General features: G+C 42.6%; 2 protein-coding genes across 5 annotated transcripts in view; both read left to right on the plus strand.

Annotated features, from left to right (window-relative positions):
• The first annotated feature begins 1,890 nt into the window (after window positions 1-1,890).
• Window positions 1,891-47,134, plus strand: Stam2 (signal transducing adaptor molecule 2). 3 transcript variants are annotated; one of them, XM_029473874.2, is made up of 15 exons: window positions 1,929-2,026; window positions 21,862-21,944; window positions 22,720-22,804; window positions 23,897-23,972; window positions 24,079-24,177; window positions 25,457-25,603; window positions 26,287-26,356; window positions 27,042-27,228; window positions 32,563-32,657; window positions 34,059-34,141; window positions 34,278-34,365; window positions 35,867-35,921; window positions 39,054-39,204; window positions 42,131-42,297; window positions 44,824-47,134. In XM_029473874.2, exons 2-15 carry the CDS (start codon window positions 21,881-21,883, stop codon window positions 45,050-45,052), a joined length of 1,596 nt encoding a protein of 531 aa, XP_029329734.1. In that variant the 5' UTR covers window positions 1,929-2,026; window positions 21,862-21,880; the 3' UTR covers window positions 45,053-47,134. The 3 variants fall into 3 exon arrangements, with proteins under 3 accessions (XP_021011711.1, XP_029329734.1, XP_029329735.1); XM_029473875.2 differs by lacking the exon at window positions 21,862-21,944 and adding an exon at window positions 7,263-7,423 and having other exon boundaries at window positions 1,930-2,026; XM_021156052.3 differs by lacking the exon at window positions 21,862-21,944 and having other exon boundaries at window positions 1,891-2,026.
• Window positions 47,135-62,058: 14,924 nt separating this feature from the next.
• The window catches only part of Cacnb4 (calcium voltage-gated channel auxiliary subunit beta 4), a 242,311-nt gene continuing 232,685 nt past the window's right edge, over window positions 62,059-71,684 (plus strand). The window contains exons 1-2 of one of the 2 annotated variants that reach the window (XM_021180332.3): window positions 62,059-62,407; window positions 62,855-62,938. In XM_021180332.3, the coding sequence (XP_021035991.1) occupies window positions 62,348-62,407; window positions 62,855-62,938 (144 nt within the window). In that variant the 5' untranslated portion in view covers window positions 62,059-62,347. Of the gene's footprint in view, window positions 62,408-62,553; window positions 62,650-62,854; window positions 62,939-71,684 lie in introns of those variants that run through there. The other variant, XM_021180341.3, reaches the window with a different exon arrangement.

The raw sequence follows: 71,684 nt of genomic DNA on the forward strand, positions 1-71,684 counted from the left end.
ATACCTGAAGATGGATCTTGGTGCATACATGAGTACGTGGCCTAAGGTAAAGGTATCGAACTTGCTGATTGTAAACCCAAGTAACAGAGAAAAACACAGAAACAGGATTTATCTGAAATTGATTGTATTTCCTGTCACCATGGAGATAAGTTCGAAAGAAACTGCATTAAGAAAAATGAACAAGGGGGCTGGAGAGATGGCTCAGCGGTTAACAGCACCGACTGCTCTTCCAGAGGTCCTGAGTTCAATTCCCAGCAACCACATGGTGGTTCACTACCATCTGTAATGGGATCTGATGCCCTCTTTTGGTGTGTCAGAAGACAGTGACAGTGTACTCACATACATTAAATAAATAAATAAATCTTAAAAAAAAAATAAAAATGAACAAGTCCGGGTATCACTATACAGCCCTGTCTGATCTGTAATCTATATAGGTGGATAACTATATAGATCCACCTGCCTGTACCACCATGCCTGGTCATAAAGATCTTTTAAATTATGTGTGTTTATGATATTTGTGAGTTGGAGGGTCCGTGCTCAGGATACTGCCTAAGGGTGTGTGTGTGGCGGGGAGAAAACACCTTTCTGGAGTTAATTCCTTCTGCCTTGGCTTCTGGGTACTGAACATCACTCTTCAGGCTTGGGCTATAAGGGCTTTTACAGCCAAGTTATTGAATTTACCGTGCACCTTCTTGCAAGATATTGTTTTTTAGATCCTGCGTTCACACACTGAACAAAACTCATGGAATTTATATTGTAATGAATAAGGATACTACAATTATCTGTACCATAGAGAGTGATAAATGATATGAACAGATACGAAGCAGGGTGAAGACGTACAGGGCAATGTATTGCTGGAAGAATGTTTGCACACTTATACTTACTTAAATGCCTGGCTGGATCCCGTGGGAACCCGGGTTTATGACTCTTATACATAACCAAGTCATTATAAATGTTTTTGCACTATAATGCGTGAGTGTACTTCACTCATCTTTGAACATCACTCAGCGATCCGCTTACCTCTGCCTACTATGTGCTGGGATTAATGGCGTGGGCCACAACGCCAGGCATTAGATTTTTAATTTTACGTGTCTTCATGTGAGTATAGGACGGTGAGTGTAGATGCCTACGGAAGCCAGAAGAGGGTGTCAGGTTCCCTGGAACTAGGCATTACAGACTGCTGTAACCCCTGCCTCCGCGAGGGTACGAAACAAGCGCTCTTCATTGCTGAGCCACCTCTCCAGTCCCCTCACTCGTCTTTATATTCCATGGTCCAAACTCTGTTTTCATGCAGGAGAAATGAGAAGCAAAGAGTCTCTCCGCAGCCGCTTTCCAGGGTGACTACTTCGGCTTGCTTAACCGAGGGATCCCACGAGCATCTACAACCCAGGCGGCAATTCTCAGCGCCTCTCATAGGGCGGCAGCTGTTTCCATAGCAACTAAGACGCGATGAGAGTGCGGGGTCCGAGTAGCAAGACCTGACCTTGGTACCCAGGAAGTACTCGGGTTCGAGAAGAGCTGCTGTCACAACCTGGGGCGAAGGAAACGACATTCCCGAGCCACACACCCCGCCTCGCCTCTCAGGATCTGCAAGCTCGGCGGCCTCTGGCATCTCCAGCTACCACAACTTCCGGCCCCGAAGCCCCTCCCCCCGGCCCCGTGGCTCTCTCGGGTCCTCACTGCGGAAAGGTGACTGTGGCGGCTGCCGTGTCTGATCAGGCGTCGGATCGGGGGCTGCCACGTCTTTGGGACAGCAGAGAGGCCACTACAGGGTGCTAGAGCTCAGCCAAGCGTCGCGTGGCCCCGCCGGCGGGGCTGGAGCCGCGGCGGCCGGGCGCCGGGCAGGCAGGCGCGCGCGGGGCAGGCACAGCGACGGAAGTGAAGGCACGGCTTGGCTAAGCCGTCTAGGAAGCCGCGGCGGGTCGCCCAGCTGGGGCAGTCGGAGTCCCGCCAGAGCGTCGGGATTCAGCTCGGGTTGCCGGCGTGATGCCTCTGTTCACTGCCAACCCGTTCGAGCAAGATGTGGGTGAGTGCGGTGCCCGGCGCGCTGTGTGCAAGGCGAAAGTGGGCGGCGGCCTGGGTGCCTGGAAACCCCGGCGGAGAGCGAAGGGGCGGCGCCGCTCTCGACGGCTGGGGGCAGCCTCGGTGCGTCTCCGGCTTGCCCGACTCCTGCCTGCCCGAGATTGGGATACCGAGCAGGGTTGTTCCCATCACCCAGAGCAGGAGTGGGGGAAAAGCCTTGTTCGTACGAGGCTTAAGTTGCTGATACAAACTTCCTGCTTTCTCCCGAGCTCGTCAACACTCGTCCCTTTGGAAAAAAAAAAAAAAAGTGCAGTACTGGACACCCTTTTTGCTGCCGAGGGCAGTCTCGAACTAGTTGACCTAAGACTTACCAGGTTTAATTCGCATCGCTTCCGTAAGCACACATCTAAGCCCTGGTGGTTGCAGTTTTAGTATTTATTGACTGCTTTGAAGGTGCTGCGAGAGCCAGGCTCGGAGGATGAGAAGGAAAACTCCCAGAACCTTTAAATAGCCCAGAACAACCGATATTTGTTGGAGTCAAAACTTTACTCTGGTAGCGCATGTCTTTCAAAATGAGAAAAAAAGATGGATGGGTACAACTTAAGCATAATATTAACAGTAAAAGCACAGGCTAGCAGTATTTTTGTAGCAGTAGTTAACACGCTCCTAGCGAGCTTTTCGGATTTAGAAATTTCCAGTCAAACAAAAATGCTACACATTTTACTACCAGTTTGTTCAGTTAACATTTTTGTTCATTTAAGACAAGACTAGAAAGTGCTTCATCCTGTTATAAATCTCAAAATCAGGTTCAAATCAAGTGAGTGACTAATTATATAGGAAGCATGTGAGGCTTAGTCACTGTTTAAGGAATAATTAATTGTTCTTTCTTAACAATACCTATGTGACACATTACACTTTTTAATTGTTATTGGATTCATTGAGTTTTGAGACAGAGTGGAGTCTTTATATAGTCTAGGCCGGCTTCAGTTTCCTAAAACCTCAGTCTTAATATTGAGAACTATGGGATGCCAAGTCTGGGTGGGCCTCCACCCTCATTGAGACCGACCTGTGCTTCTTACTGTGACTGTAAACGCTTTGATTTTCCTCTAATGAAATATGTGTGAGAAAGCCAAGTAGAAGAGGTTATTTTATTTTTTTCTTTATTAGTTTGTTATTTGTGTGTGTGGGTGTTTTGCCTACATGTTATATTTGTCACTTGTGTGTTGTGCCCGAGGAGGCCAGAAGACAGTGTCAGATCACCTGTCACTGGAGTCACAGCCAGCTGTGAGCCACCGCGTGGGTGCTGGGAAGAGCAGGGAGGAGCAGGGAATGTTCTAACTGAGCCATCTCTCCAGCCCATGACAGATTATTTAAAATACGAAACCTATGAACTTTTTAATTTTTTAATTTTAATTTTATTATTATTATTATTTATTTTATTTTTTTTTTTTTTTGGTTTTTTGAGACAGGGTTTCTCTGCCCTGGCTGTCCTGGAACCCACTCTGTAGACCAGGCTGGCCTCGAACTCAGGAGTAGATCAGGCTGGTCTTGAATTCAGAGATCTGCCTGCCTTTGCCTCCCAAGTGTTGGGGTTAAAGGTGTGTGCTACCATGCCCAGCTTAAAACCTGTAAACTCTTTCTTCAAGGAAAAAATTTCCTTGGAGCCTGCTGTTTTCAAATTGAAAACTCTTTTTGGTAGCAATATTATGAGTTGCTCTGCCCAGTTTATTTTTCTACACTGTCTCCTCAGTACGTTCTGAAATCTTTGCATCAGAGCTTAGTGTAGTTCTCTTAGGTGCTGATCTTCAGGCACAAACAAGCAAACAAACAAACAAAAAAACCTATGTCGGTTATTCCATGGGCTGTGAAATTGGTTGAGGCCACTTGGACGAATGCAACTAGAAAAAAAAAAAAATGGAACAAAATTCTAAGGAGCTCAGATTGCTCTGAAACAAGTATCAGGAAATTATATGTTGTGTTTTTTAGACCGTAAGGACTCTTAGAGTGAAAAAGTTAATAATGCAAACAAGCCATTAACTGATTGAGCATTTTACAGCAATATTCCATGCCCACTTTTTTTGGTAGCATTATCTTTATTACTGTGGTATATGTGTGTTAGCTGTGTCCACTCTTCATCCAACAGAAATGCATGGGTGATCACTGTGGATCAGGCATTGTAGTATGTGCTACAGAGACAAAAATTAATACGTACACTGAGTGCTTGCTCACAAGACACTCAAGTCCAAGAAAGGACACATGCTCCAGTAGATGGTTGACCTAAAATGTGATTAATGCAGCTTGGTAGATATGGGGGATATGGAAGATGGTATCTGTCCTACCCCTTTGCCTAAAGGTATCGATCATCTATGATGGCAAGACAAGCAACAGTGTCAGGTAGGCAGTTGCCAAGGTAAAGGTCGCCATTGTTCTTTCCTGGCAGCACTGCTTCAGTAGGAAGCAGCCAGGTCTTACATTATGTGCAATAGAGCACACACAGGAGGCTTCCAAGGAGAGAAAGTAAACATGGAGGACTTGGTGGGAAGACAGAGTGGCTGGTATTAAAAGGAGACGATTTAGGCGTGGCACGTAGACTCCCTTCTCTTTTGCAGCAATCCCCAGAGAGGCAGCTGTGAAAATGAAGTTCAGTCCCTTTGTGGCTTCTGACTGACCTCAGCGGGCATGTGAAGGGCACTTCACTGCGCCTTCTCACGCTCGGAGGAAGCTCGTGTTTCCCCGAGACAGAAGGATAATGCTCGCTCTACGCACCATCCTATGCACAAGGGATGATGAAGGGAAGATGATGAGGACAGTACAAAGGTTGGCAGGTTGCAGAGTGGTCCAGGTGTGCAGGAAGAAGCATGAGTCTCCTCCATTGAATGGGAGAAAAGGCTGTGGCACAAGTGTCCGTGTGAGCATCCACCCAGCAAGGTGATTATCACCAAGGTCAAGCTGGAAAAAGTCTGCAGAAACATAATATTAGAAATGAAAATCCTGCAACAGAAAACCAAGTCTGGCCAAGTAGGAAAGGGGAAGGGTGAATACAGAGGAGAAAATACTGAAAAGGTGCAGGGGTAGAGGCACTTCATACATCTTACTTTAAAGACAGCTTGAATAAGCAAGGGTGGGTGTGTGCTGTTTGCTTAGGTTCAGTACCAGGCTTGTTACCTTTGGTCCACAGTCATTGCTTGGCTGTTTTATGCCCTAACCCCACTGCTTGTTGCTGTACTTTTTTCTCTTTGTTCAAGCCAGGCATTTTTTTTTTTTTTTTTGTCTAGTAGTCTGTGCTCTGGGCTATTTATCATTCATTGCTGAATGTTTGTGCTATTTTAAAAGTTGACGTTCTATTGCGTGTTTGGATGTACATGCGCCACAAGGAACATGTGGCAGAGGGCATCCTTGCTGAGGCAGAGTTTCCTTTCTACCTTGCTGTGCTCTCCTAGCCAGCCGGTGAGCTGCTGAGTTCCTGGGACAGCTTTCTAAAGGTGTGCTGGGTTGTGTACCGCTGCGTCTGGTCTTCAGGCTTCCCAGGCAACTGGCGTTATCTGCTGAACCATCTCCCTGGCCATTGTTTTATTTTATGCTTGAGACAGAGTCATAGTATGTGTCTTGGTCTGCCCTGGAACTCTCATGTAGCCTTGCCTGACCTTGAACTTGAGATCTTGCCTTAGCTTTCTGAATGCTGGGTACTCGGTGTATGCCATCATGCCTAACTATAAATGTCTGCCTTCTCATTTGCCATCTCCACCCATTCTTAAAGATATGTGTGTTTGAACCCCAGAAAGCTAGATTCTGAGTTTACTCCAGGAAAGTGTCTACTGAGGAGCCGGGTTGATGTGTGCATGGCCTTCGTTTTGCTTTTGTTGATACAGGACCTTGACAAAAACTAACTTAGGGCTTTCAATCAATATTCCAACAGAAATTTGTAAGGGTCCTCGATGTAAAAACAGAAGCACTCCAGTAATACAAATGAATTTTGTATATTCAAGTTTACAACATTTACCTGACTTAGTCCTTGAACATATAGTTATTGTAATTTTTAATTTTTAAAAAGTTTTGGTTGCCGGCGTGATGGCAGAGGCAGGCGGATTTCTGAGTTCGAGGCCAGCCTGGTATACAGAGTGAGTTCCAGGACAGCCAGGGCTACACAGAGAAACCCTGTCTCGAAAAAACCAAAAGAAAAAAAAAAGTTTTGGTTATGGATGAACATGGCTTTATTTATTTATTTATTGGTAATTAATTTTTTCCCATACCTTGTTTTGCTTGCATGGTTCCAGAAATGCTAATACTTTCAGATAGTTTGAAAGTTTAGTTAATAACTTTGGTGTTTTCTTTAAAATGTGAACTGCTTTGAGCATAGTGTATAAAACACAACGTGAACTCCCATCCCTGGCAGCAGCCAGCCCTGCCAGTTCCTAATGCCGTGACACATTTGATCTTTTTAGAGAAGAGAACATTCACGATGCCATTGGATATATTCTTAGCGGCTGTGTTTTTCACTGTTCTTCCCTCACAGAGTTAAACTCTTCAAAAAGAAAGTTCTTTTGGTAAATGTGTATCTTATATAATATAGAAGTACACTATACACATTTTGTGTCTTTTCAAACTTGATAAGAGTATTTTTATCTGCATCTTTCGTCATAGGCATCTTTATATGTTATTCATATTGAGGTGCATCGGCTGTGCGATTCTCTTCTGTATGATTGCACCACACTTTTATGTAGTCTCCTACACATATGGGCATGCTTATAGTTTGAAAGTAAGGCCGGAGGGTGAAATGAAGGTTTTCTACAAGAGAACAGGTTATCGTAGTAGTGTTTGATTTATCACACATTACTTTTTTGTTTAAATAAAGACCTTAAGAAGGACATGGAGTGCATGTCCATGATACCTGTCCATAGGAGGCAGAGGCTGGAAGATGACTTTAATGTGAGGGCAGCGTGGTCTGTAGGGGAAGTATGACACCAACTAAAGATACATAGTGAGCTCTGTCTTTGAAAGAAACAAGGAAGACCTTTAGAGGCATCCTTTTTATCATTAAGAAGAGACTTGGCACGTGTGTGATGTAGAATGTCACACCCTGGTTAATGGACACGTGATAGCTCTTAGCCATTTGTTGTCTATACATCAAAATAATACGTGAGGGTTTATTTCCTCTTTTTTTAAATTTTCTATTAATCTTCCCTCTATGGTTGCCTTCTTTCTTTGCCTTTCTCTTTTCCTTTCTGCTGTGGATCTAACAGCCTCTCATGTGTCAGAAAAGCACTCTCCCACTCTGCTACATCCCTGTCTTCTTTCCTCGGTTGCCTGCTGTCCCTCACTCTGACATCTGCTTAAAGAGATGGAGTCTGTCTCTCTTCCAAAACTCCTGAGTTCAAGGGATCCTCCTGCCTCACCCTCCCAGGTAAGCTGGAGGCAAGAGCTGCTAATGAATTTTTTTATTTTTATTTTTTTAATTTCCAGGTACAAAGAGTTTTTGCATGGCCAGGCTGCCCTCATAACCCTGGCTAGTCTTGAACTTGGAACACGCCTATATCAGATTCTCCAGAGCTAGGAGTACAGTCTCCACCATGCCTATTAAGTTACAATCTTTTAAAAAGTATAGTTTATACATTTCTAATCATGTGTATTTGTGTGGGTCTGTGTGTGGATATGTGCATTTGAGTACAGCCTTGGAGCTGTCGTGACAGCAATTGCAAGGCACTTGTCCTGAATGCTGGGAACTGAATTCTAGTCCTCTGTTAGAGTAGTGTACATTCTTTTTCTTGTTTGTTTGTGTATATCGTTTTTGAGATAGGGTCTCACTATGTAGCTCTGGCTGTCCCAGAACTCAGTATGTAGAGTTCAGAGGTGGTCTTGAACTCACTGAGATCTGCGTGCCTCTTCCTCCTGAGTTCTGGGATATATACACTTAGTATTATATATGCCCTTAACCTCTGATCATCTCTCCAGCCCCGAGGAACAAAGATTTTAAATGTAAGTTAGCCAACAATTTCTTTTCTAAATTACAGTATTAATTAGCCAGTATCGTCAACCCTCTTGTTAAAACAAGTACTGTTCTAGAAACCAGAGACATTTGCTATTTTGCCTATACATTCTTCCCCTCAACCTTTACTTAATTCATTTTTGTTAGTTTAATTTTTTTTTATATTTATCTTACTTTTAAAAAAAGATTTATCTTACATGTATGTATGTGTACCATTGTGTGCCTGGTGCCTGTGAAGGTCAGAAGAGAGCGTTGGATCCCGTGAAACTGGAGTTATGGATGGTTGTGAATCACTGTGTGGTGCTGGGAACTGAACTTGGGTCCTCTGCCAGACTAGCACAGGCTCTTAAACCCTGAGCCATCACTCCAGCCCCTTATTTTGTTGTTTGGAGATAGGATCTTGTTGTATGACCCAGGCTATCCTGGAACTTGAGACTTGCAATCTTTCTGGTTTTTGCTCCTTCCCAAGGGTTGGCATCACAAGTGTGTACTGCTATACTCTAGTCAGCATTTCTGTGAAGACAGAATTTCACATTGCCTATGGCACCTTCAGCTCTCCCAGGCATTGTAAATATTGCTTCCATCTTGTAAAGTGCCCTTAATGGATTTGTAACTGCCAGCGCTTGAAGGACAAGCACCCGTGTCCCTGTACCATCCCATGGAAACAGTTCTTTGGTGTAGAGACCTTCCAGCTAGCACTGTTAGTTTCAGGGGGCCTTCATTTGATTTGCAGTTGAGGCAATATGAAAATGGGGTGTCCTGTAATGTAGTTCTAGTTGGGACTGACTGTTGATGCAACTCAGGGTGGTTACTCATCAGGGTGACACTCATGAAGGCGTGGACCTGGACTTATGACCCAGCAGATCCTGCTTCCTTAGTTAGCACAGGCACATCCTACGTTTAATGCGCTGTACTACAACAAAATAAAAGGCTTGAAGGAAGCAGTGCTGGTCCAGGTTTTTAACGCTCTGTTCTGTTGTGTCCTTAATTCAGTGTCATTATTGACACGGCATCTCACTGGGCTTTAGCCTAGGTTAGCTTTGAATTCCAGGGTCAAGTGATCTTCCTTTCTTAACTTCCTGAGTGCTGGGAACACAAGTCAGTGCCAGAATGCCTAGCATTATGGGCAAGGAGGCAGCAGCGGGGTGTGTTTTGAGGCAGGGGCTTACCATGTTGTTGACCTCAAACTATCTTCTTGTCAAAGCCTCCCAAGAAGCAGAGGCTGTAGGCATGTATCACCGTGTCTTGCATGTTTAATGTGATTTTCATAAAGGGTCTTGCAATGTAGCCTAGGCTGGCTTCAGACTCTGGATACTCCTAGCTAACCCTCCTGGTTTCTGGGATTATAGATGGGTGCCGCTTTAGCTTTCAGTAGAATGTTTAAATGAGTTAGTGACACATACTTAAGAAGGCAACCCATAAGTTCAGGGTTAGCCCCAGGCCAAAATACAGCAAGATAATATGGCCCCTCCAGAATTATTCAAGATATATTGAATAAGGAGACTACAGAACCAGCGAGGTGGCTCAGCCTGTAAAGGTGTTTGCCATCAAGCCTGATAACCTAAGTTACATTCCTGGAAACTACCTGGTGGAAGGCGAGAGCCAACTCCCTCAAATTGTCCTGTGACAAGTACAGACCTACTGTGGTACATGCATGCCCCTCCCACAGTGAGTGTAAGTATGTGTGAAAATTTAGGTGGAGAGGCTTCTTCTGAAAACCTTCGTCTGTCCTGAGATGTGTTAGTGCAACCCTTATGAAACCCGGAGTATTAGAAATACGAGTGATATCTGAGAACTTAAAGTGAAGTGGGGGGTGGGGCAGGAGCAAGTGCATGGATCTGCAGTGAGTGCATGGGTGTGTCCAAGTGTACTTGCCCGAGCTCAGCTAGGCACATCAGGTGTCCTGTTCTCTTCCTTATTCCCTTGGGTGGTCTCCACTGGAACTGGCTGGTGCCAACAGATCCCAGGGCTCTTCCTGTCCCTTTACCTCAACATTACAGGTGCACATGTGGCCACACCCTAATCTTGTAGGCACTGGGCATCTGTACACAGGTCTTCATCTTTCTTCAGCCCTGACTATTTTTTCTAAAATTACTATTTGATTAACTCATAAATATTGCCTAATAACTAATAAATGTTCATTTTTATTATAGGAAACGAAGGTCATTGTGACAGGACACAGGGCATAGTCCTTTGCCCCTGCAATTTATTGATATTCTAAAGTGTGCGTTTACTTAATTTAAGCTCATTAATATTGGTTTCATGTCAGAAATTTGTTACAGCCCAATGGTGTGGTTTTGGTTATCTTAGCTGCTCAAGTGCCATCTCATTGTTTTATTTTCCTTGAAGTTGATTATAATTTTTGCTTATTTTGTGTGTACGTGTTTGCTCACACACACCTCTGCCCATGTGTTCGGAAGCGAGGGGTTAATGTTAAGTAACCTCAACTCTCCTGGGCCACCTTAGTTTTTGAAATGGAGTCTTGGGCTGTATGTGGAAGGCCTTGACTGGGCAATGCTGGCTAGCAAGGCCTGGCTGTGCTCCCTGCTGCCCCACCAGCGATGCACTTGGCTTCTGTGTGGTTGCTGAGGACTTAGTGACTTACTCTTGCATGGCAAGCAGCTTACCAACAAACCATCTCCCCTTCCGTTTATTTGGTTTCTTGAGATAGTGTCTCGGGGTTCTTCTGCTGTGTACTTGAGACGAGCCCTAAACTCTTGATGTTCCTGCCCCCTAGGGGCTGGATGTAGAAATGAGCATGTTTGTTTCCTCACCCAAGAGTATTACAGAGAGCATTCTGGCAGAATTGGCCAGCTGACAGTGAATTTTCAGGAATGTGAGATCTGCCTCTGGGTTCCCCTTTGTCTTTGCCCTTTTGGAAAGTTATTTAAAGGAATAAAAAGCAAGCAAATGATTTTGATTTCCGCCAATTTTTCTTCTATCTGCCAAACTCCTTAGTCTCTTGAAAAAAATGTTGGTGGTCACTGGATGGAGGAGGATGGATGCCTTTAATGCCTGGACTCAGGAGGCAGAGGTGGTGGATCTCTTGAATTGAAGGCTCGCCTCTTCTATAAAGTGAGTTCCAGGTCAGTTAGGGTTGTATAGTGAGTGTTACACCTTGTCTGTTGTGCACCACGCAGAAGAGGAGAGAATACACCAGTGGGCTCTCCAGATAGCAAAATCTGTTGTTGTTCCCAGCACATAGCAGAGTTGCTGATCCATCAGGTCCACGAGACAAGGACCCTGGAGCCTGATTCCTCTGGCAGCCTTGAGTAGGGGCTGACGTAGGCTTCTAAGCACACAAACCTCAAGCACCTGGCCCGGTTACAGTTATAATTTTTACCTGTCAGAACTCTGGGGTTAGGGACTTTCCCAAGCATCATCATCCGCTGACATTGAATTGATCTGATTTGCCCAGCCAATCAAATTCATGTGTTCTTCCTGTTGCTAGGAACAAGCATTATATTTTGGGTAACTACTGTTGCTTAGAAGGGAGGCTGGTCAGCTTAGGTAAAATGGAGTCTGAGGTCAAAATGGCAGCACTTAAGACAAGTTTCTTTTGTCTGCTCCCAACAATGAGAACTTGTCTTTTTTAAAAAAAGGCGATAATGTGACACGTGAAGGGAAGAGCAGCAGAGCAAGACCTGAGGAGTGTCTCTCTCTCTCTCTCTCTCACACACACACACACACACACACACACACACACACGTGCAGCTATTCGTCCAGACCTGCACACGAGTGTGGGAGCTACAGGCCAATCACGTGTCCTCCTAAGTCATTCTCCACCTGGATTTTTGAGGTAGAGGTTCTTAATGAGCATGGAGCTGACAGATAAGGCTAGGTCAGCAAGCCCCAGGGATCTTTCTGCTTCCACTTCCCCAGCACCCAGCAGTCTATGTGGGTGCTACATATCTGAATTTAGGTCTTATGTGTGTGTGTGCATGCATGTGCATGGGAGTGCATGGGAGCACATTGCTTGAGTGTGTGACTACCCACTGAGCCATCTGCCAGTGTCAAGAATACTGTAGTCAATGTGCTGAATGAGTGGAGTTAATCATGGTGTTTTGCTCAATTCTGTGTTGTAGGATTTGTCCTATCCTGCATTTCTAGGATGTTATGTGTAGAAAAGTTGAAAAATAACTTGGGAAGAACCTACTTGGCAATTTTGAACACTAAGTTGTATGCAGAAGTCAGTTTAGTGTTAGTGCTTTAGAACCAGGCATGGTGGTGCATGTTGAGAATCCTAGCTAGCATTTTGAAGGCAAGAGGCAGGCAGGCCTACATAGCAAGTTCCTGGACAGCCAGGGTTAAAAGCGACCCTATCTCAAGCACGGCCTTACACTTGGAGTACACCACCATACAGAAATGTTTTGCTGTATAACCCATGCTGGTTGCTTTTTTGTGTCTCAGTTTCTCCGTTCACAAAGTGGAGATGTTCTTTGGCTGAGGAGTGAGTGATTTCACATATACAAAATGCTGGGAAGCTGTTCCTGAATCGTTACCATCTGGTCGGAGCTCTGCTATACATACCGCTTCATCTTGTGGATGCACAATGCAGTTTTTTGTTTTAATTTAGCTTTTTTAAAAAAGATATGTTTTAATTGTATGTGTGTGTGAATGCATGCATGTAAATTCCAGGTGGGTATATGCTTTCAGAGGCAGGAGTGCTGTCAGATCTTCCCTCCCCTTAGCAGCTGTGGTTGTGTGCCACAGTGAGTCCACTGGCATGGGTTCTGGGAACCAACATGGGCCCTCTGAAGAGCAGCAAACCCTTAACCACTAGACCATCTCTCCAGCCCCTGAATTACCTATGTAAGAACTGTGTGGTTTAGGGATGGAGATGTAAATCAAGGTGGAGAGTGGTTCTTTTTTTTTTTTTCCTTTTCTGGTGTGAACAAACAAAGCCCTGGGTTTGATCCCCAACACTGCATAAATGAAACATGGTGGCACATGCCTGTCAAATTAGCACATTGGAGGTGGAAGCAGAGAAGCTTGCCCGCAGCTACCTCATTTAAAAAAGAGAGGGAGAGAGAGAGAGAGAGAGAGAGAGTCATGTAGTCTGGAAACTTAATAATACTAAAAAGTCACTAGCACAGGCATACACCATTTATTCATAAATCAGGAAGATACATTTGTCTTACTATTTCAGATAATTATAATGAACTGTTTGCGAGGAAAGGACATGTGTTCTTAGTGGAGGTCGTCAGCTGTGGCCTCTTCATCTGTCTTTCAGTTTCCAATTTGTTTCTGCTTTGGAAATGATTTATTTGCATTTTCTTTTTCCTTAAAAATTTTAAGATAAAGATTATTGATTTTATTAACACATAGGAAGCTTATGTTTTTGGTTCAAGATTGCAGAGGCTAAATATCCCCTTTAATTTTATAATCTCCAGTGTAACAACATTGAAAGGTAGGCCCTTAGGGAAGTATTTATTTAGGGGCTCCACTGCCTGAGAGAATTAATGGTAGTTTTTATTTTAAAAAGCCCTGGGGCTGGAGCGATGGTTCAGCCATTAAGAGAATTTACTACTTTTCCTGAGGATCCAGGTTCAGCTTTCAGCATCAATTTGGCAGCTCACAGCTGCTCTAGTCCAGTTCCAGAGGATCCATTGTATTCTTCGGACCTCTATCGATACCATACATGCATGTGGTTACACATAACATACATATATGAAGGCAACATACACGTAAAATATATCTTTAAAATAACTTTCAAAGCCTTATATGGAGCTACAGCTCATTGGTGAAGGTGCTTGCTGTGCAAACTTGTCAACCTGAGGTTGGTCCCCGGGACTATGTAATGGTGGATAGAGAAAACCAGTTTCTCAGAGTTGACCTCTGATTTCCATGTATGCACTGTAGTTCATGCATCATGTACACACATAACAAAAGGAAAATTCTTTAAAGGTTCAGTGGCTTACGGGCCTACAGTCTGGAGTATGCAGTGCAGCAGCAAATACAAGAGAGACCTGCTCAGCAAAGTGGGATTCCAGAATTGACTGAAAGCTGTTACATGGCTGCCACCCCCTCTTTCTCCCTGTCTTGTCTGTCTGCCTGCCTGTCAGTCTGTCTTGTCTATGTATGTATGTATGTATGTACCTCACATACACACATATAAATACATACATTGACGTTAGACATCACGATGGATTTGCTCTCGTGAGCTTCCACCTTCTGCCAAACAAAGAAGCAACAAGAAGGTGCTCTTCACGTGCTCACACCTTGGACTTGGAGTGCCCAGCCTCTGAGAGTGTGAGATACAAGATTCTGCTTCTTATTAGTTAACCTAATAACCTTAGTTATTGTGCAGGGTAACACAAAATGCACTAACGTTACTCTGATCCGGTCCAAAGATAGCGATAGATATTTCTTTCTTTGTTCAGTCTGACGTATTGAATCAGTGTCTCCGTGTATGGAGGTGTGAATAAGAGTGGCCCCCATAGGCTATGCTTAGTCATCAGGGAGTAGCTCTACTTGAGAAGGATTAGAAGGATTTGGAGGTGTGGCCTTGTTGGAGGAAGTCACTGGTTTCAAAAGTCCAGCCGCAGTAGTCAGGCAGTGGTGACTACCTTTAATCCCAGCACTTGAGAGGCAGACAGGTCTCTGTGAGTTTGAGGTTAGAGGCCAGCCTGGTCTACAGAGTGAGTTCTTGGACAACCAAGGCTTCAACATGAAGTCCTGTCTAAAAAACCAGCCAACCAATAAATAAATAAGCCCATGCCAGAAGCCCCCTACTGTTACCTCAGTTCTGCTCAGATACCTGCCTGCATGCTACCATGCTTCCCACTATGATGATAATGGACTAACCCTCTGAAACTAAGCAAGCCCCCAGTTAAATGCTTTCAGAAGCATTGCCTTGGCCATGGTGTCTCTTTGTAGCAGTAAAACAGTGACCAAGACCAAGTTGGTACCAGTGGCCAGGGTATTACTGTGATAGGCTTGACCATGCTGTTTGTTGTGGACTTTGGAGTAGAAAAGTGGCTAAATGCTTTAAGTGGGGTTTAATGGGCCATACTAATAGAAGCATGGAAGCGTGGTACTAAGAGCAGTGTAGATTCTGACAGCCCAGCCCATTTTCAGAGGGAAGGATATAAGTCAGTGACCTAGATGCCATCCTTGAGATAGTTTGGCAAAAAATGTGGCTACTTTTTGCTCTTGTCTAAAAGATCTGCGGGAGGCTATATTGAAGAGTTTAGTATTAATCGTGTTAGCAGAGGAGATTTTAAAGACAGCTTTGCATTGGCTTGGTCCTTTGGTTGCTAGTAATCACCCTAATGCAGCTCTATAATGAAACAGAGCTAGCTGGACAAACAGAAATGCAAAATGTACAGTTTGAAGAGAAAAGGAGCCCCAGGAAGTGTGATGGAGCTAAGTCCTATGCTCAGGGAGATGATGTTTAAACTAAGTCCTGATGCCAATTGAAATGAATGGAGTGGGGACTTCAGGGTAAGACCCCACCCAGCTAAGCCTCCAACTTGTGAAAAGGAATTAAAGATAAGCAGGTGGAGGAAACCATCCGCAGCAGAAAGCTGACGAGCATGTAATTAAAAGAGGGGTCCAAGATCCAGCCCCAGCAAGCAGGAGCACTTGTCAGTGAGCAGTGTAACTGGCCTGGAACTCACTATGTCGTCCTGCCTGGCCTGGGGTGCAGCAGTCCAATCAGTGCTTGCCTCAGCGTTGAACTTCAAGGTGTGTGCCACCATGCCTGGCTCTGATATATAGTGTTTTAATCATGATAACATTTTGTTGCTTTCTGTAACTGTCTTTTTTTCTGTATATATCCCAGTCATTATTTACCATGTGATTGGAGATTGTAAAGTGTATTGTGTTTTGGCTGTGGGTTTAGGTCCATTTGGAGACTAGTTGAATAGCATGCGTAAAGCTCTGGGTTCAGTCCCCAGCAGTGCACAAACTGGATGTGGTGCTGCACACCTGTAATCCTCCCACCTGGGAAGTGGAGGCAGGAAAATGAGGTTGAGGGTCATTCTTGGCTATGTAGCAGGTTTGAGGCCCACTTAGGCTATGAGGACCCCCCCACCCCCACCCCGTCAATTCATTAAGAGAGCTAACTGTATGTACTGTAGATGGTTTCCAGTTTTAATAGTTCACACTAACTTAATAAAAGATTTAAAACTATGAATTAATTTATAAGCAGTCCTTTTCATTTGGTTCTAATACATTTGTATTTAATAATAATGGTTTAATTTAGCAATACGAGTACTGTAACAATAAGCCTTGTGCTACCCTGGGCATAACATTTAGAAGAAATTGCTTGGATTCCAAACTGCAAAACTATTAGCTAACACTGTGTAAGGGTTTTTCTCCCCCCTGTAATCCCCAGCCCCCACCATTTGCTTTTTCCTTTTGAGACAGATACTCATTATGTAGCCCTGGCTGGCCTGAAGTTACTGAACTCACATACATCTACCTGTCTCTGCCTATAGTGTTTTAAATTGTTCATTTTCTGTCTGTTCCATGGTAAGCTTTAAAGCCTAATACAGTTGAGGTTCTGATTATTTGCTTGTTTAAAAAATATTATAACTCTCATTCATATTTCCTAAGCCTATATTTGCATTACTAAGTCTGGTTTTTAAGTCTGAGGGCTGTGTTGTTTGTTTTGTATGGCTTGCACGTGACGTTAAGGCCTCACATGTCCTGGGCGAATGCTCTGCCACTAAGTAGTATTCCCAGCCCTTGTGAGTTTTTCAGTTGATACATTTTACTTTTTAGTTAAGAAATTCCATTTTTTATCATCCCTGGCTTCTACCAAACATGTGCTCTACTCCTTTATTATAACCACCTTTGCTTTCAGGTCTTAGGAATGTGTATGATAACTACTTCTTTGAATTGTGCTGGCATCTCCTTGTACTGACTTTAGCAGCATCTGTGGAGTAATATCGTGGATGGTGTACTTTTTAATATTATGCTAGATACTGTGTTTGCTCTTTGTTCTGTGGAGCAGTCAGTCATATTAATGGATTGTCTTGAAAGTCCTGTTAGCTTGGTCATAATTTTGATCTTGAAATTTATATTCTAAAGGAGTGTTTTAAGATGTGGCCTTTTGGGGCTTCCAGCTGAATATATGAAATGTTCTCTTCACTTTTTGTTAATCTGTGTAGGCTGCCATAACAATGCCATAGTCTGTGTGGCTTACATAACAGAAATTGTTTTCTCAGTTCTGGGGACTAGAAGTCCAAGATCAAAGTGGCAGTAGGGTCAGTGTCTGGGGAGAGCTCTCCTTGGGTTGCAGGCTTTCTAGCTCTGGAGTGACTATCCATAAAAGGACACCAACTCAGTAGCATCAGGGCTCCATCCTTATGACTTCAGTTAACTGCCTTAGTGGCCCCATCTCCAGAGCCTGCCATCCTAGTTTAGGACTTCAACATACCAATTTTAGGAGTGACACGGCTTTCAGTTTTTTTGTTTGTTTGTTTGTTTGTTTTATGTATCAGACACACCAGAAGAGGGCATCAGATCCCATTACAAATGGTTGTGAGCCATCATGTGGTTGCTGGGATTTGAACTCAGGACCTTTGGCAGAACAGTCAGTGCTCTTATCCATTGAGCCATCTCTCCAGCCCCACTTCCAGTTTTAAAGGCAGGACAACTCCAGTACGGTAAAACCTTTACTAGATCTCTACTGCCTTTCACGGACGGTTCATGGACCATCACCTAACCTATGCCCAGCTGAGGCCTCCCTGAGGACCTGTGCTCACAGGTCTTTTCTTTTGGTGTCTTGTCTCTTGACTTCTCCACTTGGGCTAGTCTTAGTTTAGCATTTCCATGTAGAAAGTTGAGGGCCATCATGAGGCTTCCTCCACATTTCTCTGCCTTCAAAAACCCCAAAACTGCCCAGCCTGTTCCTCACTTCCCACAGTAGTTTGTCTCATACATTCTCTGTAACTTAGAGCTGGTTTTGGAAGAATATCGAATTAATGCCAGATACTTCCATCCTGCATGGAAGCACAAGTCACAAGTTCTTCTTTGCAAACAGGAGGAGGGGCTTTAATGATTTCTTGGCGAAGCTCTGGTTTTATGCAGTTGGAGTTCTATTACCCATACAGCCTGTTGTTGTATTAAAAGTTTTATGGGTAGACTTGGATGCTTTTCAAAGCCGTTCTGTGAACACAATGGACCATGTAGAGAAGACTTTTTGTTCCTTGTAGGTACTGAAGGAGTGATTCTAAGGATATTGTTAGAGACTTTCTAAACTGTTTCATGGTGTATTTGAGGTTCTCTACATAGAGTAATCAAAGCCTGGTGATGAAGTGTTATGACTTACACCCACCAAACTCTGGAAGTTTTGCAGTTAGGCCCCAGGAGGGCTTTGAGCTCTTTCTCCTCTGTACATTTGACACTGGGTATCTGAGATGCAGTTCCAGTACTGGGCAGAGTGACATGCAGGAAAAGAAAGGGTCTTAATTATAATATTTAAACTTTTCCAGGAATTTAAAATATTCCCAAGTACATAATTTAACTGTTACTTAGTTCACTTGAAAAATGAAGTCCATTTTGTCAGGCCATTATAAAGTCTTCACATTTCATACTTTTTTAAGAGAATAATTGTGAGCCCTATATTTATACAGAGTAAACTAGGGTTGATGTAATATTCAAATCAGAATACTTCCATTTTCTGTGGGACTCAAATCAAATAAAGACTATTTTCTTTCTGTATTATTGGTAGGCTTTTGGGATTATCAGAATAGGCTTTGTACCTGTTTGTATTACGTAGATAAAACTGAAAAAATAACCATGAAAAGTTGTGTTCTAGCAGAAGTAGTTAGATAGTAATGGTGCTAACCTTTCAGATGATGGACAGGACAGGGCCTTTTGTTATTGCTTGTTTTTTGAGATAGGGTTTCTCTGTATAGTGCTGGCTCAGAACAGGTTGGCCTTGAGCTCAGATACCCTCCTGCCTCTGCCTCCGGAGTCTTGGGATTAAAGGTGTAAGCTACCATACCTGGCCCTGAGAAAGGACAGATTTTTTTTTTCCTAAAGTGTTTATTTATTTACCTTGTGTGTTTGAATATTTTGTTCACATGCACATATCTGTGCCGTGTATGTCTGTAGGATCCCCTGAAACAGGTTGTAGATAATTGTGGGTGTACCACAGTATGTGCCAGCATGTGGGTGCTAGGAATCAGCCCAGGTCCTATGTCAGAACAGTAAGTGCTCTGAATCACCTAGCCATCTCTCCAGCCTCAGGGCAGATTTGTAAATGTTTGTGCTGCTTAATATGTTTTGTTAAACAAAATATTAAAATATTAATATTTAAACTTAAAATATTTTTCTGTTCCTGGCTTATACTATATACTAAACAAGGGTCAGATATACATATGAATGTACATATACATCTTTAGGCTTACATGTAACAAAGAAGTGATATCCATACAAAAGAGAATATGGGTCCATATTTACACACTTTATAGCATGATATATTATAAAAAGGAAAAGTAGTCGGTTCTGTCGCCGCAGAGATAAGTCACAGGCTGAGGAAGGATAAACACAAAGCCATAATAATAGCTCTGCTTTATTCTTTGGACCCAGAGGATAAAGTTACATATAGGAGAAGTGCTTTGCAGCCCTCCCAGGCTTTGCCTCCTACCTGAGTTGGCAAAGGTTGCTGGAGCCACAGATGTCCCAGCACTCTGCCTGTTGCCTCTTGTCGCCACATGGTATAGCAGATGAAGCTCCATTTTTTTTTTTTTTCTTAAAGATGTATTTATGTAAGTACACTCTAGCTGTTTTCAGACACACCATAAGAGGGCACCAGTTCTCATTGTGGATGGTTGTGAACCACCACGTGGTTGCTGGGATTTGAACTCAGGATCTTCAGAAGAGCAGTCAGTGCTCTTAACCGCTGAGCCATCTCTCCAGCCCTGAATGAAGCTTAAGTATGTAAGCAATAAGACCCAGGCTCACCTAAGCTCTCACCAGGGCCACATTGCGGCACATTGCAGCTGCTGCATGAGCATCATCGGATATAGAAGTACATCCAGCACACCATTCGTTCATTCATGGAACGGTAGTGATGCTTACCCAGGGCCGTGGGTACTGTTTGATGTGCTACACGCAGCAGGAGTGAGGATCCTGCCATAGCAGTGGGCGGTGAGGGAAGAGGGGAGAAGAGACAATAAATAAGAATTATTCTCTGCAACAGCTGCAGAATAGCCGGGATATGAAGTCCTACTCATCTTTTTGAGAAAGGATCTCACTATGTAGTCCAGGCTGACCTAGACTTCATGATCCTCCTGCCTCAGCCTCCAGAGTGTTGGGGTTATATGTGCTACGATCCTGGAACAATCTTAATCCTCCTAATTGCAATGCTTGGTTTATGTGGGACATGAAATTGAGCGATACCCAGCTGGCATGGAGCTCACTCTACAGCCCAAGATGATCTGGGCTTTTAGCCTCTCAGGGGCTGGCATTCCAGGTGTGAGTCGGCATGCCTGGTTTCTGGTCTGTCCTCACTGTCTGTTACAGGGGCTCCATGGGTGGGATCTGTTGCAGTCCCCTTTCTCACTGCTCACTGACTTGTAAATATGCACTCACATAAGTACTGGCATAAGATAGGGACCCAGAATCGGGAAATGCTGTCTGTATTACATCCCTAATGGTGTTTTAGGTTTTGTTTCTGTTTTTGCCTTTTTGTGGGGAGTGGGAGTGGGGGGAGACTGAGGCAAGACACACATAAAATTATACATTGCCATTTTTGAGACCAGCTAAGACACCCTACTAAGTTTGAGATCAACCTAGACTATGTAAAGAGAACTGCCTCAAAAAATTTTCTCAAAAAACAAAACAGAAAGCCCTCATGTTAATAACCGGAAGAATGTACACTGTTATACCTATTTTGAAAAACTTTAAAAGTTAACATTGCCATATGACCCAGGGGTTTTGTTAACCATAAGTCAAGAGGAATGAAAACATCAATTTAAGACTCACACATGAATGTTGATAGCAAAAATTTCATTAGTTCTGTTTAACCAAAAAAAAAAAAAAAAAAAAAAAAACAAAAAACAAAAAAAACCCCAAAAACCCAAATTCAATAAACTGATGAGATGAAGAAAATGGGTTAATCTGTCCAATAGAATGTCAACTCAGCTATGACATGGATAAACTGGAACACATCATACTAAACAGCACGCAAGCCACTGAATCTCTTATCTTAGGATTGTACTTGTGTGAAAAGACAAACTAGGTAACTATGTAGACAGGAGCTTGACATAGGAATAGATGGACTTGTCTGCTGGGGAGTGTAATTTCTTCAGGGTTTTTGTTTGTTTTATTTTTAAAGACTTAAAAAAATGTTTGTGTGTGTGTGTATGAGCACTTAATTGCTGTGTCTGTGCACGACGTGTATGCCTGGTGCCCAAAGAGGCCAGAAAAAGAGCAATGGATTCCTTGGAATTGAAGTTGAAAGCAGCCGGGATCTATTGTGTGGGTGCCGGGAATTGAACCTCACCTTCTGGAAGAGAAAGTGGCACTCTTAACTGCTGAGACGTCTCTCCAGCCCCCAGGACAGACTTCCTTGGAGAAAATGAAATGCTTTAAAATTAGTGGTGATAGTTACATAAACCTATAATTACACTAGCTATACTACTATTCATTGCCAAATGCATGAACTGTATTAGAATGTGAGTTACATTTCTATAAAGATACTTTAAAACCTTTATGCAAATATGGCGAGTCCTTTTTCTTAGCTTTCTTTGACTCAGCCCAAACCAAACAACAGATCAGGAGACTTGTGTGCTTTGTACCTTAATTTGTATGTGTCATTTTCGAATTCTCCACAGTGTAGGTTTTCTGTATTTAATATTTTACTCATCAGTTCCCCTCCTTGCTGTTGAAAATAGCTTTTCATTGAACAGTTTCATGCATCAAGATGGATCATTTGGTAAAGCCGGGCAAGCTGAGCTCAATCCTTGGGACTCACTTGGTAGGCGATCATGACTCCCACCACCACACATGAGCACTGGTATGCATGCTCAAGCTCACATGCTCACATGCTCACGGATGCGCTTGCATACACTCGTGATAAATGTAAAATAAAAAGGAAGATAATACACACTTCTTTGTATGATGATACATTTTAAACTTTGTTACAAATTAGGATTCGTTACAGTTGTGATAATTAATTTTAGAAGATATTTTACTGTTATATCTGAGAACATTTAGTTTTAGTTTATGTTATTATAGGATACAGTTTAAAACTGAATTTAAGTTGGCCCTGGTAGCTCATGTTTGTAATCCCAGCTCTTAGCAGAATAAGGCTTTTTAAAAATTATATACTTTTTTTGCTTAGATTTATTTATTTTATGTGTATGAATATTTTGCTTGCATGTGTGTCCGTATATCATGTGCATGCTAGGACTGGAGTTACAGATAGTTGTGAACCACTATGTGGGTGCTGGGAATTGAACCCAGGTACTGTACAAGAGCAGTGAGTGCTCTTATTCACCGATTCATCTCTCCACACCAGCAGGGTGAGGCCAACCTGTGTTACAGAGTGAGAGACCTTGCCTTAAAAACCAAACCAACAAACAAAAAAGCCAAACCTTGAAAATACATAAAAATAAAATGGAAGATAGTAGAAGTGTACTCTTTTCTGAAATTTATCCTTAGTTCTCTGTCTTTATCTAGAGAAAAGGTAGATTCTTAATTATTTTTAAAAGAGTTGTTGTAATTTTTATGTATGTTAATACATCTTACAGAAAAAGCCACAAATGAGTACAACACCACAGAAGACTGGAGTCTGATCATGGACATCTGTGACAGGGTTGGAAGCACTCCCAGTGGGTAAGGAGCCTGCTTGGCCCATGTCTCCAAGTCAAAGGGATTGACATGCAGATTTTTTTTTTTTTTTTTTTAGGGTCATTTCTGAACTTCTTTTTTTTTTTTGATTTTTAATATTTTTATTACATATTTTCCTCAATTACATTTCCAATGCTATCCCAAAAGTCCCCCATAGCGCCCCCCACTTCCCTACCCACCCATTCCCATCCCCTATATTGGGGCATATAAAGTTGACATGTAGATTTTTATGGGAGCATTTCTTTAAATTTGTTCTGTAACTGCTTACTTAACCAGCTGTTTGGTTTAGGAGATAGAAGTAGAGAGTTCCAGTAGGCTACGTTTTATATTGATCTTGTGCTGAGAAACAAAGGCAGTGTTCACTGAAAATCTGATCTGTGCACGGTAGAAGTGGTGCATGCCTTTAATCCCAGCACACAGGAGTTCCAGGACAGCTAGAGCTGTACAAAGAAACCATGTCTTGAATCCCCAGCTCCCAACCCCACACCCCCACAAAAGAAAATCTGATCTGTGTTTAGACAGATTAACTAAAGGCTTTATAGTGAGGATACATGTTAACCATGAACAAATACATTGGCTATTGGAGGAATTTCTCTGTGACGTAGGCTTTTATGAGAGCCTTTCTAAACACACTAGTTGACATGATGAAGAGTGAGAGTAAACAGTGAAAGCTGTTGGTAGGACCCAGCTGCCTGGCTGCTCCGGGAGGGGGATGTGCGCCGTGTGCTGCACCCTGCTTTCAGAGCTCATCACGGGTATCGGGTATCGGTGAGTCTTTTATGATTGCCTGTTGTGCAGGATGAGGCTTTGCTGACAGAAAGGTCAGTCTTTCTGGAGAAAAAACATTTGTATAGTATAGTTCTCTGTGTTGACTAGCTTTTTGGTAAAGTGATTTTTCTCTTGATATTAGAATATGCAGTTTTATAACATCTGTGAACGATAGTATGAAAAACCTAACAAAGATGTTTGCAGAATTTTGTTTTTAAAGCTTTTAGTTAGGAAATACATTGTATTTTTAACACTGGAATTGAAACTCCTACAAAATTCTTAACTTTCTCCCCCTTTTTTTTTTTTTAGAGCAAAAGATTGCCTAAAAGCCATAATGAAAAGGGTAAACCATAAGGTCCCTCACGTTGCTCTGCAGGCATTGACCGTGAGTAAACGCCATGCCAGCTGACCCTGTTAAAATGCACTCGTTCGGCGACTTAAGCCACAGAGCATTTTGATGTTTATATATCTGTTTTTATCTTAATTGCTAGCTTCTTGGAGCTTGTGTGGCAAACTGTGGAAAGATATTTCATTTAGAAGTATGTTCCCGTGATTTTGCAACGGAAGTACGTTCTGTGATAAAAAATAAGGTAAATTCTAAACTGAAAAGAAGTTTAAGTCATTGCACAATAAATGTACTGTGCATTAATTTAATTATGTATAATAAAGTTGCATTACCAATGAAACCACTTTTAAATAAGTTAAAACTTCTTGTCCTTGATTTTTTTATTATTATTTTTTTAATTAGGTATTTTCTTCATTTACATTTCCAATGCTATCCAAAAAGTCCCCCATACCCTCTCCCCCACTCCCCTACCCACCCACTCCCACTTCTTGGCCCTGGCGTTCCCTTGTACTGAGGCATATAAAGTTTGCAAGACCAATGGGCCTCTCTTTCCAATGATGGCCGACTAGGCCATCTTCTGATACATATGCAGCTAGAGACACGAGCTTGGGAGGTACTGGTTAGTATGTATGTGTATGTGTGTATGCGTGCATGCACAATTTTATATATATATAAAATTGTGTGTATATATATTATTGGTAAGAACTCATCTTGGTTGAGGTCTGGTCACTGCTTTGACCATTTTATGTAGACTGCCTTGTTTATTTTTAACAACCACTCTTGAAGCTTGGCTTTGCCAAGGTCACACAGCGAGAAAGTGGCTTGGCTGATAGGGGTATCTGGCTGTCTATGACTTACTCAGGTCTAGGTGTCTGTGAGTCTTGACTCCAGACATTTCCATTTTTCTATATTGACTCCCACTAGACTTAGTGTTTCGAGGTCTTTATATTAGAGCAGCATGGAGGTCCCTCTGTTTTCTTTGAAACACAAACTCTGAAGCTACATTCTCATGCAGCTGTTGAAATTGATGCGAAAATCCTAATCTCATGATGAGAATATTAAGAAAACAGAACAAATAGCCATTGATATAAACTATTTCTAGTCGTTTGAGCAACAAGTATTCTGGAGGGGTGATTTTTATTTATTTATTTATTTATTTTATTTTTTCATGAAGCAGCTGTACCTGTCAATGTGAATAAGCTAAGCATCTGTCAGTTACTGGGCTACTCTGGAGATGCCTGCCCTGTGTCTCTCTTTAGCTTTTGGTGGTGATTCTCTGTTAATCAATTTAAATTGTTTTCATTTTTTGTGAGTGTATGTATGTGCACACATACACATGACTCAGTGCGTGTGTGGAGGTCAGAGGACAGCTTGCAGGAGTCACCTTTTCTCGTAACTCTATGGTTCTGGGGGTCAAACTCGGGATGCCAGACTTGGCACCATGCCCTTTTATTTACTTTAACTCAGGATTTTGTTTGTTTTGTTTTGTTTTTGTTCCCTTTTCTTTACCACTTCCCTAAAAGGCTCATCCTAAAGTATGTGAAAAACTAAAATCTCTAATGGTGGAATGGTCAGAAGAATTCCAGAAGGACCCCCAATTTAGTCTGATATCTGCGACTATTAAGTCTATGAAAGAAGAAGGGGTCACTTTTCCTTCAGCAGGCTCCCAGGTGAGATGTTTATTCAGACCATGGTTGTCCCTGTACTGTCTGAAGGTACTTACGCAAGAGCTAGCAAGGGATATGAGTTTTATCAACTTGTACTCATGTGTGTGTGTGTGTGTGTGTGTGTGTTTGTGTACATGCGTGTGCAACCTTCTAATAAGTAATAAAGAGCAGCCTATCTGTCATTTCTGCTCGCCATTCTTAGAAATGAGTGTTAAAGGACTGTTGATGGCTCAGAGCTCTGCACACCTGTCCGAGGGTCATCAAACTGCAGAGGGTCTTGCTGTAGTGAGCAGCCAAGGACTTGTGGTGTACCCCGGGGGATGTGCTTTCTTTCTGTCCGAGCTCTGAGCCAGTGAGTGCCTCTTCTGCATAAAAGACCTTCAGCAGTGAAGACTCAAGTTCTGTTCATTCTGTAAAAATTTCAGTTCTTTCTTTATGCCAAGTTCTATGTCAGATACTTAGATTTATGTAAAATATTAGCGTGTGCCTTTCATGTGTTTATGTTTCCTTGAAAACTGTTGTTTAGTGTTAGTATTTCAGAACAGCTACTTAAATGATCACGAAGAACCTCACTTGTTAGATGGAGTTGAGTTACCAGTATTTTTTAATTAGCATCTACATATAATTATACAGCTTGTACTTCCTTTGAAAGAATAGTTGTGCTCATTTTATTCATACACTTACAGACTGTCTCGGCTGCTGCCAAAAACGGGACATCATTGAACAAAAACAAAGAAGATGAGGACATAGCTAAAGGTAAGTGGCCAAGCATCATTTGGTGCTGCTGAAAATAGTCTCACCAGGAGGTTTTACTGAAAGAATAATTAGAAGAAACACGAGTAGGCTTTTAATTCTACCTCGGATCTAAAAGCTGTAGGGTCTTAAAAGTCAGGAAAAGCAAAGACATGACATAAGATGAACCCAATTCATTTAATTTTTTAGTAATATATATTTAATGTTCTACCTTTGGGGAGATTACATTTCACCTTTTCATAATGCCAAAGTTATGACTCAAGCACAGAAATATGTTCATGATGTCCTATATGGAAAGCTACCCATATTATAATGTCACAATCTGTTTGCTATAAAAATAATTGCTGTATATTACAGACTGTGATGATAATAAGGGATGAGCAAAAATGTTATTTTAAAAATGTCATGTGTCCCCGTCCCCTCCTGGATTTAACCATTTAGTTTTTGTTTGGACAGGCTTACTGGCATGTGCCTCAGGTCCCAACAGTGTGAGAGGATGAGATCAGGGGTGAAAGGTGGTCTCAGCTACTCAGGGAGCTCCAGGCTACACGAGACCCTGTCTCGGAATGCAAGGAAACATACACGCTTGACTTATCCTTAAATAGAATATTGTTATCTAATGTTTTTAAAAAGCTTTTAGATGTTAAAATTAATTCTGTTATCTTTACATTTGAATTTTCCCGACTAGCTATTGAGTTATCGTTGCAAGAGCAGAAGCAGCAGTACACGGAGACAAAGGCTTTGTACCCACCCGCAGAGGGTCAGCTCAATAACAAGGCTGCACGGAGAGTCAGAGCTTTATACGACTTTGAAGCTGTTGAGGACAACGAGCTCACCTTTAAACATGGTGAGCTCATTACTGTTTTGGATGACAGGTATGCTTTGCCCTTTTTTGTGTGTCTGTGTGTAATAGTCTGAAGATACAAAGTATGCTCAGATGGGGATAAGGGATACTCATGCTGTTGGCTTTTCTTCGGATAATACAATATTCTCTTACTGTTTTCTTGAAGATTAGACTAGGCAGTGAGACCCTTGGTCAAAGCAATCCAAAGCCATGCTTGGGTCCTCCACAAATACTACTACACAATTCCCTCACAGTTCCTGTATCATTTACAGTTCTAAGAAACAAACTAGATTGATCTGTTTTGAGCCTAATCCTGTTCTTTCTTCCTTTTTTGGTTTGTTTATTTTTAGAGACAAGGCCTTTAAGGCCTTCTGTCTTAGTTTCCCAAATGCTGAGATTTCTGTATGAACTTTATCTCTACTTTTAAAAGAAGTGGATATGGGCTGTTGAGTTGGCTCAATGGATCAGAGCTCTTGTCTTTTAAGTCTGAGGACCTCCCGGTTCAGTCCTTGGGACCCACATGCTGGCAGGAGAGCACTGTCTCATGCAACTTGTCCTCTGCTCTACAAAGACACACACACACACACACACACACAAATGAATGTAATACTTTTTTTTAAGTTGATTAAACTTTGCAACAGTTAAACCAGACAGCTTGTTGCTATGACAAAGATGGCACATGCATCCGCTTTCCTATACTAGTCAAGTGAAGGTAAGTAGTTTTAATGTATCAGGTACATTTATTTATTTGTGTATACACATGCATGTATGAATGTGTACCCACACAACCACTGTGTGACGTGGAAGTCAGAAGACAATGTGCAAGAGTCAGCCTTGTACCATGCGGGTTCAGGAGGTCACACTCAAACTGTTAGGCTTCACCTTAACCAGCCGAGCCATCTTGCTGGCTGGCCCCAGTCTAGCCTATTTTTAAGTGGCTACATACATATGGTTTTTGCTTTGCTGCTGTATTTATAGAGACAATGTTATGTAATAGACTATTTATAATAAAAAATGAATGAGGACATAGTTCTGGTTTTGTGAAACTTAAGTAGGAGAGTTAAAATGACCGTGTAGACGGTGACATGCAAGGCAGAGCTTGGTGATACCATGAGAGCGGCTGTCTCGGGCCCTGGTCTGGGATGCTTGCCCCGGGGCTGCTTCATTTCTGATGAGTCTTGGTGGCGTGGTTTTTGTTCCATGCTAATGACGGAATTCAGGCCTTGTACATTCAGGGTAGTGCTTTGACTCTGAGTTATGTCCCTAACCCCTTGAGTTGGCTTTGGAAAAAGAATTGTAAGAAACCGAAAGGATTCTAAGCACTGAACAGAAGGGTTGATTAAAAAGTGAGAAAGAGGCTTTAAGGAAATGACTGAGTTCGTTGCTGCTTTGCCTGTGATAGCCATAGTTTTCCTATGGGATGTTCTTACCCATCAAGGGCATTGCTTTCCTTTTGCCACTGTCATTCCACTGTCATCGGGGAGCTGTTCTGGTTAGAGCTTATAGCTGAAGAGAAAGGCTCAAGTTTTCCTTGGTTCTGAGACCTAAATGTATTTATTAATGGGGAGGGCAGGCACACATGTGTGATGGTTGGAGGACAACTTGCAGTTCTTCCCTTCCACCATTGGGTCCTAGGGGTCAAACTCAGGTCGTCAGGCTTGGGAAGTGGTTTTAACTGAGTTGTGCTGCCAACCCAAGACCTAAAACTAGATGGGAGAGACTGGGTCTTCTTTTTTAAATCTTAAAATACAAAAGGTTGGTTTTTGTTTATTTTATTTTCTCAGTTTCCCATAAGGAATGCAGGGAAATGACATTTTTATTCTACCAGCCTAATTTCCTTTTCATCTTGACAAGTCAGCTTCGCTCTTCAGGAGTCACCTGAATCAGCTGCCTTTCTCTGCTGCAGCCAAGCATCCATGTGACAGACACCAGTGAGGAGGCTGTGTTATCACGGAGAGTCCTTGCTTAGGTAGAAATTAGCATACAGAATATCTCCGGACTAGGACACATCATTCTCTGACCTTAAGAATTTAGGTGATGGAGAGCTCTTTTTTTATCTTTGTGGAGCTCACTGAATGAAATGCCTCAGAGTCACAGAGATAGCTGTATAATTAACCCTAGGAGTCTTCCTTAGTGGACAGCTTCGTGTTGAGAGTTTGAACCTAGCATGAAAAAGCTTTTGATATACTTCCTAGTCCTACCAAAAAGAAAAAGAAAACCAGACGCATCATTTGAGTCAGTTTGTCACATGAAATTTCTAGGAAGTAGATAAAAAGGGTTCTTCCCAGATGACTATGACTGTTCATTTGGAAAGTCCAAGAGAACCAATGACACTGGCCAACAGCTAGGTTGGAGTTGGGGCTATTAGATATAAACTCAGTGGCAGGCTTAGAAAATGAGAAGTAGGAAAGATGTCATTCACAGTAGTAACAGGAACTCCTCAGCAGTTATGAGGACTCAGAGAACCTGGATCAGCGTGGCAGCACACAGCCATCTGTGACTCCAGTTTCAGGGCGTGCAGTGCCTCTTGTGACCACCTCGGCGCCTGTGTGCATGTGGTGCGTATATGCACACTTAAGCACATATACCTACATGCAAATAAAGTGCATAAAGTCATCTAATAATGAATAACCTGCAAAGGTATGCAAGGCCTTCATGGAGAATCTATGAAATTCTTGGAAAGTTAAGAGATAAAAGTATACGTTATATTTATAAACATACAAATAGAGTGATAAACCTTAATATTGTAAAGACTTAGGTTTTCTCATATCACATAAATTAACTGCATTTCCAATTAAACTCCTTTTGAAGTTTTTTTTCCCAAAGAATTTGAAAAAATTTTGGAGATGTGATAGTGCCCAGAAAGTAAAATAACCAGCCAGCATGAGGGGCGCAGACTCTTCATGGATGTATTGCACATAGGATTTGCTTCCTAGACAGATGACATACTATCTAAAACTTAGGAGTTGCTGACTTCTGTAGCGTGATTGGCTGCAAGTAACAGACTCCACAGAGAACAGAACTGCAGCTGACGAGTTCCTCTAGGCTGTTTGAATAGAGTGAGACACTGAAAGAGGCTCGGAACAGACACAGCTTGCTGTAACAGTTAGGGGGGCAGGCATTAGGCTTGTTTTTTTTGTTTGTTTGTTTGTTTGTTTGTTTTTTAATTTGTTTTTTACTTAATCACTTTAAATCCTGCTCACTGCCCATTTCCTGGTCACTCTCTCCCACAATCCTTACCCCATCCCCTTTTCCTCAGGGACCCCTGGGCACCCCCCCCCCCCATCCCCGCACAATTAAATCAAGTCTGTGAGGCTAGGAGCATCCTTTAGTGAACTTTTAGTAATTTTTGCTGCATTGATTAGCTCTTTATATAATAAAATGAAGTTTATTTCACACAGCACGAACATTCCATGTGATTTAGTGACCTAAATGTGGGAGACGGACAAAAAAGAAAATCTGAATTATTAGACAAGTCTCTGGGGGGAATAGATAGTAATTTAGGGCAGAGAAAGATAGATAAGGATATAAAACATAGAGGAAAAACTACTGAATTGGCCTGAAAGAAAGGGTAGTCTTAGTTCAGATAGACAGTTGCCTTTCTAAGTACATAAAGAACTAAAATCAATGAAAAACAATACCTGTGATCCAGTAGGAAAAACTAACAGGCAAAGATAAGAATAAGCAGCTCAGGGCTGGAGAGATGGATCAGCAGATAAGAGCACTGACTGCTCTTCCACGGTCTTGAATTCATTTCTCAGCCAACCGCATGCTGGCTCACAACCATCTGTAATGGGGTCTGATGCCCTCTTCTGGTGTGTCTGAAGTGAGCTACGATGTACTCATATAAAAATAAATAAATCTTTTAAAAAAAGAAGCAGTTTACAGAGCAAGTTCCAGTGCAGCCAAGGTTACACAGAGAAACTCTGTCTCAAAGAAGAAAAAGAAAAGTCAGTCTGTGGAAGAGGCAGTGTAGCACTACTGGGCCCTGGAGAGTGCGGATGAGCTTGCTGAAGCATGCGTGGCTCGCCTCCTTTCTGGCATCAGATGTTGGTATGGGCAGTTATCAAGTGTGGGGAAAATGACTGCCCCATCCCATCCTCCTTGGGGAAGAAGGAATGTGAGCTACCAGTATTTCTAATAAACATGTGAGTGTATCTGGAAAACTAAGCCAGCAAGTAGTTTTGTCTGTGTGTCCATCCTTCCCCCACCCCCATCCCTCAATTTTTTTCAGAGATAGTTTCATTGTTTTGGCCTTTTTATCCAGACTGGTCTTGAACTCCGTGGCTGTGCAGTTCTTTCCAAGTACTAAGAACTATAGACGTGTAAACACACCTAGCTTGCAGGTTACGGTCTTGAACAGACCTAGAACAGTTGTTGCTTGTGGGCTTTCTAACCCAGAGTGGTTACTACTCAGTTTTGTTTATTTGGTTTTTTTTCCCGAGACAGGGTTTCTCTGTGTAGCCCTGGCTGTGCTAGAGCTCACTCTGTAGACCAGGCTGGCCCCACTCAGAGATCCACCTGCTTCTGCCTCCCAAAGGCATCTCCCACCACCTCTCTGCACTCTTCAGTCCTCGTAGTGTTGGGAGACTGGGAGTGACCTGGAATGAGCTGTTAGGAGTTCACCTTCACAGAAATGACTGGACTAAGTGCATATGCACTTGGGATGGAACTTTAAAGATGAGTGGCATCATGAAACTGTACGTTCTCCTCGGGTGACACATGTCTCCATACAGGTGACAGTTCAGTTGTCCTTATGTGTGAAAGGTGGCAAGGAGGCTGGGAAGGGAGCTGCTTTAGTTTGGATGCTGGTAGTGTGGAAGGATGGATTTGGGCTTGGGGTTTAGTCACTGATAATTGCTTCAAAATGTAGGTATGAGGATATAGATTTTCTTTGATTTAATGTATTTTTAACTATCTTTCCACTGATTTAATTATAAATATATTAATTTAAGAAAAAAGCATTTCTGGCTTTCCAGTGTTAGGATTACAGGTCTATCCCACTGTGTCTGGCCAAGGAAAACAATTCTTTTTTTTTTTTTTTTTAAGTATTTTTGACTTTTTTTTTTTTTTAGATTTATTTATTTATTACATGTAAGTACACTGTAGCTGTCTTCAGACACTCCAGAAGAGGGCGCCAGATCTCGTTACGGATGGTTGTGAGCCACCATGTGGTTGCTGGGATTAGAACTCTGGACCTTCGGAAGAGCAGTCGGGTGCTCTTACCCACTGAGCCATCTCACCAGCCCCGGAAAACAATTCTTATGTATAGCTGGATGGGAACAAATGGGAAAGTCCAGTAGCTGTTCAGTTTTCTGTCGACAGGATAGAGGGTAACAAATGACCTTTCTCATGCTGTTTTCAGTGACGCCAACTGGTGGCAAGGAGAAAATCACAGAGGAACAGGACTCTTCCCCTCCAACTTTGTAACGACCGACTTAAGCGCAGAGGTTGAGACAGGTAAGGTAGCAAAGGCATTCGTTTCCCAAAGAAGCTCCAGTCTATTGAAGTTATCTTCCTTTGAGTTTATTATTGGCTTCTGAGAGTGGATGGGACTGGGCGTGGCAGCACACGCCTTTAATCCCAGCCCTTGGGAGGCAGAGGCAGGCAGATGTCTGAGTTCCTGACTCACCTAGTCTACATAGTGAGTTTCTGGCCAGTAAGGACCAAAAAAAAAAAAAACAAAAACAAAACAACAACAACAACAAAACAAACAATCTACTTTGGCTTTCTTAGTTGATAGGAGCCTTGGGAACTTTTCAGATAACTTTACAAAACATAGAAAACATCCAATTCACTGATTTTCCTCTTAGAATAGTTGGAAGAGACTGGCCTATAGTCTAGTAAAATGATTTCCTAGCCTGTGCAATGCCCTAGGTTAGATTCCAGCCTCTCTTCAGTAACATTTTAAATAGTAAAAGGTACTCTTTATGTTTTGTTTTTTTGAGACAGTTTCTCTGTGTAACAGAGTTCTAGCTGTCCTGGACACTCTTTATAGATCAGGCTGGCCTTGAACTCACAGAGATCCACCTGCTTGTGCCTCCCAGTGCTGAAATTAAAGGTATGTGCCACCATGCCCTGCACGAAAGGTGTCTTGACCCTCACTGTATCTCTGTGCCTTGTTGAGCTCTCTTTACATGTGATTTATTCAAAGTTAGCCAAATACTTACAGCAGGATTCTGCTGGACCTGTCCTTTAGATACATTGTTTTTTGTACTAATTTTGTTTCCATCAAAGTTTAGTTAAAATTAGGTACATTCTAACAGTGCTCCAGGGAACTTGTACTGAGTAGTTTTCAGATATGCGTATTTATAAATTATTTTAAAACATTCTCTTTATGAAATGCTTTTTTGTTGTAATTTATACTATTTTAACTCAGAGTTAGGTTAAGTTGGGTCTATATTTTGTTCAAATAGGAAATACAGGTTGAGTTGTTTTTTTTATTTATAAATATAGGAGGTCAGAGTATAGATGGAACACTGTTATAAGAGAAACTGGCTTAGTCATAAAAATCTATTCGCTTGTATATTTATTCATCTCAGCAGTAACAGTTTTCATGAAAGTAGCTGTAGTGACAGAGCCCATGGATACTGCTCTGTCCCACTTGACTGTGAGTTCCACCAACACCAGAAGATTCTGTTCACTCCCTACATGCATCTAAGCACTGGGAAGGAGGTTTGGCACACTGTGCGTGCTGAGTAAATATTGTGGCGTAAATGAATGACTGTGTGTAATATATTGATTATGAAGTGTGATGACTAAGGAGCTTCTACTTTTCTCCTATGGATAATAATAGACCACTTAGAAATTTAATGACTAAATTGTAATGCTGAAAACTTAAAACTTGTTTTGTTTCTGTAGCAACGGTGGACAAATTGAATGTAATTGATGATGATGTGGAAGAAATTAAGAAATCAGAACCCGAGCCTGTTTATATAGATGAGGTATCGACCTTTTGTTTAATAAACTACCAAGATGTTTTAAAAATAATGCTATCTTTTTGGAGTATGTGGGCACAGTGCTTTCCATCCACCGTGGTTAACCCTTCAGACTTCTCAGCATCTCCTGATTTCATCCTAGGGTAAAATGGATAGAGCCCTGCAGATTCTCCAGAGCATAGATCCAAAAGATTCAAAACCCGACTCCCAAGACCTCTTGGACTTGGAAGGTATTTAGTTAATGTTGAACTCACCTTAATGTTGCTTAAAGTATATATTACCTGTTTATAGTGTTTTAACATATAGATTACCTATTTATGGTGTTTTAACATATAGATTACCTGTTTATGGTGTTTTGAAGTTTTTTTCTGCTTCCTGTTTGCTTTTTGAGATTTGAAATTCTTGTGAGAAACAGACTTGTGTAGTAAAATAATAGAAATGTCAGTTGGAAGATATTGTCACAGCCTATATCCATTTCACAAAAGCAGTCTTTGTATTTCTGTAAGATCACTGGTGAAATTGGCCAACGAAAAGGCAGAATTAGAAATAACAGCATAGACAGGTAGGTGGTAGTGGCTCATGCCTTTAAACCAAACACTAGGGAGGCAGAGACAGGCAGATTTTTGAGTTCCAGGACAGTCAGGGCCACACAAAGAAACCCTGTCTTGAAAACAAACAAAAAACAAAAAATCATATTAAATTAAATCAAAGTGTAAAAGTTTATTGTTTAACTGTCTTCTGAATGTATGTCATTTAGTCTCTAAGTTTAAAGCAAAAACAGATATTCTTTTGTGTTTTAGGAACCCTTCTTGGGTTTCTAACCAAATAACCAACCAGCAATCAACCAGAGAAACAAACAAACAAAAATCCCAGTACTTTGGGCTTCTGGGATTGTACATATAATTCCAGCATGAAGAAGGCTAATTAAGGCCAGTCTAGACTATGGAGTGAGACTCTGTCAAAAAAAAACCTACAAAACCAAACAATTATCTTTGTAAAAAAAAAAAAAAAAAAAAAAGAAGAAGAAAACAGTAAATAGATAAATCTTAATTTTTTTAAATAAGATAGCTTGGTTATGAATATGGAGCATTTCTCTGTTATACTTGTTTACAGTTGGAAATACATGAAGTGTTTGCATTTTTATTGACGTATGTGCCCTCACACACCCATGGATGTGCATTGTGTATGTGTGGGTGAGCATGCATGTCGTATACACATGTGGAAGCCAGAGGCTATTACTGGGGAGCTGGCTGTCTGTTCCACATGAGTGTTCCTAGGATCAAGCTCAGGTCACCAGGCTTGTATAGCTCCTTTATCTGCGTAGCTGTCTTATCAGCCCTGCATTGCAAACAGTCTCACATAAGTGGAAAGTCTTATTATTTCATGTTTGTGCATGTTTGTACCTACTTTATACATACGGATTGTGTTCCCGTCACTTAGCTAAGGGTTCTGTAGAGACTCTTCAGACTTTGGGGTGACTGTCACAGCCTCTAAACTTGCTCGGTGACTCCAGGACCATGATGACATTGTTATCCTGACGTTGACCTTGCCTCTGGTCTGTGATAGTAATATAAGATAGTAAAGGTACTGTCATAGATCTTTTGTCATCTTTCCCCAGCATAAGATTGTTTCTCTATATTTTGTATGATGTTGCATAGTCTCTTGTTTAAAGATTGTTGAACTGACTTAAGCTGCACTGTTTCTGCATTTGTAATTATTTTTGTGTTACAGATGTTTGCCAACAGATGGGTCCGATGATAGATGAAAAACTTGAAGATATTGATAGGTGAGCGCCTTACTTGTTTTGACCAGGTTGACCGCTGGTGAAAGTGCTCATGGGATTGAGCATCTGCTGCGGCTCCTGGTCAGGTGCAGACTCTTAAAGCTGGTTTCTAGTAATGCTGTTTATTTTGGGAACATTATTTTCATCAGTGGCAGTAATGTGATATGCATATAACCGTGGACCCTTGCATTTTATCACACCAATCACTGTTTTGGGGGCTGGAATTAAGTAGTAAAGAATGAAGTGTATTGAGGACAACATGAAAATGGGCGTTTTAGGTGAGCATTGACTTGTGACAGACCCAGGAGTTACATCTGTAACTATAACAAGCGAGATCTCTCTAATTCGGGAAACTAAATGCAGTGCGGCGACTTCCCGTCTCCTCTCACGTCTCTGTGTTCCTGTTGCCCTTTCTGTTCCCTATCTCCCTGGGTTTGCTGATCTGAGAACAGGCATCGGCCCTGCTGGTGGACAGGGATATTCCCAGCTCTCTCTGAACTCGGAAGGAGAAGTTTGAGAAATGAAGTCCAGCGAGAAGGAATTACTCTCCGTTCTCCTCCCTTTCCAGCCCCTTGTGGTTGAACTGCTGTATAAAGCATACAAGAAGAAAGGAATTAGGTTGTTTAATTTTCTAATAGACCTTTTTAAAAACTAGGAATGGCAAACAATGATTCATTCAGGGAAAAATGGTTTGTTTCATGATGTATTGTGACATTATTTTTATTTTATGTGTAAGCGTTTGCTTCCGTGTATGTCTGCACTATGTATCTACCTGGTGCCTGCATAGGCCAGAAGAGGGTATCAGATCACTTGGAAGTGGAATTACAGATGGCTGTGAGCTGGGAATCAAACCTAGGTCCTGAAGAAGAACAGCCAGTGCTCTTAACCATTGAGCCATCTCTCCAGCTCCTTCATAGCATTTTTTTTTACAAGTCCTTTGTGTTTTTTACAAAACTGAAATAATCAGTGGTAGATTGATCATAGTTTTGGAGAAAGTATCACACACCTACTTATACATCTGCTACTAATGATTAGTGAGTAATCAGACTGGCAAAGTTGAGGGAAAAATGACTAGTTTTCCATACATGTGGCTAGCAGTATCAGTACACATTTTCCTGGGCCTAAAAATATTCTTTACCCAAACCACTTGAAATGCATACTAAATCTGGGGGGCTATACAGTGACCAGATGTTGTGGTATTCAACACAGTGCTATTTATGGCCATAAAAATGCAGCTAGCTAAAATGCCTTTCAGTGTGAAATTGGTTTTCAAAATTAAACATTCTCTATCTTATAGTAGAAATTATTTCCATTGAAGAATACTTGCTGATATGGGATGATGTCAAGTATATAGTGGAAGATATGACAGCATAGCATTACTTTTATTAAATAAGAATTTTACTAAAGGAATTAAAACTTAAAGGGTACCCATTTCTGATGTCAGTGAATGAGAGCTGGCTGGCAAGCCATGAGTCGGCTAGCTATCGTCAGGGTTTCATAGCAGAGGGGACGTACACAGCTGCTAGCCAGACGGTGCTTCTTAGGCTCATGGGTTGTTTGCTCCTGTAACAAATTCAAAGATAAATGTAAGTCATTTTTCCTCGAATAAATCAGTAACAGTTTGCTATTTGCATGGGGGATGGGAGTGAGAGTAAAACTGAGGTGTTAGGAAATTAACTTGTACGTTTCACTTTGTTATCACAAAGCTGTCGTGTGCTGACTGTGTTCCAGACTGTTGTAATCTGATTTTCTACTGCCTTCCCCATCAGGTTGGCCTTCTCACTCTTCCTCTGTGTACTTTGGTTGTCCTTTGTCGTTTTCACCTCGCCTGTCCATCCTTCCTCAGGACCAGCTTAAATCCTAGTCCTGTCTCTGCAGTCTCCAGCTCACTTTAACCTCTAAGTTCTCGCCCCATTTCATACAAGTTTGTACTTGGCTCTATGTTACTTCATTTGCTGGTTTTTCTTTTGTGCTCTTGATCTTGTCTTCCAAAAAGAGACTCAGCTGTTCTCCTTGTTCTAGTGTAGTCCTGAGTGTAATTCCGTGAAGGCTTGCCTTTGCTCTGGGTTACTGGCTCCTGAAAGATGGTTTTGTGCATGGTGCTCGCGGCCTTCTACTGTTGTGTTAGTGTTTCATCAGCATGCTGGGTTGTGTAGACCAGTTCTCAGTCACACATTTGTTAAGGTGTGCACCTAATCTCTGTAGATCTGGGTGCTTTGCAGCAGATAGATACTTCTGAAGATAGAGTTTGCTTGTGATCATTGCAAGAAAAGGAACAGCACCTGTTAGTTAGCTCAGATAGCATGTTAGTAAAGGGGAGACAGCCATTTGTGTGGTGTGGTGGGCCCTTTCTTCTGCTTCTCACCCCTCTTTATACACACTGAATCACATCCAGTATACACTTATAGATGTTTGAGGCCACACAAAAGGTGGCCATTTAACTTATACAAACTTGTGGCTCTCCACGTCAGTTATTACTAGGGAGCAGGCAGGAGTGTACCAAGCAGAAGGATTTTTGCTGTATGTCTCCTGCGTGAGTATGGAAATGCTTACTTGGATTTTTTGTTATACAATGAGGCGGCTGGTTTTATTTGCTTCCTCAAAGCCACTAAGTACATAAAAAGAACAATGGGGACTAGCTTGCGTATATGTTGGCTTTACTTGTGTTTTCTTGATAATATTTTTTAAAAAGTTTAGTTGGTCTTTTCAAGGATCTAAGTAAGATGTGTATGTCTTTTTTTCCCATTATACTCTTATTTAAGTCATAATATACTCCACAGGGGCTCTGGGTCTTCATCTCCTACTGTGTTAGTGAGATTTATAATTAAGGCACAGATTTAACATACACTATTTTTCTTTGTAATTAAACTTTTGACATAAATCTATAATGTATTAAGCTAAATTCTAGCACCCAAATTATGAATTGATTGCAGTTTATGAGGTGTAGATCTGACTTTTCCATACGATTAGAAAGACGTACCAGCCTGTTGATGGAATTCAGCAGTTTCTCCTCTCAGCTTCCCTGTGCGAATGTCCTTTCATTGCATATGAGAAGAGCCTTCTGATGTAGGAATAGAAATGAACTAAACTTAACACTCATCATGTCACTGTGCAAATTCTTGTCTTGTCTATCAGGAGGCATTCAGAACTGTCTGAGTTGAATGTAAAGGTGCTGGAAGCCCTGGACCTGTACAATAAGTTGGTGAATGAAGCGCCTGTGTACTCGGTCTATTCAAAGCTGCATCCGGCACATTACCCGCCCACAGCAGCTGGGGTTCCAGTGCAGGTGAGCCTTGCTTTTGAGAAAGTATTCAATTGTTGTTTTTTTAATAAATGTGTAAGAGCATAATGCTAAAGATTTGTTGCCCATGAGTACAATTATGAAACTAGGGCTGGAAAGATGTGAAGAGATGGCTTAGCTGTTAAAGACTAGGCTCATAACCAAGAAAAGAAAAATGTACAACCCTGGAACTGTATGTATTTTCCTTCACTGTGACAAAGTACCTGAGAAAAGTCAGCTAAATGAAGAAGTTTATTTGGCTGGCCTGGTAATTTCAGATGTCTCAGCTCATAGTCGGCTGGCTCCATTTTCCTTGGCCCAGAAGAGCAGTATGGTGGAGCATAATCACTCCATCCTCATGGCAGCTGGGAAGCAGAGTAGTGGGGGCCTGGGCTCAGCCTTCCAAAGCCCCCAGTGACCTGCTTTCTCCAGCAAGTCCTCACCTTCTTACAGCAGTTCAACCGCGGACTCACTAACGGGTTGATTCATTGGTAAAGTTCGCTCTTGAGCACCAAGTTCTTGAAATCCAGACTTCCCAGCACACAGTCAGGGCTCTGTTGTATGGGGCTGGGGGGTGGGGTCTTCATATATACACCTTGACACTGGACTTTGATGGTTTCAGGAAGTGTTGTCTAAACACTGTTTGCCATAAAGATTAAATAGGATATTTCACAAATGCATTCCAGTTCATTTTTAACACATTGAAAAGACTGTTTCTGGTTCTTTGTATGCCTCTGTGAGCAAGTAAATATGGGGTATACATCTTTTCTGCAGATGTAAGTCCTACATAATCAAGCATAGATATCGTGTGTGTGTGTGTGTGTGTGTGTGTGTGTGTGTGTAATTTGTTTTTATTTTGTATGTACATTGATGTGTTGTCTGGATATATGTCTGTATGAGGGTGTCAGGTCCTCCAGAAAGGAGTTACATATAGTTGTGAGCTCCCAGGTGGGTGCTGGGAGTTGAACCTGGGTCCTTTGAAAAAGCAGCTAGTGTTCTTAACCTTTGAGCCATCTCTCTAGCCCCAAGTATGGATCCTTTTACGTAGAGCCTGCTGTGAAAATCCTCTAGATACTGTTTAACAAGGAGATGAAATATTTCTTTAAAAACCTTTCAAATATGTCTTTGGTAATTATTGGAAGATTAGTTAATGAGCTTCTTTTGTCCTCAGAGCATGCGTTAGATTCAGGACTGAAAAGTCTATGTACAATGCAGCCTTGCTCCAGGCGGTGGGATGTCGTTGCCAGAAGCTGCCCGTTAGCAGCATCGCTCTCCCAGTACTTACCATGCTTTTGCGCCTCCGGCCGACATGAGAGTACTTAAGGTTTTCAGTATCCCCATTCCGAAGCATTTTTCAAATTTTGGCCAATTACATTTAAATTAAGTGTGGATGAGCAAAATTCGTGTTAATTTATGAAAACTGGTATGCAGTGGAGAGTGTGAAGGAGACACCAAGGAGAGCAACTAGAATGTGGGTGCATAAATTAGATGATGTAACACAATGTAATTGCTAAGTTTTTTTTTTAAATGGTTACTGTGGTAACTGTCACACCAGAGGAGAAGCATTTATCAAATATGCCATGCTCTGAACTTTTTGAAAATTGCATATGAGCTTAGATTTCTGGGTAAAAGAAAAAGATTCCTGAAGTTTTTTCACTGTTACTTCTGTTTTTTTAAAAAGTGTTTATTGCTGCTGTAAAAGTAGAATACATGAGAAATGTCTGCTCCACTGTACAGAAACCTATATGTCTGCCTCATGTCTGTAAAGGGAGGTCACTCCTGGCCCAGGCTTCTGGGCTGCAGTTTGTATAGCTCGTCTACAAGCCTCTTAATACATTAACTCATGTGTGAGTATGTTTGAAATGTTTGAAATTTCAAAAATTCCTGTTCTGTTTTGAAAAACATGAACTAAGAGCGGATGGGTTACGCACAGGAAGTGCACTTACAAATGGTGAGCTGCAGAAACCGTCCCTACGTCTCAGCCTTTTGGCAGTGGATTGCCAGTCACTGCTAAAGAGAATATCAGTATATTAAATGTTTTATTTGACATTCCTGTTATTCTAGATTTTAATGTAATCTTTGCTTTAAATAAAACTAGAGCAATGATTATTACCGTATAGTATTTATTAAGCATATGGATTGCTTTTGAATGCTGTTATGTGTTATGAGTAGGCTAATAGACTCTGTCCTTACAGAGCTGTTACTGTGAAAATTACATAAGTTTGCATAAGAATCCAGTGACTTTTTGCAGTTTCCTAAGGATGCACTTTGTCTTATTTCATAGCTCCATCTTTCTCATCTTCTGAAGGCAGGTGTCTTAGTCATTGCTGTGAAGACACGCATGACCACGGCAACTCTTATAAAGGCAAATGTTTAATTGGGGCTGCCTTACATGTTCAGAAGTTCAGTCTATTGTCATCACAACAGGCATGATCTCAAAACCCACCCCCCACTGTGACAATTCTACAAGACCATACCTACTAGCTACCACTCCACAGCAGGAGAGGGCCTAGCACCCTGGTCCTCTCTTTCAGCCTGCACTCCAATAGCCAATAGTGGGGAGTTGGAGTAGTCATTCTCATGGTGATGTGGAGTAATCACAGGTTTCCCTTCAAGGGAAGGCTCTGCTCTGTGGTGAGATGTATGTTAATAGGCACTCTTGATAGGTTCCAACCTTCTTAAAAATACAGCTCCCACTATTTTTCTTCAAACTCGTGGAAAATCAAAGAACAATTAAACAAATTGCAAAAAAGTCCATTGATTAGATATCATAAGTCGGAGACTCTCCACTTTGTTCCAGTGTGGAAAGATCAGTAGAATCAGATTGTTCCCCGAATAGTTCAACATTTTTCTTTTATGTCTTAAAAGTTTTAGGTATGCTCAGTTAAATCATTGAGATAGCAAGCAGAGTTTTTTTCTCTTTGATTAATAGACATATCCAGTCCAGTCGCATGGTGGAAACTACCTGGGCCACGGCATTCACCAAGTATCTGTTGCCCAGAACTATAACCTAGGACCTGATCCTATGGGCTCGCTGAGATCTCTGCCTCCAAATATGAACTCAGTAACAGCACACACCGTCCAACCTCCATATTTAAGGTAAGTTTTGGGGCGCTATGTTAATTTTCCAGGAACTTACAGACTCTTCTCCTTACAGTAACATTTCCAACGTTTACTTTTGTCGTTGTTTGTTTGATTGTTTGAGATGGTATCTCCACATAGCCCTATCTGTCCTAGAATTCACTGTGTAGACCAGACTGGCCTGAACTCTTAGAGATGAACCTGCCTCTGCCTCCTGAGTACTGGGATCAAAGGTGGGTGCTGCCGTGCCCGCTCTCCCAGTCCCACTCCTAAGTGGAGTTGCTGAAGTGGCCACTGCTGCTCTCGATGGGTGGGATGGGGCTGCTTTACTTCAGCTAAACCTTGGTAGTTGCAAAAATTTAAACCCACACTTACGACCCTAGAAAGAAATCTTTCTCTTGTAGTAGTGCTTCATAGGGATTGATGCCATGGCGTTCTTAGTACTGTGCTGTGGTGAGTTAGCCTAGTGAAGCCGTGCTAGCGACATTAGCTGTATGTACTCCTGAATATTAAAAAAAATTTACTGTTTCACCCGTAAAAGGAGTAAGATTGGACAGTGGTTTAATATTTCTATACAAGCATTCTCTGAAAATCATAGTTTAAATCTTCCTGTCTATCACAGAATATGCATTCAGTGTTAATATGTAGCTGCCCTTTAAGGTCCCTTTCTGTCTTAAGTCCTTGAGTTGCTGTAAGGACTACCTGAAAAGTAAGAGGACCCACATGTATCTGTGGGTTACACTACGGTTTGGTATTCTGAGTACTAGTAGGTATTATGGAGGAAAGCCTGGTACATCAACATTAATCCTCTACTGTAAGCAACATATTTGGTGTGATTTAAAAATAAATATCTTTTAAATATATTTATATCATAGTAGAAATAGGAGAAAAGCAGAGTCCTTCCATTTGGCGTGGTTTGTTTCCCTCTTAAGTGTGAGTGAGTTTGGGTATGTGGTCAATCCCATAGCGTTCTACGCAGGGATCTGATGCAGAGAGGTGTGGTCAGTCCCAAAGCACTCGATGCAGGGTCTGATACAGACCGCACTGTTCTGATTTTGAAAGTGCTAAGCTCTTGTCAGAGGGAAGCTTGGGGCTGTGGTGGTCTGGGGTGCCTCTTGAGCAGGGCTGCCCTGCCTTCTTGGTAGCTGGCCTCAGGAGTCACAGGCAAGCGCACTTCGCACCCTCAGTCCCTTCAGTGCTTTGAGAGTGCAGGTTAAATAAGCCTTCTAATCTTACGTGCTATTGCTTTGTGAACCTTGCTTATTATTGAAAGTCTATTATAATAGACTGCAAGATATAAGAGACTACAAGATAGCATCTCATTGTAACTACTGCATGGAACCTCAAGGTTTAAATAAAAAATGTAAAATCCTAATACTTTGAATGAAGAGGCACGCATATCCTTGTGAGTGCAAAGCCTGTCTGGTCTACATAGTACTGTAAAGTGAGACCTTGCCCTTAAAAATGGATGGATGGATGGATCGATCAATTGATCGATCGATCTGTGCTCACCATCATCTCAAGTAGAAGAAACAGCTTGCTTTTTGTCAATTTCTTACTCACTTATAGCTAGGCTTTTCTCTGTTGTTAGCTCTTTGACCTCCTTTACTGCTTGTGTGGAAGCCTCACCGTCCCCAGCCATCTCCTCCCTGTCTCAGGTGCTTCTTTAGCCATTTTTGTGACCGAAACTTGTGCCTGCCACTGCTTGCTCCCTCTCCTTCCTTTTGTCTTTAATTTTGAGTGCTGTATAGGAATATTTCTGTGGGTACCTTTACCGTGCTAGTTTGTTGCCCATATGGGCATTTGTAGCAGCCAGAGAGAGGTCAGGATGTCTTCTTCAGTCTCAGTCTTCTTCAGTGTCAGTCTGTACTGTGTGTACCTGGTCCCTTCTAGGCCAAAATAAGGTATGAGATCCCCTGGAAATAGTTAAGAGATGGTTGTGAACTGACATGTGGGTGCTGGGAATCAAGCTTGCTCTTCTGGAAGAGCAACCAGTGCTCTTACCTGCTGAGCCATCACTCCAGCTCCACCCACCTAGTTTTGTCAGCATAGTCTCTCACTTATCTGAAACACTGGTCACACTGGTCAGACAAAAAGCCTGTGTCTGTCTCCCTGTCTTGGGGTTAGCTAGAGATCCAGATTCATTCTTCATGCTTTCACAGTGAGCACTGTCTTCACACTCTGGACTCTAGTCCTGTTCTTCTGTGTAGACATGAAAATAATTATCCCAGGCAGTGGTGGTAGATGCCTTTATCTCAATACTCAGAAGGCAGAGACATGCGGGTCTGACCCTTCCTGAGTTCAAGGCCAGCCTGGTCTACAGAGTGAGTTCCAAGACAGTTGGAGCTGCACAGAGAAAAAAAACCTACCAACCAACATACAAAAAAAAAAAAAAAAAAAAAAACCAAAAAACCAAAAAGTTACTAGTATGATGGCTACATAAGCTTGAAAAGAAAATGGAAAAGGCATGTTTGTCATGACGATCTGTTGCTGCAACTTGAGCGAAAGTAACTGTGATTTTTCTTTGTGAAACTTTATTTGCAGCACTGGACAGGACACTGTCTCCAACCCTTCTTACATGAACCAGAGCTCTCGTCTTCAGGCAGCTGCTGGTACAGCTGCTTACACACAGCCCGTGGGGATGTCTGCAGATGTGTCTTCTTTCCAGAACACAGCATCCGGTTTGCCTCAGCTGGCCGGCTTTCCAGTGGCAGTTCCTGCACCTGTAGCTGCACAGCCACAAGCAAGCTACCACCAGCAGCCTCTCCTGTAGAGACACACCAGGACCTGCTGAATGGCTTCGTGGGTGTGCCGTTTAATATAGGGGATTCTAATCTGAAATATTAAAAGTTTCCCCTTTCAGTCAAAAAGAACCATGAATAAATAAAGCACAAAACCCCACCTTACCCTGAAGGCCATAAAAGTTTTTTTTCCAGTCCATTTGGCTTGAAGCTGATCTTTTGGTCAAAGGCAGCTTGGATGTTCTAAGTTAGTCTGGCTGAACTTTCTGGGCCCTTACTGAGTAGCCTTATGACACTACACGATATGAGGTAGGAGTGTGGAATTTTCTCTTTAAAGAACCCGTTGTTTCCTCTTAAGATGTGATTTTTGAGGAGCACTGAAGACCTTTAAACATTTTGTCTGCACTTCCCCCACCCCTTGAATTTCCCACACCCTGTTATTTTAAAAGGCGAACATCTTTTAGTGCAAGCCTTTAGCTTGACAGCATATTTCCTGTTGGCTCCTTAAATTACAGTTGTGTTTGCAGTACTGTCAGGTTTGCTCTCAGTGTAATGCTGAGTAGTAATTAGCAGATACTTGTCTACAGAAGCACGAACAATTTGGAAGGTACAAAATGGTTTCTGTCATTACCAGTGAAAACCATGTAAATGCAAATATTGTGGAGCAGTTAGCCAGTCCTCTGACAGACGAGGGCCAGGGATTGCCCCAGGAGAGGCATCCTCTCATACTCGTGTCCCTGGTATTTAGAATTGTTTTCTAGTGTCTTTTGGTGGATGTCTAATGAAGGTGCTATCCTTTGGATTTCCTGCCTGCCACATATGTAGACACTGCACTTCCTTCTTAGGGATTCTCAGTGAATCTGAGCCAGGAGACACTCCCCATAATCTGATGTGATAGGAACCATCATGGGTGTCACGTGCGAGGTGGGCGTTCCTTTCCTACAGAAAGCTGTCATCGTGCCAGGCTTTCACGTGGCATTGGGAAGGGATTGTGCATCCCCTAGAAGTAGTTGTGAACCTTTGCAGAAGCAGCAGGTAGCGGTGTGGTGGACACAGGCTAACAGGACAGCGCTCAGCTGCTTGTCTGAAGCTCCTGTCTTACGTTAGGTCTTAGTACAGTGCCACATACTGTAAGAGTTGGTGGCAAACCCAAGGGAATTTTCTCTTACAACTTTGCACACTACTTTATTATATCAGCTTTTTACACAACATAAACTAGAAAACATAGATGCACAGGACTTGGATCCATGATATTTACACTGGGAAATGTTCTAAATGGGATTTTTTAAAATTTAAAATTTTTGCATGAATGCACTTCTGTATATTTTTTTAAGCCCTTAAACTTTATTAAAAATCCATTGTGAGACAATTTGGAAATCTTATCATTTATCTGTTTATGATACTTGGTTATAAGTATGTTTTTTTTCAAAGAAACTTTATTCTAGAACCTACTACTGCATAAAATAGCCAGCACAGAAGAGAGCATGGGCCGTCCCTGCAAGTCTGTATCTTGTGAGTGTCTGGTTGTCAGATGCAGGACCCTGGAAGGCTCTTCAGTCCTTAGCCCTCACCTTCTGTGTTTCACACAGCCTTCTCCCTTAGGCTGGACTCATTGAGTCCTAACAAGGATGGAGTGCGTGTGACATGGTACCTTACTGTTTCTAGAACAGCCTTCTGCTCTTCAAAGATTAAGTAAATAAACGTAAAAGTCCAGAGCTGCCCTTGATAACGTTTGTGTAGATGAATGCGTCTTCCCTTCCCTTCCAAACTGTGTTTAATAAGCTCATGCTAGTGTTTGTGCATTTCATGTTCAGTTATTGTCTAAATTATAAAAGCTTTATTTAGTCAATGTAAATACTGCGTTCTCATTAAGTGGGGACCAGCCAGTGAAACTTAGCTGTTTTGGAATACTAAAATACGCCACATGACCTGTATATAAATAGTGTATATTGGTGTCTGTGAAGTTTAATATATGTAGAAATTTCTTCCTCCGTTTTATTTTTTTTCCATTCATAAATTTGTGTTGCAGAGTTATTGTTAGCCTAAAATATTAAATCTGTATTGATCTGATTTCAGTATTAATACGATATGTAAAGATATATATTTTCCCATGATCCAATTGAACTGTACTTATTTTAAGATGTTTGTAGCTATTTATTTTCAGCCAAAGGAATAGTTTACCTTCAGATTTCTACATTGGGTTCATATTTAGTGTTTTCTAACAAAATTTTTTAATTTCATTTTTCATATAAATCTTGATATATTAGAAAATTCCTAAAAATATATAGAATTTTATAGTATAAAACATTTCCTTGAGTGTAAAGTGGAATATGTTTGAAAAGTCAACAGTCAGCCAATGTTGTCTTTTTATTTGGTAATTTGCTTACAAAATTACCTACACATTATCTTTTTGCTTAGCATTTAAATATGTATTTCCATTATGCTATTTGATATTTGACTAATGATTGTACTGTATACTGAAGATGAAAATAAAGTTTCATCCACATTTTGAAAAATAATTGTAAATGTGGCTGGTCTAGGGATATAACTCAGTGATAGAGCTTTTTCTTCACCCCCCCCAACATTGCAAAATGGGGGGAAGATGGCCTTAGGGATCTTTTTTGACTTTTAATGAAGTTTTATGTGTTTCAGGTATATAGGTGTTTTGTCTGCATGTGCATCTATGCACCACATGCATGCCTGGTTCACTCCGAGGCCAGAAGAGGGCATCAGCTCCCCTGGGACTAGAGTTAGGGAGGGTTGTGAGCCGCCTCTCCACTTTTGGAATCTCTTTAAAGGCTTTTCTTAGTGAAAAACAAAGTGTAAAGCTCCTGTCCACTTCTGGGTCGGGCTTTGTTGAATTGTTGCTTTAGTGTGACACCAGTGTTGTCCTTAAGGCTGGTAAATTATACACAACACAGCACCAACTTAATGATTCTACCAAAAGGTTGATTTCTTTCTTAATTACTTCAATGTTGGCTCATAGATAAAAGGGAGGATGCAGATTGATTTTGTGGGTTTGTTTGACTTCATTGTTTTCTTAATAAAGTTTCTGGCTTTTTGTTTTTCCCCAAAGGAAAAATTACTATAAATTTGTGAAGCTAAGTTTAAATTTGAGAGATGTTTTTCTTCTTTTAATGTAGCTTACACAATTGAATGAAATGAAGTTTCCCAAGCTCCTGTTTACTTAGAATGTCATAGGTGACCTTGTTTGAAATGGTCTGAGGGTAAAGTTAGCTCAGGGTTCTGGAGCAGAACCGTTTCCACAAAGGATGGACTCTGAATCAGTGATGGTTTCTTCATAAGAAGATGAAAGGCACCGGGTGGTGGTGGCGCACGCCTTTAATCCTAGCACTTGGGAGGCAGAGACAGGTGGATTTCTGAGTCCAGGCCAGCCTGGTCTACAGGGTGACTTCCAGGACAGCCAGGACTACACAGAGAAACCCTGTCTCGAAAAACCGAAAAAAAAAAAAAAAAAAAGATGAAAGGCAGGACCCAGTGGACGAGGCTGCATGCAGGAGGAGACAGGCTGCACTGCCTTGAGGAAAGAAAGGGCTGCCTGGCACCACAGACGCTGGGACTTAGAACCCTATACCCAACATTGATTTTACATACCCATCTTTCCCCTCTCCTCACTTCTGTATGGTAGACTGACCCGCACCCCCAGATTCCTTGTGCTTCGGATGTTTGGTCCTATTAACATTTTCCCCCTTACTGGGATGGGATGCTTTTGTTGACTTAATGAGCGAGTTAAATGGTCAACCCTAATGTTGCTGACCCCAAATGCTATGCTTTTGAAGCATCTTGTAACTATATTCAAGCACTTCCCACTTGCTGATGCTCTCTTCCTGTATCTGTAGTTGACGGTATAATTTGCTTTATTTAATATGCATTTTCAGCCAGCTACCTCATTTTAATTATTCTGTATAGAAGTCAGTAAACAAAGGGAGTTCCCTTCCCAGACTCCTTTGCTGCCAGAGGTGACCATGTGTATTGTTTTTGACCCAATGAGATTTAGGTAAGAGGTCTTGGGGTGGTCTACCTAAGAAGAAAGGTTAAAACGAGAAGCTTTGGCTTAGCAGAGTCCATGCCAGGAGAGAAAGCAGTGATTTTGTGACCATGAAGGGTAAAATCCCAAGGGCTTAGAAAGATAACATCTTTGAGTGGCTATATCGCTTCGTGAGTGAAAATTAAAGATCTTATCTACCATTTCATCTGCCAGCTTGCTGTTGGGTAGGTTTGAGCCCGCATAGGTCTGTGGAAGACTTCAAAACTCAGAGCCATATTTTAGTTGTATTCCTTGGCATAGGCACATAATTTATCTGAAATGAAAATTGAAACTAAACTTAGCCAAGAGTTGGTACATTCCAGGGCCTGTATCCTCTTATCCACATGATTGCTTATTGGCATCTAATTACAATTTTTATTGCACTTTGTTTGTGTGTGTGTTTGGAAGGAGATGTAGAGGTCAGATGAAAACTTTGGGGAGTCAGTTCTTCCACTGTGTGGGTCCAGGACCTGGAACTCAGTTCCGCAGCCCTGGCAGCAAGGGCTTTTATAGTGTGAGCTATTTCACCAGCTCACATTTTAACATTCTCAATTTTTTTATAGAATTTAATTTTACTTGGCCTAAAGCTATTTGATCTATGATACATCTTAAAATTCAGTTTGTCAGGCTGGAGAGATGGCTCAGTGGTTAAGCGTACTCAGGTTCAATTCTCAGCACCCACATGGAAGATCAGAACTGTATGGCTCCAGTTTCAAGGGATCTGACACCTTCACACAGACATACATCCAGGCAAAACACCAATGCACATCAAATGAAAGTAAATTTTAAAGAATTCAGGTTAGCTTTAATTGAATATGACACTAAGTGTCAAGAGACAAAAGGATGGGGATGATGAGATGGCTCAGCAGCTGCAGGCGCTTGCTGCACAAGCCTAATGACCTGAGTTCAATTCCTGGTACCCACTTAAAGTGGAAGAAGAAAACCAAGTCTACCATGTAGACTTCTGATGCTCATACCTACGCTATGGTAGACATGACCCTTCTCATCATGCATACACAATAATAATACTTTCTTAAAGAGGAATAAAGGCTTCAACTTAAAGCTCAAGAGAGCCAAAGCCCTGTTTTAAAAAGTGCCTTATTGGCTCCAGTGCTCATCAAACAATGCCCTTCTCTCCTGTTTAAGCAAGAGTTGGCAGCCAAGGCAGAAAACAGCATAGTGCACACTTCTGACCAGTGGCATGAGAACTAGAACTGTGTGTGTGTGTGTGTGTGTGTGTGTGTGTATGTGTGTTAGTGTTTTTCCTGCATGAATGTCTGGGCACCATGTGTGTGCCTGGTGCCCACAGAAGCTAGAAAAGGGTGTCAGATAACCTGGGACTGGTAACAGTTGTAAGTTACCATGTAGCTCTTGGGAATCGAATCTGGGTGCCCTGAAGAGCAGCCAGTACTCTAAGCTACCAAGCCATCTCTCCAGCCTCAGAGAACCAGAATGCTATTACTTGGCATTTCACATCATTCTGGTTCTTAGGACTTTTATAAGTACATTTTCTTTAAATATTGTAGAAGTAAGCAGTTTATGATAAGCAGCTGGAATGGCAGAACAAAGATATGTGGGACAGGGCATCAGATGTTATAATTGTCTAGTTTTAACAAGTCACTCTTAGCTGGGCCGTGGTGGCACACGCCTTTAATCCCAGCACTTGGGAGGCAGAGGCAGGCAGATTTCTGAGTTCGAGGCCAGCCTGGTCTACAGGGTGACTTCCAGGACAGCCAGGACTACACAGAGAAACTCTGTCTTGAAAAAACAAAAACAAAAACAAACAAAAAAATAAGACACTCTTACTAAAGGTATTCTTTTCAATCGTTTAAGGTCTTTTTGAGGTTAAATTTTTTTTTCCTTTTCTCCCTCCAAGCCTTTTCTTATACCTCTCCTTGCTGTCTATCAAATTTATATACTCTTTTTTTTTTCATTAGTGTGTATTAGTATTTCTAAGTACATAAATAGAACCCGCACAGTCTGTATAGTGTTACTTGAATGTATGTTTTCAGGGTGATTTTGGTGTTATATATCTAGTAGATGTGTCCTTCCCGGGGAAGGACTATTTCTCCCACTATCAACATTCCTTGGTTGTTTGTAGTTCTTTGCCTAGGGTGGAGACATGGGCTCGTGCCCACCTGTGTTAGCATGTCTGTTGTAGCCCTTGCTCAGTTCATATTTAGGCAGACTTGCTGGTGAGACGTTATGGGCGCAGCTTCTGACATTTCTAGGAGACAGTCTCACAGAAAACTCCCAGCCCCTCTGGGTCTTATAATTTTTTCTCTGAAATGACAACTGAGCCTTAGGTGCAAGGGTAGTGTTGTAGATACATCCACTAGGACAAGCCTCTAGAACTCCTATGATATATATTTTGATGGGATGTAGTTTCCTGAAATGCTCTTCTTTGTTACGAGGTGAAGCTTCCTTGCTGGGGGGTGAAGATTGCATTCATCTGTGGGTCTGAGGAAACATATTTAGAATATAGTTATGGATTAGGCTGCCTTAGTAAAAGCATGGTGTTAGGGTTTCTCAAGACTCATGACATCACTAGTCCTGAGTAGTTAGCCAAGTCTCCAGTACAAGACATGCTTTCCCTCTTGTTGAATGTATCTTGAATTAAAGAGTTGTCGGTTAGTGTCAAGGTATGAGTACCGCTACTACACACCCTATAGCTATCGAGCTGTGCTGGTTTCTGTTGTGCTTCAGGCATCCTAGCTGGGTAGGACTGTTGGCTGTGTCCCTCCTTTAGAAGCTTGCACAGTGCCTTCTGGTACCATAAAAGCTGGTCCAGGGAGGGTCATTCAGGTCAGTTCCAGCTCAGGAGCCTCTGGGCCCAGTGTTTGCATTGAGTCTTAAGCAATAGGGACTAGGGTGGGGGTTGGGAGGCAACCAAGGGCAATAACAATATCCTGTAGTGTTTTGGAAGTCTGTTGGACAACCCTGACCAACAACTGAAAAGAGGGCTGCTTGTTCCTGGTGTTGGGGTTTTGTTTGATGGTCTATGGCTCTTGGAGGAAATATTGTCAGCACAGATAGGAAATTTTCATTTAAACGATATATGTATGATTATACAGTGACTTATGTAAATTAGAGGCATTTCAGGTAGTTAATAATATGATTCTTCAGTTCCCTCTTTTCTGCTTACATATGATCAGAAGCGTAGTGGGTACCAGAAGTGTCTGATACTTCTCTAGTGCCCGCCGTCTTCAGAGTCAGTATGTTCCAGTCTGTAAGGCAGGTATATCAGAGCCACAGCCTGGACTACAAGCCAGGACACACAATGTGGCTACCTGAGAAAGCACTGACTGTACTGGCTAAAAGAAATACAGGATAAAATAAATTAACTAGTAGGTAGTGCCCAATAGAAGCCACCACTTCAGAGATGCATGTTACTCATCTTGACAGTGACCATGCTTACAACTTACTTTGAGCTGTGTTTCCATAGCCTGCTGAATTGTTTGTACCCTGCAAGGTTATCCTCAGGGAAGAGCGGTTTCACACTGGTAAGATTCTCAAGCCCAAGGAGGGGGGCAACAGAAGGGAAGAGGGGGTGAGAGAGGGTTCTGGCAAGAGGGTGAATATGATAAAAAACACCTGTAGGAAAATGTCAGAAAGAAGTATTTTGTACACGAATATCTGCTAATAAACTGTACAGAAAGCTTCAAAGAAAACTGTCATTTTTCATGACAATAATCTTTAATATTATGAATATCCATAGCTTTTTTAAAAAATATTTTTATTAGGTATTTTCCTCATTTACATTTCCAATGCTATCCCAAAAGTCCCCCATACCCTCCCCCCCACTCCCCTACCCACCCTGAGTGAGGTAACCCAATCACAAAGGAACTCACACAATATGTACTCACTGATAAGTGGATATTAGCCCAGAAACTTAGGATACCCAAGATATAAGACACAATTTGCTAAACGCATGAAGCTCGAGAAGAACGAGGACCAAAGTGTGGACACTTTGCCCCTTCTTAGAATTGGGAACAAAACACCCATGAAAGGAGTTACAGAGACAAAGTTTGGAGCTGTGACAAAAGCATCTAAAGACTGCCATATCCGGGGATCCATCCCATAATCAGTATCCATAGCTTTTTAAACAGAACCTCAGTATGTGGATCAAAGCATTGGAACAGAATAATCTTAGAGAAATTCTTGAGCAAGAAAGAACAAAACCGCTGGGTATGGTGTTTCACACCTTATAATCCCAGAATTTAGAGGGCGGAGGCAGCAGGATTGCACTGCATTTGAAGCCAGCTTGGGCTATATGGTCTAAGACCCTACTCTGCTACGCCTTGCTAAAAGAAAGGAAGGCAAAAGTTCAGAACATTTATGCAACATTTCGTGATAAATGTAAAAGGCTAATCCACAAAAGCATGATATTCAGTGCTGTTCCCAGCTGAGCCAGCTCAGCAGCCCTGTCCACACTCGGCTGCCTTCCTTCTCACTCACAGAATCAACGACTCACTGAGTCCCTCTAAATTCTTCCCTATTCTTCCTGCACACCACATGGTTAAAGCTACTGCAGCCACAAACCCTCTTCTCTGTCTGTTTTCTCTCAAATCTTGCTGGCCAAGACGATTTACAGGAGAAAGTCTTTGTTATTTGGCCTCAGGGTTTAAGACATTCTCATCAAACTGGACTCTATATGAGGCGGAGGGTGCTTGCAGCACAGCTTGCTATAGCTGATGAATCAGGAAACAGACAGACCTAAATTGGGGCCTGTAACCCTCAAGGGTCCACCCTTACTGACTTGTGCCCACCTTTAGAAGGGCCCTAGATACTAAGGTTCTAGTTTCAGAAAGTTCTACTGATCTCCAAACAGGACTCACAGCTGGAAACCAAGCATTGATTGAACCCATGAGCCTGGCTGGGACATTTCAGATCTAGATCATAGCAAATCAATGTTCTAAGTGCATGGCCCCTGGACAAAATAGAATGTGACTTTTAAATATAAACCCACAGTCAATTACTAATCCTGGGCTTTGTTCTACAAATACTTCGTTATTTGTTTTATTTTTAATAATTTATTGTTTTAAAATTGTATGTACATTGGTGTTTTTGCCTGCGTGCATGTCTATGTGAGAGCATTCGATCCTCTGGAGCTAGAAAGACATACAGTTATGGTCTGGCATGTAGGTGCTGGAAATTAAACCTAGGTCCTCTGGAAGAGCAGCCAGTGCTCTTAACTGCTGAGCCATCTCTAGCCCATTATTATTATTATTATTATTATTATTATTATTTTGGGTTTTTTTGAGACAGGGTTTCTCTGTGTAGCCTTTGCTGTCCTGGAACTCACTTTGTAGACGAGGCTGGCCTCGAACTCAGAAATCCGCCTGCCTCTGCCTCCCGAGTGCTGGGATCAAAGGTGTGCGCCACCATGCCCGGCTTATTTATTTTTTTTTTTTAAAGTACCTTGAATATACTTTAGCTCCAAGAAGCACTTTGGAAAATACATCAGTGAAGGGACACAGGACATTATGAAGAAAGTGTTTAGAACAGGCGGTGTGCTCCTGCAGAGTTCGGAGTCCTGCTTAAGAAAGCAGATGGTATAGCCTGCCCTCGCTCACAGTAATTCATTTTTCTTTATCTCAGGTTCCTAATTTGCTAACCGTGGAATTTGTTCTAAATGAGTTACTAAATTCTCTTGCAACAGTAAATTTTTAATAAGTGTTGTTTTAAAATTGAGAGTCAAAGAAATATTGTGATGGTATTTGGAAGACTGCATTATCTAGTCCCTGCATTAGTGTCATGCCCTAGCCTGTGTGTTACTCTGCAGCGCTGCATTGAGGATGTCTCTTGTCTTCACATAGATATTCACTTGTTTAACCATTTATTTGTTTTGTGTTTTGAGGACTATTTTATACTTAGGGTTATATTTCAGTATTATCTTTTTTAAATAGTTTTTTTTTTTTTCTGAGACAGATTCTCACACTGTAGCCTGGGCTGGCTGGCCCATGAATTCATGACAGTTCTCCTGCCTCAGCCTCCCAAGTGATGGAATTACAGGGGTCTGCCATCATACCTAATTCAGTCCTAACTTATTGCTCATGTTGCCCTACATTGGCCTCTGAGAGATCTCTTAGGTTGCTCCTGCATCCTCTTGATTTGCTCTCATCATTAAACTCTGGAGTTTTTGTTTTTAAAGCATTCCCTTACCACCTGGTACCTTGAGGCACTCAAAGATCATTCATTACTTTTATTTCCTGTCCCTGTCCTAGAATCAGCACTTTTCCTAGGTGTCCTGGCTTCATTTCTTAGCATATAGTATCAGAAACTAAGATACTGTACTACATGTGTCTCTTAGTTATAAGGGTTTTGTTGCTGTGAACAGACACCATGACCAAGGCAACTCTCACAAAGAAAAACATTTAATTTGGGCTGGCTTACAGTTTCAGAGGTTTAGTCCATTATCACCATAGCAGGAAGCATGGCAGCACACAGGCAGACATGGTGCTGGAGTAGGAGCTGATCCACAGGCAGCAGGAGACTATGTCACACTGGCCATAGCTTGTGCACATATACGACCTCAAAGCCTGCCTCCATAGTGACACCTTCTCTCCAACAAGGTCACACTTACTTCAATAAGGCCACAGCTCTGAATAGTGCCTCTCTCTATGGGCCAAGCATTCAAACACCTGACTCTATGGGGTCCAAGCCTATACAAACCACTACAATGTGTTTGCTGCTTCTAGACTCTCATCTGGATTCAAGAAAATAGGTGTGTAGTAAGTAGGTACACAAAGCTGTAAATATTTCCATGTGAAATCATCAGTACCTATGTAAAGCCATGTCTGGGTTTTCAGTTGGGTTGCTTGTTTTCTTTATTCTTGGGATTTAAGAATTCTTTTTTTTTTTTTTTGTATGTTCTTAATGACTTCTGTCTTGCAAGTTTTTGCTTTCAGTATGTAGATTATATTTATTCTCTTAGCAATGTCTGCCAAAGGCAGGCTTTCAAGGAAGAGGAGATACAGCACAGTGGTATAAAAAGTTGGGGGAGGGGATAATAGACTAGAAGGAGTTAAATAGGAAGGAAGATGGGAAGGCAGGGGAGAAGAGAGATTATAAGGAGGGATAAGTAACACTAAAGACCTTTACAAATAAAGGCATGTAGAAACCTACTACTATAGAAGCTCCCTAAAATATACCAATATCCATATGATAAAAGTTTATTTAAAAAGTTTAAATGAAGTTACCATATAACTTGCTGGGCACCGTAGAGTAACACATAAAAGTCCCAGTGCCAGTGCCAGTGCCAGGAAAGAGTTACTTTTTTTTTTTTTTTTTTTTTTTTTTGCCAATGGGTTCTGATAGATCACACAAAATTACATGCTATTGCTTTTGGTCACACTCTACAACTTGACCGTAAGACCTTATTGCTGACACATGCTTGAGTTATAGGCCATGGAGAAGTACATCAGTCTGGTACTAACTTGGCAGCCTTGTCATTACTGGCTAGCTTTCACAGTGCTCGCATGTGCTATGCACACAACCAGAGGAGAAAAGTAATCGCTCTTACCCACAAGTGAGCTACAGTGATGACCAGCCAGGCAACATGTGCCCACTGGATCAGTAGTGGCATGGATGTTATTGGAATAACCAACAACTTTCTGCTTAGAATGTTTTGTTCTGTTCCATAACCTGGCATTGTTATCGAGGCCAGTGACTATGCTTACATAGTCCATAGTCCTTAAGGGAGTACTTAATTTTGGTAAATGGACATAGCTTAAACTACCTCCTAGGGATTTATTGCTATACCTTTAGATTAGTGAATCTTTCAACCTCCATCAAAGGAAATTCCTCTTGCAATAGATGGTGATTAGCACAAAGACCCACATTGGTCGAGGTGAAGAGAGTAAGACTGCAGAATTCTTAGTCCTAAGGGATGTCTTTCATACATCTTCCAACCAAGGCTCGGGATCATTGTGAAAGTGTGGGCAGAAAGACAGTAAGAGCCAGAGTCAGTGTGTGACTTGAAACAACAACAAAAACAACACCTCCCTAGTGTTTTCTGGATACAGCAGGGCAGTGTGACAGCATGAAAAAGACCCATGTGAGCTCAAGCTAATCAAAGTCCCAGCCTAGAGTGGGGGGAATAGACCTGAATTCCACCCCTAGCTGAGGGGCGATTGGCGATTGACACCTGTTGGTAGAGAGAGCTAGTTTCGCTTAAGGGTGTTGCTCCTAGTAGGTCAGTCAGTTTCAAACCCCACACCTAAGAGCACAAATTGGACTTTTTTTTTTTTAAAGATTTATTTATTGTTATATGTAAGTACATTGTAGCTGTCTTCAGACACACCAGAAGAGGGAGTCAGATCTCATTATGGATGGTTGTGAGCCACCATGTGGTTGCTGAGATTTGAACTCAGGACCTCTGGAAGAGCAGTCAGTGCTCTTAACCGCTGAGCCATCTCTCCAGCCCGTCAAATTGGACTCTTGTGGTTGAAAAAGAAAAGGAAAGAGGAAAAGTCAGGGTGAGTCAGGAGAGGGAAACAGGCGATCTGGAAGGAGCCGAGGAGGGTTGAACATGATCAAAATGCATTGTGTGGAATTCTCAAAGAATTGATAAAAATACTTTTAAGATATTAATTGAATTTTAAACGAAACCTAAACTCCATCACTGAGCAGAAGGTTTTGATTTAAATTTAGCCCCCAAATTGGCTTTTTTAAACGTTCTTGAATCAGTCATACTTTAAATCAGTGGCCTCTTATGAATACATTCTTTCAACTCAGCATAATATTGTATATATCTAGGTGTTCAGCCAGCATGTGTGTCTGTTCTCTGTGTGCATGCAGAAGAGGACATTGGATCTCCTGGAACTAGAGTTACAGGTAGTTATTAGTCACCGTGTGGGTGCTGGAAACTGAACTGAAGTCCTCTGTAAGAGCAGCAAGTGCTCTTAGTCACTGAGCCATCTCTTCAGCTCCTTACCTTATAGAATGGTAGGTATTTTAGTTGGTGTAAGGTAGTAGCTGTCTCACATTGTCTTGTGCTATCATTACAGAATATATGAGACTAGATAATGTATAATGGGCAATAATTGATTTTTGCATAGTTCTAGAGATAGGATGTTAAAGGTCAAGGCACTACCCCCTAGTGAAGGCCTTCTGTGTCATCACATAGCTGAAGGCAGAAGGGCCAAGATACAGCAAATGGGAGCAAAAGTAACTGTTTCTTCATCATCATCATTTAATCTTTTGTACAGTCCAGTCTTTATCTCCATCCTCCCTATGGCCCCAAGTCTTCATAGGGTTAGATGCATCTTCTTTGACTAAGTCCAGACCCGGAAGCCCTCTGCTGTGTATGTGTCGGGGGCCTCATATCAGCTGGTGTATGCTGCCTGGTTGGTGGCTTGGTGTCTGAACAGTCTTGGGGGTCCAGGTTAATTGACTGTTGGTCTTCCCATGGGGTAGCTCTCTTTCTCAGCTTCTACCAGCTTTTCCCTAATTCAACCACAGGGGTCACCAGCTTCTGTTCATTGGTTGGGTGTAAATATCTGCATCTGACTCTTTCAGCTGCTTGTTGTGCTTTTTGGGGGTAGTCATGCCAGGCTCCTGTTTGTAAGCACACTATAACATCAGTAATGGTGTCAGGCCTCCCCTCGAGCTGGCTCCCAATTTGGGCCTGTCACTGAAACTCCTTTCCCTCCGGCTCTTCTCCATTTTTGCCCCCGCAGTTCTTTCAGACAGGAACTTGTAGAATCCACCTCCAGTAGAAAGACAGGGCATTAAGTGGATGGATGGGGTTGCCATCCCACAGTCAAAAGTAACTGTTTATAATGGCACCAATTCCACTCTAAGGGTGGAGCCCTTGGGTCAAAAATCATCTCTTAAAGGTCCAATCTGTTAATACTGTTAAGATGTAATTAAATTTATACGAATTTTAAAACCACAGTTTGAAGCTCATCATAGTTTTGAGTTGTACTTTCATCATGGCTATTAGCAGACACTTTTTACATGTTTTCTTGACTACTGATACATAATTTATTTTTGTTTTATGTGCATTGGTGTTTTGCCTGCATGTGTCTCTGTGTGGGAGTGTTGGAGTCCCAGGAACTGGAGTTGCAGACAGCTGTGAGCTGCCATTCAGGTGTTGGGAATTGAACTCAGGACCTCTGGAAGAGCAGCCAGTGCTCTTAACTGCTGAGCCACCTTTAATTTTGATGAAGTCCGGTGGTTTGTTTTTTTTTTTTTTTTCTGTCACGTGCTTTGATGTGTTTAAGAATCCATCCCCAAATCCAAGATCAGGAAGATTTACTGTTCTGTTTTAATGTTTTTACATTTTAGCTCTTTCATTTATATTTCTGATCCATCTTAGGTTGGTTTTTTTTTTTTCCCATACTGTGAGCAATTCGAATCCAACTTCATTCTTCCCTGGTGCTAGGGAACAATGATATATTCTCTCTGACTGTCTTAGTTGATATTCTATGGCTGTGAGGAGGCCTACTTATTAAAACTTATAAAATAGTTAACTTTAAAAAAGGCAACTTATAAAATACAGCACTTGGAGGCTTGCTTGCATTTTCAGAGGGTTAGTCCATGATCCACACCACACCAGCATGGTGTGGATCATGGTGTCACGAATGGGTGATGGAGCAGAAGCCAAGAACTCACATCTGATCGAAAAGTTGCAGACAGAACGAGAACAAGAGTTGACCTTTTCAGTGACACTACAACAGAAGCCACACCTCCTAATCCTTCCTAAACGTTCCCACTAAGAAGGAACCAAAATTCAAATATATGAGCCTATAGGAGCCAGTCTCACCCAATCCACCACAGTGGTATCATTTCAGAAGAGATTAGCTTGCCTCTTCATGAGCCAAAAACAAGCTCCATCAGGACCCCTGTGCTCTCAATGAGGCTGTGAGCAACATAAAGTCTCCATCACATGAATGGGGCTGTCAGAAGGCAGCCTGTACTACCCTCCCATGCTCACTCAGAACTTAGTTTTAGCAACAGATAGCTGAGGGAGAATCGCAGTATCTTTCCCAGGAAAGTACCCCCCCCCCCCCGCACACCCACACACCCACACACACTTAAGAAGAGGGGGAGTCTTGTGTTTCTGACTTTACCTGTGTGGGGTGGAGTTTCCCTCTCTGATCAGAAAGGTAGGAGGGTTCGGGGAGCTTGGCTGGAATGCCACAGACTCACACTTTTCTCTCTGGAGTCCTGTAGATTTTCTCAGACATCTTTTGCTGGAATGCCACAGACTCACACTTTTCTCTCTGGAGTCCTGTAGATTTTCTCAGACATCTTTTGCCTCACGGTGTGCCTGTTAGGCCCATCGCTGGAGGTGTTTTCATAATCCTCACAGCTCTTGTTGAGAGGCAGATGCACAGAGCCATTCATGCTGTCTTCCTGGTGTGGATTCTGTTCTGATTACTCAGTCAGTGAAACTGGGCAATGAGAAACCAGAGCCTCCGCAACCATTTAGTCTGTGTGTATTGATGAAGTGTCAACTAAGAAAAAGGTTCCTAGAGCAGAATGAGATGACAGCAACTAATGGGGGTGCTGGTGGAGAGGGGTGTCTACATTAGGAGATGGATCCTCACCCGTTAACTTCCTAGGGGCTTCTACTACACATAAACTACACAGATACCGAGCTATTTTGGAAACTGGATTTTCACAAAAGCAAGACTTAATATATACTAAGATATCCTGTGCCAAATATCTAGAGAATAAATGCTCCAGTTTTTCAGGCACAGGACAATCCAGGACCACAAGGGTCAGGGAGGATTTCTGTGGAGGAAGAGTGAGCTGAGCAGGGTTGCAGAACTCTGGGTGGTGTCTAGATAGTGTGGAGGGCAGATGCCAAGGACAGACTTCAGAGCTCTGATGCTGAAGTGGAGCGCAAGTCAGGGATGAACAGTAAATGGGCCTGCCTGCTCTCTGGGTTTGCAAAGAGAAATCAATTTGGAGGAAGGAGTTTTGGAGTGTGGGTTATGTCCAAAGCAAGCAGGAAGCCTAGTTTGCAGATCACAGACTTTGGGCTTTACCTCAGGAAACAGTAAATTGAGGAAAGTGGTTTTGGAGAAATGGCTTTGCCTGAGTGTAGATGGACTGTGCTTGGGGGAGCTTGGAGGCAAGACTAGTTTTAGGACCCAAGTTTAGATGAAGTGAAGATGTGGGTCTGTAAAGAAAGTGTGTAATGGACGGGAAAATAAACGTGGCACTTGTTTTTATAAGTGAAACACTAGAATGCAGGGTGAGGGGGGCTGATTTAGTGGCTTTATGTCTACATCTATTTTTACTATGCATCTCTGCCGCTGTAACTATAGTTAGAATTTATTTTCTTGAATTCACATATTTCCCCCCCTCTTTTGACTACGTCAAATTTCTTCCTTCTACGATCCTCTTGCTTTGAACTTGATCTCAAACACAGCATGTGTTTGCAGCCGGAAAGCTAGGTTGAGTTTCTTCTCCTGGAAACAGCTATACCGAAATGGAGGCACGTGGCCAACTCCTGCTTTTTAGCAGGTTGGATGTGACCTTCAAAACTCCTTAGGACATGCTGGTCTCCGGTGGTGGGGCTGCATCTCCAGTCAGACTCTGGCTGGCAGGCTCTCCCACGCCTGCCTAGGTGTGTATAACTTGCATCTCCGAGAGTAGAGTTGCTCAAACAATAACAATAACAAACAAAAACAAAAATCCCACTAATAAAAAGCAAACACACACACACACACACACACACACACACACTGTGCCTTACCATCCCTGTGTGGGATGATGAGGAAAGTCAAGGAAGAAGGAGTCAATCCTGTCCTTTTCAAATTGGAGTTCTGGGACGGGGACACACACACACACACACACACACACACACACACACACGCACGCACGTTCCGTTCTGCCCACTCCCTGCAACACTGCACCAGCTTCCCTCCCTAAGTCCTGATTCATGAACCGTGCCACCTTTGTCTCATTTTAAACTGTGCAGACTATTTTAATCCTCCCACCCCCAGCTCAGATTTTCCCCTCCCTCCATCCTCTGGAAAGCTGTGCTGTAGAGCGCTCGCGGGGTGGGAGAGCACTTCTCCCCGAGGCTCGGGGAGGCGACAACCGAGAAGCCCCCTCTCCTGGACCTCGAGGAGGGCGCGGGGGGGAGGGAAGCGCTTCGGCCCCTTTAAGGTGCGGCGCTCGGCGAAGTGCGGGCAGGCGGCCCGCGAGCCGGCGCGGGGCCAGGAGCCGGGTAGGGAAGTCCTACCTCCCCCTCCGCCCGCACCGGCCCGCGCCCTCCGCCCACCGCGCCGCGAGGGCCATGCGGCGCCTCTGAACCATGTCGTCCTCCTACGGCAAGAACGGGGCGGCGGACGGACCGCACTCCCCCAGCTCGCAGGTACCGCCCCCTCCTCCACCCGCGCCGCCCCGCGCCCCGCCTTGGTGCCGCGAGTGCGGGGCGCTGGTCCCGAGCCGCCGCTCCCTCCTCCGCGCCTCCCGCCTGCCCGCTCCTCCCCCTCCTCCTCCCCTCCTCCTCGCCCTGCTCCGGGGCTCAGCGCTCGGGCTTCAGTGTCCGCAGCCTCCTGTCGCTGATGCCGGGGACTCAGACCCCGCACACGCGACGTTTTGTTAATGGATGTGGTGGGTGCTCGGGACCACCCAGCTCGGGGTGAGGGATGGGGGTGGGGGCGCTGGGAGGCGCCGGGGAGACTAGGGTTCGGGGCGAGGGGCGGGGGGGGGGTCCCCAGGGCGCGGTTCCCAAGGAGGACTCCAGCCCCGGGTGACCGCTCGGCTCAGCGCTGCGGTCCTCACTGGCTTCTTTGTGGCCTCGGTGTGTCGAGTTCAGGTGGCCCGAGGCACCACGACCCGGAGGAGCAGGTTGAAAAGATCGGATGGCAGCACCACTTCTACCAGCTTCATCCTCAGACAGGTAGGAGGTCCGGGCGCCCGGAGCCCGCACCCAGCGCGGTCCCTCGCTCCCGAGCGCGAGTCCGGTCTGCGCCGCTCGGGGCTCGGTCCTTGTCCCTCTGCTCCATGCTGCCCTGTCCTGGGGTCCAGCCGCCCCTACCTCTGCTTCCAACTCCATCCCTCTGCTGGTACCCTGGCTACCTAGTGTTGGCATCCCTACATCTCTCTGTCGCTCCGAGAAGTTAGTTTGTATTTTGTGTACTTGCGTTGTAGAGGAAAAGGGACATTGGCCGGGGACACTGAATTTAAGAGCTAGAAAGTATTCCTGGCCCACCTTCGTTGCACAGAGGGACCTTGAGAGACCTGATTTGATGCGCTGTGAGAGTTTGAGGGTTTCTACAATCTTTGTCCTATTTTGAATACTTTGCACATTTTTGAGCGAGTTCTCTGAGTTCTGGCCAAAAGAAAGACACTTAGAAAAGTTTAGTCTCATTTTGGCACTGCTTCATCGATTTCGCGTAATCACGGACTGACAGGGACAGCGGTCTAGTGAGACCTAAATAAGACAGCTCGGGCGCAGTTCCCAGGGTCTGGCTGAACCTCGCGCTGGCTTTCCCGTGTTTTCCTCGTGGTCAGAGGCAAGTAGTTCGAACCGCAGGTCGCTAGCAATGCTCAGTCCTCTGGTGCCTGTCACCTTGAGGAAGGAAATCGACCCTCTGATTTTGCCCTACCCAGTGCTGCCAATAAAACCTCCGGAGCCGCAGGATGCCGGAGAAGGAATGCACAAGTGGCTCACCTTGATCTTTCTCTGGAGTGTGTTTTTTCCAGGTGACTTAGGCAGACTTTGGTCACTGCCCCAAGACGCTTTTATCCTAGGTTCTGCCCTGGACTGCTGGAGCGATCTTGAGAAATACTTTTCTCTCTAGGTCACCCAGAACGTGGTGTCTTGAGATTCTAACTTACTATGGCATCCGCGGTGTTTTTTTTTTTTTTTTGATAATTAGTTTAAACATATTTTCAAAGTAGAACATGATTTAGACTCAAAATTGGACTCTGACAGCGCTTAAAAGGTCTATAAAGCATATTTGGGTAATATTTCCACGAACATTTGTACTTTCTGCAGAAACAGAAATTATGGCTATCATTCTGTAACTCAGTGTGGTGTGCTCTAGGCATGAACAGTATTTAAACACATTTGATTCTGCATTCATTTTGAAAGAACATTGTACCCTCTTTGTAGAGCTGGGGTTATTTGTGTATTTGATTAGGGGAAGCCACTGCTCAGCTTAAAATATTTTTTTGAGTTATGCAACCCTGAATTCTTTATGTTTATTTTGTAGATGCTTATTTTCGGTAGTGCTTTCTTATTGCAGATTCTTGGAACTACTAATTATACAGTAGTGCATTCTGTGAGATGTTTGTCTAATACTTTTGAATTCACTGCACTACTTTACACTCTGAGCCTAAACAAAACAATATCCTTTCTGATATTTTCCCTAATTTCCTAATCATTAAATGATTGAAACCACACACACACACACACACACACACACACACACACACACACACACAATGTTGTAGAGTGGGCTGCTGTATGTAGGCTTAACGGAAAAAATATTGCAAAGGTAATTTTAGGAGTTACTTGAACCAGTGTGAAGGTTTTGAGAATAAATATAGCTCATAAATATTTTTGAAAGTGGACATACTGATTTCATAAAATGGTCCAAATTCAGGAATTAATTGTAACAAACAATGTTCTTAATTTTGGTACAGAAACAGTATCTGTTTTGGGGGAGAACTTCATAGCACAGTATACTCCTGTACATTATCTAATTTAAATAGCATCATACAGACCTCTTTAAATGAATTATTTATATATACATTAAAGCATAACACCCTTTAATAGAGCTCTTTAAAGGGTGATGGTAATTTATTAATATTTAAATACTTTTTAAAAAATTAAAATTTATCTTAATTGATTGTGGGTGTGTGGGTGTCACTAATGTGTGTTTGTGGCGGTCAGAGGGCAACTTACAGGGTTGATTCTCTCCTTCTACCTTGTGAGCCGAGGGAACTGAGCTCAAGTTGTCAATTAGCTGATAGCTAGCACAGTTGCCATCTCTCTGGCTTTTAAATTCTTGATACTAGCAGTGATGGAATTTCCTGGTTTTGTTTCACATTTATTTTGCTTTAACTACAGGAGAAAGTAGAGAGACCAATTGGATTACTCAGTTTTCCATTGCTGAGATAAAATGCTGAGAAAATCAACTTAAAGGAGAAAAGATTTATTTTTGCTTCATGGCTTCTGAGAGTTCAGCCTGTGGTCACTTGACTGCGCCTGTGATGAAGCAGAATAGGTGGCGGGGATGTGGGGTGGGGGTGTGGGGGTTGGGGTGTGCTGACCTCATGGCAGCTGAAGCAGAAAGACAGTTCTGGGAACAGAAAACAAAGGCCTGGAGATAAAGTAAGCCCTTCAAGGGCATGACCCCAAAGATCTACTTCCTCCAGCTAGGCCACACCCCTTACAATTTCTACCACCTTCAAAAGCCCCAATCAGCCATGAGTTCATCAATGGATTAATCCACTAACCAGATTAGAGCCCTCATCATCCAAGCTCTTTTGAACATGCTGCTGTGGGAACCAAGCCTTCAACTTATGAATCACTGGGGGATCCTTTATGTTCAAACAATTGCATCCATAAAAATAGAGTTGCTCACTTCTTGGTCCTACCATTTAGTGGAGGAAAACCTCTCATGGAAAGTATTCCATGTGCTGCATTAACGGTGGAAGACTGCTCAAAGGTCAGAGGGCCAGCTGCATGTTTAATAATGAGAAGAGTTTTAATTCTTGGACCTGGTATATGTTTTGCTGCCTTTGTGTATCTATGCACACTGGGAAACCGGTCTCAAAACAGGGCAGTTGAGGAAGAGAGGTTACGTGGTCCTACACGGTTTTGTCCTGGAAACCTGACAGGGAATGAAGGAATGACTGACAGCGAGGAAATGACAGGGACATGTGCAGAAAAGCTAGGATTGGATGAGCTCTGCTCACCTTGACAGAGGGCACCTGTTAGACTACTCAAACAATTGTGTTTGGCACAGGAGGAGGTCTTCTGAGGTTTCTGGAAGGAAGCAGTCTCAGGCTGTAAACACCAGGAGGAGCGAGCTGTGGTTGGTAGTTTCTACATACATGGGTCAATTGCTTCTAAACACTCTGCCTTGGACCAAGGGGAGGCTCTGCCACTCCTCTAAGTTCCACCCAGGCAAGACTTTGTCATCCCCCCCACCCCCAGCCCCCATCTGCTAGATTGCTGGCTCCTACAGTTCAGGAGAGTTGAGGGTTTGAAATGAATCCAGAGAGCCACTAAATGGCGTCTTTGAGGAAATTTGCTACTGAAAGGGGAGCAAGGTAGACTAGGTGATCCAAAAATGGCTTAACCATGGTCTTCCAAAGTGTACACAGTCTGATGGTGTCTTCTTGCCACACACAAGATGATAGAGTCTGATGGCGTCTTCTTTCCAGACACGAGATGAAATCCAAGAGCTGGTTGAAGTTAAAACGGAATGACGCCTTACAGTAAGGACTTCCAGTGATTGCTACTCTCATGGGGATGGCTATCTCAGTATGGACATGGGATTTCTTTTCCCCAGGAGGTCTCTGATAGGCTGTTTATGGGTAGAACATGTATCTGTGGCTCACATCCTGGAGAAGTTAGCATTTGCTTTGCATTCAGCTCCGTGTTAGACACTGTGAGGGAAGAGGAAAGAGGCTTCGATTTTGTACTCAAAAGATTTTATCGTTGAGTTGTGGAGAATGATAGATTAAAAACAGTCCAGGGAGGGTAACAGCAGGCTTGCACGGCAACCAGGGACTGTGTGCACTGAGGATCACAGTGCATTTGGGTTCTCGAAGCATTTTAGTCATGAATGGCAGAGTATTACCTTAGTCTTCTTCCCACTTGGGTTTGAAAAGAAACTCTGTTGGAGGGTTAGTTAGCTTTCTTCTTATTGAGTGACTTCTATGAATCCCTTTATAGGGTCCGGCCTCTACCCAGTAACAGTATCATCCCCAGCTAGAATCTCTTATGTCTGGATTCAGAACTGAAGTGTACCATCCTCCTGCCACAGGCCCTTTGCGCATGCTGAGCACCTATGTGGAGTCCATTACCTTTCTCTTTGCCTATTAGCTCTTTATATATCCCTCAAGATCCGAGAGTTAAGATTTTGTGGAGATTTGTGTTTTTATAATGCTTCTCACTGCAGCACAGGCTAGCCTCAAAGTTATGACAATTCTCCTGCCTCAGCTTAAGAATTTAGTCTTATTTCCTTTTTTAAACTCCCCAATTAGGTCAGTTTTCAAAGAAGGTGCTTCTAGAGCCAAAGTACCTGTGCTCATTTTTCAATCGCACCTCTCCATTGCAGTTCAAGATGGACTAAGATCTCTCTTACTGTCTACCCCCTGACTGAGATCTTTGCTTCTTGGCATCAAGCCTCATTCATTTGCAGTTCGGGCCCATTTGAATAAAGGAAGAGAATGAGTTTGGGGATAAATTTTTGTTGCAAAAAAGAAATTGCTCCCTAGCAAACCTACCCCCTAAATTCTGTAGCTTAGAACAATTTCTTTCTGAGCACTGACCAGACAGTGCTCTGCTTATGTGATGTTACGTGGGCACAGGGATGGCGGGGAAGGTCCAAAATAGCTGCACACATGTGGTTGGCAGTTGGTGCAGGCTACTGGCTGCGAGCTCTGCTGGGGCTTTTGGCAGGGCGCTTGGTTTTCCTCCATCTGTGGCGTGCATGGCTGTTTGGACCTTTTGGTGATATGGTGGCTGTAGTCTAAGCTGGACCATCCCAGAGAGCAGAGACAGCATCTGCAGGTGTCCTAGACTTCAGTTTCAAACTCGATCCATCACTTCTTTTGTATTGCATAAGGTAAAATAGGCGTAAGAGCCTACCCCATTTCAAGGGGGAGAAAAGGGAAAGTATCTCTCTCTCTCTCTGTGTGTGTGTGTGTGTGTGTGTGTGTGTGTGTGTAGCCAGCAGTGAACCTTAAGTGCTGTTCTCCAGGGGCTGACTGACTTGCATTTTGCAACATGGTCCCTCAACGGGACCTGGGACTTACTTGCCAATTAGGCTAGGAAGGATGGCCAGCCTCAGGATCCATGCAGTTCTGCATTCCCAAGAGGATATCTAAAAAACTGACCAAACAAACCACCAAAACCCTGCAAACTTTAAAACAGTATATATTTAGTATGGTGTGCTCTCAGGTGCACATGTCACAGCAAGCATTCGAAATTCAGAGAGCAATTGGAAGGAATCATCCTTCTGCCATGTGGGGCCCAGGGTTTGAACTCAGGTCATAAGGCTTGGCAGTGAGTGCATTTCTCACTGAGCCATCTCGCTGGCTGAGACTATTTACTCGTGTTTTAAAATTTGTATGAATGTTAGTGTTCCTGCTTGTCTGCATGTACACCATGTGCATGCAAAGTCCTTCAGAGGCTAGCCGGCATTGGATCCTTGCAGCCGGAATTACAGGCAATTGTGAGTCTCCTGATTTGGGTGTTGGGAACCCAACCTTGACCCTCTGAAAAAGGAGGAAGTGGCCTCAATGGCCAAGCTGTCTCTCCAGCCCCTGAGAGTATTTTTGATGTAGTGAAAAGGTCAATTCCCATGGGTGTAAAAAGAAATGGGTAAAACAAAATTAAACTCAGCATTAATATTATATCACGAACTAAAATTATTCAATTTATTTGGCAAAATAAGGGATAAATGTTCCACGAGTCCAAAAACTATTTGATTAATTTTATATAAAAATATTATTTACGTGTATGTCCACTTGTGTGTGAATGTGCACATGTGCCTCGGTGGACTTGTGGAGGTCAAGGGACAACCTAGTGGGGCTGTTTCTCTTCTTCTTCCTTGATGTGGTGTCTGGGGTTTGAACTCTGGCCATTGGGCTTGCATGGTAAGCCCCTTATCTGCTGAGCCACCTCAGTGGTCCTGTTTGATGAATTTTAAGCATGCTGTCACTTAAGGATAGTGGGAGCTTGGTGTGGTGGTGATGTGTGCCTGGGATCCTAGCTACTGAAGAGGCTGAAGCAGGCAAGTCTCTTGAGCCTCAGAGTTTGGAGCCAACTTGGATAACAAAGTGAGACTTAAATCTAAACAAAACAAAACAAAAATCCAAAAATCGGGACAAACAAACAAAGCATAAAGAGGCTCTGTGGACCTAATGAAAATTATCTACTAAACCCTCACAACAAGATTGTATTGCACCGAGACTCTGAAAGCACACACACACACACACACACACACACACACACACACACCACACACACACACACAGTAAATAATAAATGATTAAACAGTGGTATATCTCTAGAATACTATTTAGTCATTAAGATGCAGGGATGACAGGAAAGTACATTGAAACATTCATTCAATGTACACCGAAGTGAAAAGGTAAGTCATAGAATAAAAGAATGACATCACACTTAGAAATAAGAGCTTGTGGGGCAGGAGACAGGAGCTGCAGCTGTCTGTGGAAACCTTGCGGGTTTTTTTAAGCTATGCTAATCAGATGGTCCTTACAATGATTCAATGAACCCACATTGTATTTAGAGATCGAAAACATATGCAGATTCTGAGTTGATACTATAATAAAACAAGTTGGCAGAGAAATTCTTTGGGTTATAATTTGGGTACTGGTTACAGACACATTTCTCTGATGAAATGTGAATTCGTCCACAGAAGGTGTCTGCTTTGTGCACAGCTCTAAGAATAATCATATGCCTAGAGGCATGTAGATATGCCAGATTTATCCATAAACTCGGAATCACACAGTTTTAGAACAGGAAGAGATTGCAGAAGTCAAAACCTTCCAGTTTCTTACCTCCAGAGAACTAGAACAGAGGCCCGGCATAGGACGGAAAGGTCACGCTGCTAGAGGTGGAGCTGAGACAGCCTTGGCTCTCTTATTTTCTCCACCGCACACTCTATAACGCTGGGATAAAAATGGACACAGATTTGTGGATTGGTCCATGAAAGGGCACATGGGGTTTGTTCCTCTTTACACTTGCACTACTCATTTATTTCTCGAGTTTATTTAATTATTTTACTTTTGGGATAGAGAATTGTTGTGTAGCTCAGGCTGGTTTGGAATACACATCCTCCTGCCTCAGCCTCCTCAGTGCTGCAATTATAGGTCTGGCCCTGGTTCTAGAAGTGGCCTTACTCTGTGAAATTGCTTAGAAGAACAAAGCATTGTCGTTCTGGAGGGTCTGGAGCCTGGGTTGCTTACTAATCCTATCATGGATGGTCCTTTTTGTTTTTATGTTCGCAGTTCACAAAGGATTATTTATTTGTCTGTTTACTTAACTAATAAACAGTCAAATAATATATTAGCCATAGTCTACCTTATTACCCTATCAAAATTACTGGTATTTTTCCCTATTCCCCATGGACTTGACTATAAGAACATATTTAAACAGATAATGAGAGAGATCAGAAACCAGGTCCAGAAATTAGTTACAGCATGAAGCCTCCTTTGATAGTTTTTAAAAACTACTTTTATTTCATTTTATTTTATCAGTATAGGCGTTTTGTCTATATGCATGCTTGTGTACCACATGCTCCCTGGTACCCAAGGAGGTCAGAAGAGGGCATCAGATCCCCTGGAACAGAAGTTACATATGGTGGTGAGCTGCCATGTGGGTGCTGCGAATGAATCCAGGTCCTCTGCAAGAATAGTTGGTGCTCATAACAATTGAACCATTTCTTCAGCTACGAGCCACCATTACACAAGAAAGCTATGGAGGAAAGTGTCAAGAGCTGGACCCAGAGGAATCTAACTGGTAGAAGCAAGAGCCACAAGGAGATGCTGCCTCTGTCAGAGTAGCCACTTGGGGTAGAGAAAAGGAAGAGAAATATCTACTCTCTCCCTCTTCCCTTCAGGTGGCCACTGGCTGCTTAGGTGGGATCCAGCTGGTCTGGGGTCCTGGGATGTATCCTATAGGCCTGGACCTTGAGATGGGGATGGGAGGAGCTGGGAACCATTTTTATATTTTAGCTACAGCACAGCAGGCAGCAAAGAAGTATTTTCATCAACAAAGGTAGAAGGCTTCTTTTCCTTCCTTGTGCTGTAAGTAGGTCTTGCTTCCTAAATAGTACAGTCCAGTTGCAGGGAACTTTAAGAAAGCGTTCACACTCCCTTTGAGACTGTTCTGTAGGGTGAGGCTTCGCAAACTGCAATCTAATCAAATAAAAGCAAGAAAGAGATCGACTTTTCTCCTGGTAAACCCTGCTTTGTCTGGAACTGAATGCGTGAAAACGGTGACTGGGAAATCTAATGACGGGGCAGCTGATCAGTTAGTTATCCATTGGTTTATTGATCTCTAAGCCCCCACTGCTGTAAGATTTTTACTGACATGCAGAATAAGCTCTGATTCAAGTGTTAGTCTTCCTAGGAAATTAAACTGTATAGAAAGCTAGGCTAAGCCAGGCGTGGTGGTGCACGCCTTTATTCCCAGCATTCGGGAGGCAGAGGCAGGCGGATTTCTGAGTTCGAGGCCAGCCTGGTCTACAGAGTGAGTTCCAGGACAGCCAGGGCTACACAGAGAAACCCTGTCTCTAAAACCCCCCCAAAAAAAACAAACCAAAAAATCAAAAAACCAAAAAAACAAAAAAACAAAAAAACAAAAAACAAAAAACAAAAGAAAGTTAGGCTAAAAATGAAGGGTTTTGTGTCTGTCCCCACCTGATCAGGGGTCC

The sequence above is a fragment of the Mus caroli genome, unplaced genomic scaffold (assembly GCF_978045245.1).
Source record: "Mus caroli unplaced genomic scaffold, Mus_caroli_1 scaffold_2, whole genome shotgun sequence".
NCBI classification, from domain to species: Eukaryota; Metazoa; Chordata; class Mammalia; order Rodentia; family Muridae; genus Mus; species Mus caroli.

Coding starts and splice junctions, on each gene's coding strand:
- Stam2 (XM_029473874.2), top strand. CDS start 21,881: ATGCATCAAGATGGATCATTTGGTAAAGCCGGGCAAGCTGAGCTCAAT. Junction 27,229..32,562: donor ATTACTGTTTTGGATGACAG/GTATGCTTTGCC, acceptor TGCTGTTTTCAG/TGACGCCAACTGGTGGCAAG. Junction 39,205..42,130: donor CAGCTGGGGTTCCAGTGCAG/GTGAGCCTTGCT, acceptor TTTGATTAATAG/ACATATCCAGTCCAGTCGCA.